Here is a 72,089-nt window from a genome sequence, read left to right on the forward strand (position 1 = left end):
CACAGAAGGAACGTCATCACTGTTGAGAACACGTTGGTCAGAAAGTGAACATAAACCTGTATCAGGTTCCTGTGGAGGCTCAACAATATGGTCATCGCTAATGGGAGGGGCCTCTTCAATATTCACTGTGCCGTTGGCAGAATCCATAGTATCAGAAGTCGAAGGAGCTGTATGCATCATGGAATCACAAGGAAGGTGCACGGGAGGATCGGGCGATTTGACAGCAGGAATGTCACGAGGCGACGTCAAAAGTGGGAAGGTGTTGAAATTAAGTAATTCTGGTGTGGGCGTTGCGGAAGGAAGATTAACAGGAGCAGGGCGTGACAAAGGGGAAGATCGGAGTACGGGACGAGAGGATAGGGGAAGGGTACTAGAGCGACGCTTATCACAATCTTGGAAAAAATGTAGAGGACTATCACAGAAACTGCATGTCTTGATTTGACCATTATATGTGACCCACAATCGTAAACCTGCGATTGTCACATAGGAAGGTATGGAATGCTTAATGTTCATGCGTATCAACTTCCTGCCAGTACGAGTTTTATAAATGTGACCTGCATCATAGTATTCGTCTTCAATATGTTGCACCTCGCCGTACTTAGAAAGCACACTGATGATTTTAGCATTATCTAGTTCACTAGGACATACGTGTAGTTTAACTAATTGCGACATATTACTAGCAGAATCAAGGTCCAGAACAAATTCACTGTCATCATCTTTGTACACAACTTTACCTTGTGAATCACGTAGTATTTGCTCATAAGTAATCTGGTTTAAGAGTTTAATATACAATATTTTCCTGTTGAAGTCCATTTCTATTGAAATAACCTGGTCCGGGGATAATTTGAAGGTTGAAGCAATCCACTCATGGAGTTTAATCGACGTGGGACGATTACTGACAGGACGAAAATTAATTCGTATAGTATTCACTCGTAAACTAACCATGTCGCAAAACCGTTATCAAAAGACCAAAAGAATAGCACTGGGTCGTAATAAAGACGTTCACAGTCCAATACCACACACAAATGTGCAAAACGCGAGGAACAAAAACGAAGCGTTCGCAACTGCACACAACTTACAAGCACACAGCAGACGAGCGGTGTGCACACCGTGACTGCACAGACCGAACTGACTGAGCCACCGCGCCCCCCGTAGTATAGCTGTGTCTTTAGGTTTCTTGCTTTCAAAGACAGAAATGAAGTCCGAGGGTTATTCAACGTTTCTTTGTTTCTGCGACAAGTTACTTACAAGTAAAGGTTCTCTCCCAAGAATAGGGAATCCGGAAACTGCGCATATATTTAGATAGGGGGGGCCCACGAAGGAATACTGGTGAAATATGACGGGCCGACAGCAAAGGATAAATCCAATATGGCCGCAAGAAGGTCATGCCAATCGACTTTTGCAAGCAACTTCCCATCCACTTCCCAGGGTCAGATTGACTTAATGTTTTGCAGAGTGAAATTACAGTGAGCGTGACAGTTTGTAAGAATAATAAATGGCAGATGGGCGAAAGCCATCCGTGTCTGGATACGAATAGTCAAGAAGCGAACTAGAAGACATCCAAATAGGAGGTCGTGCGATGAAATGGAAAGCACTATGGAATAACGTGGAAACAGAATGCCCAAGCTAGATAGTTGCTGAAAACTGTTGGAGAGACCTGCATCCAGTAGTGAATCAACAACAGTTGATGACAACGGTAAGATATATGTATGAAGAGATACAAGGGGAGACAAATAGATACCTAGATATTCAAAAAGTTGTAACCGAGATTAGTAAACATTTGAAATAAAGGAAGACGTAAATAGCAGGTTAAGCAGTGGCTGCACGAACTGGAGAGAAGCGGCAGGAATGTTGTGTGACAGAAGAAAATAAATACTCCTTAAAGTCAATCGGCCATATTGGGTTCAATACGTCAACGTCCGCGAAATTTCAAACCAATAGATGTGGTGTTCATACATATATTAATCTGCAAAGCATTAAGTCAATCTGACCATGGGAAATGGATGAGAGGTTGATTGCAAAAATCGCTTGACATGACTTTCCGGCGGCCATATTGGATTTATCCTTTGCTGTCGGCCCGGCATATTTCATCAGTATTACTTCGTGGCCCTCCTCTATCTAAATATATGCGCAGTTTCCGGATTCCCGATTCTTAGGAGAGAACCTTTACTTGTTAGTGGTGTCCAGTATTACACTTGGAGAATAGTATCTTCCAAGGCTTTTGGGAGAAATACATTTGCTTCTTCTGTGTCATGAAATTTGTCAATTTTTGATCTTCTTGTTGTTTCACATCTTATTGTTTAAGATAACAAAATGCCCGCTGAGTGATTTTGTCATTTTATATGACAAATATCGAAGTGATAATGAACTAGAATTACTTTATAATGTGTAAACTTTCTACGGTATGAGATTAAGTATTTAAAAGTGTAAGGCATTTGCATCTATAAATAGTTTAAATTTTCTGTTTATTAGATAATACCAAAATTTTCTTAGCACACATATAATTGAGTGAAGTTTACGCTGTGAAGTAGAAGCTGTTCTCTCTGTTTCAGTTAATTGACGGCTAAAATATGAAACTATTTTTCTGTTTCGTTTGAGAGTTATAAGCCAAAATTGCTGCAATCTGAACAATTGAGACATTGGTTTATTGTCAAAAAGGTATAATGATGGTGTGGTCAATATGTTCAGTTTTAAGTTTTCAAAGAGTTCATCATAGTTTCAAGACAGCATTTAAATTAGCGTTCTGGCCAAGTTACTATTGGAAAGGCTTAAATGTTCTCAGAGAATTTTTAATGCGTTAGCGCAAATATGATTATAGGTCCAGAGATCTTTCCAATCTAAGTTTTGTACTTGATTTCTTAAAAAGTCTAATTTTGTCAACTATCTGTGACAAAATTTTGATATTTGTCAGATAGTCGAAATCCTTTGGAAAGCAAATGCCATTTTCTAAGGCTTGCTCTAAAATCGTATTTTCTTGGTTTTTGCGAAGGAAGTACTAGATCTGAAATATGTTTCTTCCAATTCCTCGAGCCAATTACTAAATCATCAGCGAACGATGTTATACTTTCTGGTAACCTCCCTAGAAACATACGGGTCGCAATTGAAATAATTTGCATCGACGTCTTGGGACCGAAGACACAGCATAGAAATTGGTACGATTTTCTGGAGTGGTCTACTCCAAAAGTTACATATCTTGAGCCTTTGGAATGAAGCAAAATTTGTAAGTAGGATTGCCCTAAGTCAATATAGAAATAGGAGATTTTCTTTTAACATGTGTGGAACGTCGTTAGTAGATTGAAAACTGATGCTAAAATACTTCGTAAACTAATTGCCTGTTTACAGATTTAAGAGCAAAGTCTCATGTTTTTGTCTTTTTAAGAACCAGTAGAAAGGAAGAAAATCAACTATTACTTGTCCCCTATATTATATTTCTGTCTAAAAGTTGTTGGATTAGCTTTTCTATCGGGGGATAGACTGTGCGTGATAGGGGCGTGACCTTTGGTGGAAATTTGCCTCTTTGTCACTGAGTACTTTGTGAGTATATCCTCTAAAATTGACGGTATTGTCAGGTAAGTAGTAGAACACATATCTATATATATAAAACATGTACAACAAGTCCAAGTAAGTCCAAGTTAATATGAAAAAGCTTAATATCGAATAATGTATTTTTCGTCACTTTATCTTGATCTTTTGTTGTGTTCTGAATATAGCTTGGTGTACACCATTTTCCGTCATCTATTACTGTTCAGATTGGAGATTAATTTCTTTTAACTTTTCTTGTACTTAGGCCATTGGAATGTTTCTCGCTAAAGTTATAGGTCAAGATGATGGATTTGAAACTAATAAAGTAATATTAAGAGTCATTGCTTCTAATGTGTAAGTAATGTAATGTTTGTAAGGGTGAAACATAAGGCATCCCTTATCAGTATTTTTCTTCTTGATATAAACAGGAAGAGAGAAATGCGACGTAGCTAGGATAATGATTTTACAAGATGTAAATGCGTCTTCCGAAACCTGTTCAAGTATGAAATTAATACAGGACGGAACGAAAAAAAGGAGATACGAGGTAAGTGCGATGGAATAAAACTCGAGTTGTTCAGGGTGCCATTACTCTTGAAGACTAGAGCTGTGAACAAAAATGCCGCGACAAAAAATTGTAAGCCGATAACCACTGTCTTCCATCAACACTAGATTAACACTCTTGTTTATTATGAATACGAAGAGTAAACCAAGAATTTCACATTATTCATTAGATAATTACAGGATGTTGAGGGTATATAAATTCATACTTTCATTCTTTATCACGTATCATTTCGTTGTTCCCTGGAAGCAAAAGTATGGTATGTTCAATACGGAATAAAATATTGAAGCTTTTCAACTTCACACAATTCAAGTTAGGAAATGCAGTGAAAATAAGATAAATTTTTATACGACTTGAAGAAAAATAAGTATCAGGTACGGTTCAGTGGACTAAACTTTACCGTTCCTATTTTTAACTAAATCATGTTATGCTGTAGTTATTAACGATTCATTTTCTTGCAAAATCATAAACCAAATCATAAGACATTGTCGGGAAACCTAGCGCGAAAAGAATCATCCTAAAATTAACCTACCCTCATTGGTTTTTCATAAGATAATAATTCTAACTTTTGTTTGAGTTATTAGCAAATAGTTATTTATCAAATATAAATAACATTATGTGAAATGTAACTTGGAAAATTTTCAAGATAGAAAACAATCACATAAACCATCCACTGTGTATATATTTTCGAAGGAAGTAATTTATTCTCTATTTTGGTTATTAATTAAATATTTACTTATAAAACATGAACAAAACTGCCTGAATTGTTTTTGAGAAAATCGTCTTCAAAACTTGACACCAAGAACAAACCCCTTGTAGACATCCTTCTAGAATAAATGTATCACTTCTTATTGTCAAGGTGATCAGCGGTTTATTTATGAAATGTGAAGAAAATTACCTGAGCCATTTTTCAAAAAAAGATACTTCGATCAAATAATTACTCCTCGTATATTTCTTCAGAACAGATACGAATAAGTAATACGTTATGAGAATATTAATATGAGAATATGAGAATATATATATTTACGAAAGATACATAAAGTTATCTGAGTCTGTTTTGATAAAAATCGTCCGAAAAGTTCTTACCGTCATGAATAAACTACCATTCGTAGATTTAACCCAGAAAAATGTCTTAAATTCAACTCAATTGTTTTTTGTTTAGCTTACCTTTCAGCAGTGAGGCTATATGAGACGCGGATCTACAACTTGACGTAAAATTCAAACCACATGAACTCAGGCCAGAAATCGGAGCTGGATCTCTGACCCTAAAGGAGCGTACGTTAACCCCTCCCAGATAATTTTAAGTTTAAAACTTGGTGAGGATCATTGATCATGACTTACAGGCGAGTGAACACGATAGATTGTGATGGACAAATAAATATTTAAAATCACTTCCTTGTATATAGAGGGAATGAAATGTATAAATCCGCTGAAATCTCAAATTTGTTTTCACGATAGTCATATGTCCTCTTCTGTTTCACATTAAATTTTCTCAGTCAGGCACGACTGTGTTTGGGGCGAATAATTTCGGGTTGAAGCTTTTGTAACGTACAAACGTAGTTTTTGCACAAGTCATATTTTATTTTTCGTCACAACTTATATAAACAAAATCCGTGAAATATCGTGGATTTGAAGTGATTGTTGATACTAATAACAATAAAGCAGAAATAGAATTTCAATAAAAATTACCTAAGCAAGAACGTTGGTGAAAATTAACTGACACGATGAAAGCCGAAACCGAGTTTGTTGCTTGATAATTTCGTAAGAGCATGTACTACCCAAAAGGTGCCAAAGTACAGTACTACTTACGAAGGTGTTTTTCAGTGTTTGCTAAGTTTTTTAGTCTAAAATACCTCGAAATCTAAATAATATTTCTGGACGTCTTGATACGATTTAAATGGTTACAAAATAAGTCTGTCATTTTCATCTTCCTAGGCTGCGGAACCAACATGGAAACTCCACTCTCAACTTGAGGACCCTTTCGATTTTCATTGGTTTGTGAATTTAAGGATTAAATAACGAACAACTAATGTTCCTCATTTCATAGAGCCTTAGTATCTTGACTAGTGTTACATGAAATATTTTCACTAGCTGACAATTGTGTGTAACATTACGTAAATGGTCTTCGTAGGCAACTTGTTACCACATCGGTTTTCTACGATTCTCTCCAGGTTTAAACATACTTCAATTTCAATATCAAACCATACTCGTTTATTATTTGTTCATCGATTTATGTTCTAATGACTTTATTAGTTAGTAAGTTAAAAGGAGCAATACTATCTTGTCAACTACTTGTATATATGCTCAAAACGTATAGGGAAATGCAAATACTGCTGTGTGGTCAATACACAGTAGTAGAGTTCTAACGTTCACGTGCAATATGGCTTTAAAGATTATATGATAAATTTAACACCGCGAGTAGTATACAGCAAATACTATCATATTTTGGGTCTAGTTTTAGAGTTTTAAGAGTTGACATTAACAAACTGTTACATTATTTTCGTAAGACAAATTAAAAAGATTTGTTTAAATGTTATGGTGTTCCGTGATATGAATCTTATTGATTATATATGAAATAGTAAATAATTATAGCACGCATGAAGGAATAAAGAAGATGGGTGAAGTCGTATAATGGTATGAGAGTCTATAAGAAAAACTTTCGTTCACAATGTATGTCCACCAAAGCATTTACTGATTCGACCCTAAATCGAGAGAGAATTTTACAAAAGATAAATGGAAGATTTAATTTTGAGACCTAGTAGCAAAATGTTACGATTTTAAAAATTCACTCTACAATATTTTAGTATTTATGTAATTATCACTTTCGAACTCATTGGTAATACTGTTATTCATCATCATTCGATTCAAGGATAGCATTGGTCAACTTCTTAAGCTAAAGAGTTTTCTCTGAAATGGGAAGGACTTTATCCTCGAAACTACCAAAGTTCAAATAGTTTATCTGACACCCATAGTCAGCTTTAGAGTCAGTGGCGGCTAATGTTAGTGTTGCAGCGTTGCGCAACGACCAAAGTATTTAAAGAAAAAAATATTATTATCAATAGTAGTAAAGAACAGAAAAAATACTTTTTAATACTCGCATAACACTTTAAATAACATATTTTTTATTTCTATAACTGTCCGTTCCGTTAATCCGTTTTGAAAAGCGAAAAGTAATCCGTTACAGAGTCTCTAATTCATATTGCGTTGCAGCGATCATACAACGACCAGATTCTTTCAGCGCGGCAATTGGAGCAAATGTTAAGTCTCCTTTCCCCTATCTCGGAAATTAAAAGGATTGGTTGTTGCAGTGCTTCTGGAACACAGCACTGTTTACAGTGAACGAGAAGGTTTTTCGCGCTAAATAAGATTTCTGAATTTTCTTTCACTAGCAATTAGCAAATGGAATTTGTTTTTATGCATTCATATTTTTAAATTACAGGACCATACTGATGCAAATCAATATAATGACTTTTAATAAAAGTGATAGCAGAATTACAAAATAAGAAAGAAAATATCTAGTATAGGGGAAAACAAATGAAAGTAAACCCGCATTTACAAGTTAATTCTTAGCTTATATTGATAATAAAGGCTTCTTCTACAGTAATTTGTGAATCAAATATTAATAAGTCAGTATGTAGAATCGCTCCCCCCTCTGGGGACAGTATTAGTATAAACATATTTATTTAATAAAATAGGTGTATTTTATAATCTTGATAACTTCCCACACAAAACTGTTTGATGGGAAACGCCAGATTGAATTTGGGACTAATTAGCAATGCTCAGGGGCGTAGCCACGGGGGGAGTCCACTTGGTCCGGACCTCCCAAAAATTTCGAAACTCTACTAACATTTGTAGACTTTCCTAACGAACTATACTTATTTAACAGAGAAATGATTGACGTACGCTAAATATTTTATTTTACGCCTCATCATGTACTCTTTTTTTCATATAAAAATAATCATTCTATCATTTGTTCTAAAAATATAGGTGACAGTAAGTAAGAATTACTTATCGTCTTCTCGGGTGCAGTATAAGACAGGTTCCGTATTATGTAGACGTATTGGACCTCTCTGAAATACTTTGGACCCCTCCCAGTTAACATTTCTGGGTGGGTGTATAACTAGCAGTGCTGTTTGTTTTGATGTTCTTTGAAATTTGGCTTCTGTTACATGCTGATCCTTCATCTGGCGGGTTTCGAGGTTTCCTTTCCAGAACATATCACATTGGTAAGCATTGTTTCGCCTCATGTGGAAGTATATTGTGTGCATCGTGCATTACGTAACAACCAAGACGTATGATTTGGAATGTAGTTTTTCCTTTTACGCACATGCGTGTGTGTTGATGTATGAATATGTGACATTCGAAATTCATATACCAGTACCTCTTTTGTATCAGCTGTTTTGGATTTTAATTAATAGGTTTAATTTTATTATGTGTGCTTTAATTCTGTAAATAACCTAGAAATTCTGAATGAATTGTATACCACGACTTCTGTAAATAACTTACAAAAAACATTGACCAGCTTTCAACTGAGGAAAAATTTGCAATTAAGGCTTAGACAAAACAAGCAAAGGGTAGTTCAGGAGAGTGATATAAAAAATCCAGTTTAAATTTACAGGATATCTTATGGAAGTAGTGTTATTTGCACCAGATACATTTCTTCAATTTATTTTAAATTTTCCTAGATAAACTGTGAATAAGTTGTGTTCAATGTACATTTTTTTATAACACTAATCTCTGCTACGAACTCTCTTTAGTCAACGCTGAAGAGGAATTCGGATCACTGTCAGGGACTGAGTTTGCTAGAATGAATCTTTCGCAGTAATCTAGAAAAAAAAATATTTAGCGAATCTTCAAACCTTCTGAAATTAATGTCTGTACCTATGGCGTCAGCAAAAGACGAAAAGTTTTTTTCCACATGAGAAAGAATTGACATTTTCAAGGAATTGAATGTCCCACGAAAGGCTTCACCATTGGTTATGCTGATTAATCGGATAAAATGTTCCGCATTTTTTTTAAACAATTTTATTTAATTTAACATGTCACATAGTATTTGCATCTAAAGTTATGCTGATTAGTCAATGAGTCAACTAAAATATATCTTCTGTCTCTTATCGTTCGTACTGCAACACCCGAAACCACAATCCACCGGCCGCCACTGGATATAGTACTTGAAACAGTAACTTGATATAGTCTTTCATGTTTCCCAACATAAACTCTATTCATGATGAGCTCAACGTAACGTAACTCCATTCATGATTAGCTCATGGTTAGCTTATAGAATATCCAGAAATTGGGTGTAGTTTTTTTCTGAAAAAAAAAAAAAAACTTGTTCCATCGTCATTCAATGATTAAGAAATAGGTGTATTGAGATTTTGTATGAATAATGGTGGGATTTGCTTAATAAATACATCCAGCTATCTTCATCTGTTCTCAAGTTTTCCCATTTTTATACTCTAGGTGGTTCCTTCCATAGTTTTGAAGCGAATAAAAAACAAACAGTTAATTTCCGCTATTATTAAGAATCGAATAAGCATTATCTTACTGTAGTTATTACGTATGGGAGGCTCGGAGAAAGACAATGATAAGCGTATACAGATTATATATATATGTGCATTTTTTAGTAATATTTGTTATTTTTATGTGTCTTAAACACATTTATAATTTCCAGGAAGAATGTAAGGTGTAAGTAATGCCTTTGAAGAATATTTTCTTACGAACATCTTTCCATGGATTCAATCACATTGTTAATGAGAAAGAAACCCTGCTCTCAAGGTAAGAAGACTACATTTAAGTAACTTAAAACATTACTATCAAAAAATTCAAACATTTTTCATTTTTAAATGTTTGACTAAAAAGTAACAAAGATTATAGATTAATAATCAACTTAATGACAGTATTATGAAATATTTATCATAGATTGGAGTTAATGAACTTGCTTGAAAAGAATAAGACAATTTCTAGGTGGGAAATCATTCCTAAAATTTTTCTCTTAAATTATAATATAAACGGTTGTAAACAATTTTCCTAGAATGTGATTTTGCTTTATTACTTGTGTTTTTTCCCTATATTTAATTAACTTTACTGTAATGGTGTAGTTCATTCTTAATTAATTGTTTATTTGTAATGTATTTATTTCAATTTTAAACTCACTTTTCTATATCATGCGTTCTTCAGTCATTATAATTTGAACTTCCAATAAACTGTTCAATAGGGCTTGCCAACATTATAATATAAATTATTATGATTCATAGTCTATTCCAATACACTTGTTACTGGATTTACTGGCCCTTTGTCGAGTTGGCCAGAAGCCGCTTTTGGTCGTATGACGGCCAGGTGCTAGCCTAGAATACAGCATAGTATAAAAACAAAATTATGATAAATCATCGGTTGCCGCAAACATCTAATTGTTTGTTTTTATGTATGTACATTTTATTTACTTCTAAAATCACAACATAAATTAACAGTATTGCTTTTATGTATACAATTGTTTATATTTCCATATCTTAGTAACAGTATGTTTTTCTATATTAATGATGTATCTAGTTTTATTGTTACGTAACTGCTGATATTATTTCACTACTTCTTCTTCCTCTTCTTAAAAGTTACTGCTAATTATATACATCTAGTCTAATGTTTACAACTGTTTGTTCCAGCAGGTGGTCATAAGTCTTTGGTTGTGAGTGGACAACAATCTGAATCTGCACAACTTTGTTTCCACTCTTCTTTTTTAAATTCTCAACAATACCATAGAGTAATTGTCTTTTTTATGAAGCTTAATTACAGGACATTCTCCACTCTTGCTCTTTCTCCACTATTGTTTTAATTTATATTCTAATGATATTTTTAGCGCCATATATCGTCACCGATTTGACGTAGAATTGTATCTAAAAGACGTCACTTTTTCAGAAATAAATAAAGAAAATAATTTCATAATAATTCCCTACTACATGTATTTGTACTCTATTTTGTAATTTTGATCGCATTATCTGGAGTAGGTGAAGATGTATATTGAACACTTTCTCCTCTACAGAAACATTTTTCTTTATTTATTACAGATGAGTGTGGCTCTTGAGACACGATCTTTCGTCAAATTATTGACAATATAATCCTTCTTGTTTCACTATATGTCAAGACGTTGTACATAACGAAATTATTGATTACTCAATGTCATAAGCTATTTGTAAATAATAATTTCTCACATTTTCCGTTGTTGTTAAGAATTAAATCAACATTACTTATACTAACAGTTGATAATCTATGCTTAATTATACGAGATTCTTCGTGGCTAAGCGGTTAGTGTACGTGCCTTTAGCGTGGGAGTAACGAGTTCGATTCCCTGCGGGAGCTCATGTGGTTCGGATTCCACGTTAATCAATAGGTCCCGTATCATATAGCCTCGCTGCTGAAAGGAATATTAAACTCAAAATCAACTGATCTCACTAATTTTTTTATAATTGTTATAGGTGGTTAATGTTATATGGTTAGAGATGTCTTCATATTCTGTGGTTTCTTTTTTTTAAATAATTGTTAGAATTCTAGAAGCTTCTTTTTCTTGTTCGTTAAATTCGTAAAATATAAATATCTAATTTTGATAAAAAAAAATAGTCATTATTGAATAAATGATAAATATGAACGCCAGTTTTAAAGGTGAAACTGGATGAAAAACATCAAAAATTCATTGAAAATACTACAGATCACACACGTTGTATGTCTCAGATAATCCTTTACGCTGTCTTGTAGCTCCATCTCTTGAAATATTATTCTTGAAACAGGTAATCAGTTTAATAAATCAACAACATAATGCCACTAAAGGATGATTTCAAGATTCTCTCTGATTTGTTAGTTCTGCTTTATCATATCCCGCATGTATAACACATGTTATGTTTATTTTTAATTAAAATATAAATTAGGATGATAATAATCATATTAATTGAGAAAATGAATAATTTTAACATGCATATATAATCTGATCGACAATATATAAAAAAGAAACGGAATATTTGAAAATAACGAAACTACTTTTCACTTTGTAATTTTAAATTGCATGCTTAATGTACAGTCGAATTTATCAACATGATTTTTACATGCCAGAGAGAGTTCTGTGAGCTAGAGTTCCTTGTTATACGGAAAATTTATGGTTTTTAGGGTTTTCTTGCGTAACATTTAGGGTCTTTATCAGTGTGTATAATTTCAGTTTGCATACGTGTTGTCAAAAGAAGAAACCATTGAAATCAGGACCATATTTTTGACTCACTATATATATTTATATATATTGGGTAGTCTACAAATGGCGCTCACAGAGCACAGAACACTTCCTATAGGTCAAAATTAAGCAAAAATGTTATATGCAGGTATACCCTCCGGGACCTCCTTAAGCCGCTGTGGGGGAATCAAAATTTGACTACGTGGTTGCGATCAACTTGGAACCATTAGCATTATTCTACGAATCCATCAAGCAGTTATACTGATTGCTACACTAATAAGTGAAGCTAGTGTCAATCTATATCGACTTTAACTGCCATCAGAAAAGAATTGATGTAATTATTTGATGGATTGGTAGAGCTACTCTATAGTTATTTATCTGCTACATTGCTACATTGTGCAATTCGCGTTTTGAGACTAGGACTCGAAAGGTATACACTAAACTAAGACCCGAAAGGCAAATATATACGATTGCTTTATTATGACCTGTAGAATAGTGCTATGTGGTCCGTTGGCGCCATTTTTAGAACACCTGATATATATATATATATATATATATATATATATATATATATATATATATATATATATATATATATATATATATATATATATATATATATATATATATATATATATATATATGTATAATTTCAACGGTGCCCCTTCTGGCGCTCCTGTCGATGTGTGTTTTCCTATACCTCTCTCGGAATAGGAGGGACAAGTTGATGCGGCCCAGATCTTTCAATTGTAAAGTGCGGAAGCGTTGCCACAATGAACTATTTCATGGACTTCGCTGTGCTCTGTCTTCGTAGCCACTCTAAGTAGTCTACGATCTTCATTCGTCAATTCAAACGACGGAATGGTAAATTGACAACACAGTTGAGATCATTCACTTCTCTTCTCTAAGCAAAGGGAGGGATTCCTCCGTCAGGTGGTGGCGGGATGGGGTCGAATTACAGTTGGCATATTTTCCGAGGACACAGATGGGATAGACAGACTATATCAGAGAAAATTGAATACAATGAAATTGATTTTAACCCAAAACATTGAACTTTTACTTACTTTCATAAACCTTTTGTTTCTTTTACAGGTTGATATGGATTTGTTTCCTCATTATCGGTATAACAATTTTCATTATTTTTTCCCTTGTATCATGGAAGAAGTTTCAAGAGAATCCAACAGTTGTGACAATAGAACGGAACTATTTAGAATGGGAAATTCCTACTCCAGCTGCTATTGCGTGCCCCGAGAATGTCTTGATAAGAAGTATAAACAAGATCCTTAAAGAGTAAGCACTTTATTTAAATATTAAGCTAAACAATTCTGTATAATACTGCACATATGGATCATTTACTGCTTGCGGTGTTATGCGGTACAGAACGTGGAAAATGTTATTTAAGTAAGGGGTATTTACCACTCTAAGTTTAAGTGTTTTAACCCCTAACTATAATTTACTTCTAAGGATACCCACTTCAAATATATGAATGTCAAATGAAAAACACTCAAAAAGGAACTTGTGCTTTAATTTTGGTAATATCATATCTTGTTCTGGACAATACTAGGCTGCAGGGAAGCAAACTGGACCCCACCTGAGCATAATATATTTTGTCAAGTAGACCACGAGAAACACGAATCTGTAGGAATTTACACATTCTGAATTTCGGAACTCGAGATATTCGAACATAAAGTGACCACGGAAGCAAACGGAATCCCACATGACTTTTGTATATTTTATAAAGTAGACCACGAGAAACACAAATCTGAAGGAATTTTTACATTCCATATTTCGGTACTCGAGTTACTCAAACATAAAGTGACCACGGAAGAAAACTGGACCCCAACTGATTTTTATATATTTTGTAAACTAGACCACGAGGAACACAAATTTGAAGGACTTTTACACATTCCGAATTTTGGAACTCCAGGTATCCGAGCACAAAGTGACCACGGAAGCAAACTGATCCCCACCTGACTTTTATATACTTTGTAAACTAGACTATGAGAACCAATAATCTGAAGGAATTTTAACATTCCGACTTACCGAACTCGAGATACTAGAACTTATTGTTTTATATAGTATGTATAAAAGCAACGAAGGAAGTTCTGTCGCTTTTAGACCTATCACATTAGAACATTGATATGCCACCTAAGACGTACCTGGAGGATCAAAAATAGTACCCATCAGTATCAACGATCTTCTGCCAACGTTCGAGATGGCCATATATTCCTTCGCTTTAGAACTTGGTTTGCCGTGAAGCGAAGGTGGTATCAAGTGCATTTTGCGCCTCATTTAAAGTGGAGTCTTCTAAGGTGATTGTCCAAGGAATGAAACAGGTGATAATCGGACGGTGCAATGTCTGGGAAGTATGATGGATGCACAAGTTTGCCATTCAAGGCGTAGGATGGTGTCCCAGGTAATCCTAGCCATGTGAGGCATAGCGTTGTCCTGTAAAGGAGAACCCCTTAGCGATTCAGAAGTGCTGGCTCCAGAGCTTTAAGTTTTTCTTAAACACAGCTCAACTGCTGACAGTACACAGTTGCATTGATACTCTGCTCTGACCAGCTGGTAGCAGTTCCAGATGCACGATGCCGAGAACACACAGGAGGACCTTCTTCTGGTGTAGTGCTAGTTTTGGAACTGGTTCATGGGTTTTTAACCAATGATGACTGCGTCATGGAGCTTTGTACATAATCCACTTCTCATCACATGTCAACACCATGTCCAGAAATGGCTCCTTCCTCAGACGAGACAGCAAAGAAACACATGTGTATGCTCGCGTTGCCTTCTGGTTCGGAATCAAATCATGTGGAACCTATCGACCCAACTTGAAGTGCTTCCCAAATTGGAGGTCCTGCCGAATGGTTTATCCACTCACACTGAACTGTAGCCCCAGTTTCTCGCATGTCTAGCCACTGTTCGCCTCAATTGTTTCCTGAAGATCTTCATTTTGTACATGTGTTGTTCTTCCGGCACGTGGTGCGTCTTCGAGAGTTTCGTCACCGTTCTTAAACTTGTTAAACCACCGCCCTCACGAAGGGCCTCAGATATCTTCCGCCCTGCTGCAGCGGTGTTTGACCCCAGTCAGGCAAGTAGCCAAGGGGTGAGTTCGGGGGGTCCTGACCCTCATTCGAAAGTAGAAATGTAAAAAATTAAGGACGGATGAAACAAAAAGAAATAGGAAAAAAAGAATCAGCCTTAAAAATAAAAAGCTGCAGCAAATATTTGTTTACTCTTTTTTATGAGGAGGTTTGTGTGGAAAAAAGGGGGGTCAAGTTAAAAATGGATATTATTGTAACGGAGCATTCCGATTACATCTAGTTCCATGCTAATCCTATGGACTACAAACGACGATCGATAAACTAATTCGATCAGATAGCCTCTCAGGTAGAACTTAAGAAATGCCCACAATTACCAATAATATGAGTTTGGCCTCATAGGTTGCAGTTACACTTGTTAAAGAAATTTTCAATTTCACGGTAACACTAATCCATTTTATAGGATGTCTTTCCTGCCGAAAGAGATCTCATTGCTTTCTTTGACGGCTTTAAACGAAGATAAAAGAAACAAGTAAAAAGAAGACAAGAAGAACCGAATTCGTCAGAAGACTATATTTTATTTAATACTTTTTCCTTAAATATTCTTTTACTCGAGATTTCTTAACAGTTGGTTAAAATACTTACTAACATATTTCATTTTATTGTAATATCAAACTAATATGGGTATGTTGCCACTAAAATAGTTTAGATTGATCGAGCACCTTGTGTGTAACCACAGTATTTCATGTCACCCCTCCCTCTCTATTACGAAATCCTGGCTAAACGAACCAATATATGTTGCCAGGAAAATAGTTTAGAATGATCGAACCTCTGGTGTGACAATCAGAGTGTTTCGTCTCGGACCTCCCCCTATTACGGGATCCTGGCTACGTGTCTGCCCCAGTGTGAACTCGTAGAGCATACACACCCTTATGACGCTCTGTTAAGTTCCATATCCACTCTGTCTTTACGCAAGTTCAAGGTGTAACTGAACTGCCACAACTAGGTAGTATGTTGGATGTACCCACACCAACTGACCTTCATCTTATCTTCATTCGCATTCATCTCACCGTGTGAGGCTCAATTGAACACAGACCTCCCCAAAAGCGACAGAAATGTCTTGGTTACCTTTATATATCTCACAGGATATAATGTTTTTCATATAGACTATATTGTTTTTTCATATAAATACATAGAGTCTATATTAAACTTTAAATTCTAATATCTCGAAAGTCGGAATGTCAAAATTGCTTCAAATTTGTGTTCCGCGTGCTCTAATTTACAAAATACATAAGAATCAAGTGGGTCCAGTTTGCATCAGTTGTCAATTTACGTTTGAATAACTAGAGTTCCGAAATTCGGAATGTCAAAATTCCTTCAGATTCGTGTTCCTCGTCGTCAAATTTACAAAATATATAAAAATCAGGTGGGGTCCAGTTTGCTTCTGTGGTCACTTTATGTTCGAATAACTCGAGTTCCGAAATTCAGAATGTCTAAATTCCTTCAGATTCGTGTTCCTCATGGTCAAATTTACCAAATATATAAATAATTAGGTGGGGTCCAGTTTGCTTCTGTGGTCACTTTATGTTCGAATGCCTCGAGTTCCGAAATTCAGAATGTCTAAATTCCTTCAGAATCGTGTTCCTCGCGGTCTAGTTTACAAAATATGTAAAAATCAGGTGTTGTCCAGTTTGCTTCCCTGTAGGGCAATACTAGGTTCAAATAATAATAATAATAATAATAATAATAATAATAATAATATTAATAATAATAATAATAATAATAATAATAATAATAATAATAATAATAATAATAATAATAATAATAATAATAATGAAACAGTGTTAAAACACAAATTGGATCGATTGAGTGCCTCGTAGGCTAACACCAAATTTAAGATTTGCTATGAAGGAAATTTGAAGTTCAATATATACAAATAATAATCCTTATTTCTGTTATGTTTTCAACCAAAACCATAACTATGTAGTTTAGGCTTTCATAATTTTTGTTTATAAAAATCTCTTTAAGGCGATAGGTACGTATCTACAGAAGTGAATGAAAGTATTAGTCTGTTTTTCCTTTATTTTTGTAGTTACGCTGTTTGTCATCCAAGTAGTCCAATTGTTTTACCAGAATAAAATTCTTACAAACAGTATATGTGTTTCGTTCTCAATACTGAAACATTCATCACTTTGAATGGCTGATTTCAGCTTGACGTAATTAACTCGAATGGAACACTTCAGGGAAGTACAAGATACGTCTCATGGAGGCGAATAAGTTTGAGGAAAACTATCGTTAAGCATTTTCCAGAATAACATGCTTTAACTCAGTGTAAACAGAAAATTTCGAAGAATGGAGACAAAATTCAAATCTCAAACAATGTAAATTTAATAATTGTTGTAGAGGTGAAATAATAATTATATAACTTTATAATGCTCTTTAAAGATACTTACAATTAAAATACAAACCGTTATAGAGGAAAGTACTGTGGTTAAAATCTCTACGCAAAAGATAGGAGTGTGTTACATTGTAGGAAAATGGTTGCATTTGGTCACACTTGTCATCATACCACCAATTGCTTGTTTTTACATAAGATTGGCTAAAACTTTCAAATGAAATTTTATACCTTTAAGTTTGCAGTTTTTTTGTTAATCTTGATTACCACTTTGTTTCCACAAGATTATTTAATAGGATTCTAATTTATTCTCATTTCATCAACAAAGTATCGTTAAAAAAGTATTTCGGGAAAGGAGAAGACGTAATATGTCATCTTTCGAAGAGAAGTGGCTGAACAGTTTCAAATGAACATTTGAATATACTTCGGCTTCATCCACGATTACATCACGTCATTTTAAAGTGCTCGAAAGAGAAGCCAAGGAGGTTTAAGTTATATTCCAATAAATAATCGCGTTCGTCACGTAACCCTTAAGCAAGAGAGATGAAAGTGGTTATATAAACAACTCGTTAGAAATTAATGTATATAGCTCCAAGTGATATTGAAAATTTCAATTCTAACAAGCGGAGGAGAAATTTTTATAGTACTTATAAATGAACAATGCTAGGAAACAGCTGAGTAATTTAACATGGATATTTAAACATAATTAACAATTATCTTGTGACGATTTTTATCATGGCATTGTGTTTTTGGTTTGGTTGTCCTAAAGATGAACAAAGGGGGTTCGAAGTGCTTACCAAAAATAGAATATCTTACGCATCCCCCAAATTTGGAAGACAAAACTTCCATAACATTTTGTAAAAATTAAGTGTGCACGACATTTATACACCTCCCCTTCTACATAGAAGAATGGAGATAATTGCTATAATAGTGGAAAGTCCGAATTTGTTCCTGAAGATTTTGCTTATTGAGTTGCATGAAATCAGTTAATTCATTTGAAATACATTTTCGATAGTAGTTACCGCTTTAATACTTCTAGTTTCATTAAGATACTATCCTAGGATGGAACAATGATTTCAAATAAAGGTTTCATGTTTTTCCACAAACCTTCTTATTCCTGCTAGAGAACAGTCATTTCAGATAGTTATAATTTATTTGCGTTTACTTGTAGTGTGACAATTAGGCAATTTAGGATATAAAAGACGACGGTACATTAAAATGAGTGAAGTGTAAATGGTAAGAAGCATAAATGAATATGAGACAGAAAAATGTTCTAAGAATATAAAAGGAGAGAACTTGCCGATGTTTCGTCCAGAGATCTCCAATATCCAACATCACTGCTGTGCCCTCAACTGCTAACATGTTTTATTGGCTTACGAATATAAGGTTGTTGATACGGACCTTTAGGTGCAACTTGTTTATACAAATTCATTCTACAACATACAGCACACATAAAATCCACTATATTAAGAGAAGTTGAACGTAAACATATTTTTACAATACACAATTTTACTGCTGAATAATAAGTACTATTCCTTATGGGAGATCATTTATCTGAATCATAAGTTACTTGTGGGTCAACTTTATAGTCTAATCTGATAGGGATATTAAACTCTAAACCGACAATTACAGTGAATACTAATGGCGGGAGAAATTTTATCAAGAATCCCCACAATGCCCCAAATTACCGCAAAACACTATGATCTCAGGTAAAAAATTTCCTGAGACATCTCTATTTACCCTAGGACTATAATCCGCCAATCATTCTCTTCAGAATAGAACTGCATTTCAGGCGGTACTATTCACATGTCTCCATCATGTACCTAAGGCGAAAAAATCCCGAAGAAAGGGATTTTTTGGTAAAAATATCCCTTTTTAAAAATTTTTGTCCCTCTGGATCCCCCCTGTTTTAACGCAGAAATCTGATAAATACTACTCGGTGGACTGAATGTTTGTGCAAAATTTCAATCCTCTACGTGCAAAAATAAGCCCGACAAAAAATAATGAACATAGGCTTAATAAAAGAAAATATATATTTTAGAATTATGACGTCATCACCTCCTATGTCTCGACGCAGGAAGGTGTGAAATCATACGTAAAGTCTTCTACAATGCCTCTGGACTTGAAAAACCAAAAAACCAGTGTGAAAAAGCTCAAATAGGAGAGTTATAACGCAATGTACCATAAAACACCCATATGGTACAAATTGTACCATCGGATCCCCAAAGGGATACAAATTCATTCTACAACGTACAGCACACATAAAATCCACTATATTAAGAGAAGTTGAACGTAAAAATATTTTTACAATACACAATTTTACTGCTGTATTCCTTATACGAGATCATTTATCTGAATTCCAAGTTACTTGTGGGTCAACTTAAGCCGTTTATAGTCTAATCTGATAGGGATATTAAACTCTAAACCAACAATTACAGCGAAGCAACTTGAAAATTTTCAAAATAAACACCCATCACTGATATTTATTGGAAACAATTACGTTTAATTATAATGCGTTAGGTTTCAACATGTCTTTATTTGTTTGGTTATAATTAAGAGTTGAAGACAACAATTGTAACTGTTTCTTATATATAAGATCATGAATGATCTATTTATTACAATAGATAAATTGATTCGAATTCAGCTTTGCTGTTCAGTTCCGTGAGCTAATGAAAGGATGATACCTAGACAATTGGGCAAGTTTATATTCAAATCATCCACTCCCTCCGGTTATCGAACATGAGACAATGTGTATCAAACAAACAATCTCCAGGTATTTATTAATGAATTCGTTTCTTTATTAAATTCTGATTTTATACATATTTACGTTTTACAATAATCAACAACAATAAGCTTATCTAGTAGTGAGACAACCGTGGTTATATTGGTTTTCCTGTGCTTTTTATCGTTTCATTGCTTTCTATTTAATACAAATTCGATTGCCAGTAATCTCAAATTCAATAGTATGTAATCATTACGAATGCAGAAAATGTAGCTATAGATACATTAAGTTATGTAAACACCCTCTGTTTTGTTCAGTATTCAATACATTATTCCTTATCTTGCTTTTCATATATCTGTAGTAGGAATAAATTTTAGATTTAGTGTTTGCTATCAAAACATTTCTTGAATATATGAAGTACACCTTTATTTTAAATTGTACACAAGAAATTTTTAACGTACATGATAAACAAATATTCTTTTGTTTCTAGATTGTTTGGAAAATTTGACAAGAAGCAAAAAGGCTATTATAAGGACTTTGTATCACTGGTAGCTCATGTAAATAAAACAACAATGAAGAATTTCATTTATTTTGCCGAGGATAAAGAACTTAATCGGAAGAATTTGACACATATTCAAGAGAAGGTAAGGTTCACATCTAAGATAATGAACTATACATTTATTAGGTGAATCATTAATTTCGAGATTAATGTATAAATTAATTGAGGAATCTGTGAGATTCAAAAATTCAGATCTTCTTTGCTCTAATATTTGGTTGTGGTTTTATAAGTTTACTTCCAGCACATTAAGAAGCAAAAATATTAAAACAGATATTAGATCAGGAAGAGAGTGTATCGGGAAGCATACAATACGCTATGTACTTTAGGATATAATGCACAAAGAATAAAATGTTTTGTGCATACTTCTGGAACATAATATATACCAGTGTTTAAAAAGAGAGTATGTGTATTAAAGCATTACATGTAAGAAACACTTTACATAAATGGATCAGAGGAACAGTTTCGATCGTATTAATTAGAAGACTTGAAAAATGTAGGAAGGTCACCAAATATGTCAGGTTTTTAAATACACAGTCTGTCTACTATGTTTTAAGATTGGAGGCACAATAAATAAATAGCAAATAGAATAACCGTTGCTACATACATTCCTACTATTTCAAATCAAGTAGGGCACTGGCGTTGAGCTTTGTGATTCCCTTGTGAAAATATTATTGTGTGGCCCTGTTCAGTTCACTAGTAATATCAGAATATCAGAAATGAAGTAAAAAAAATGTGTGCTTTCACTTATAGTTTTAACCTTCCGGAATAGAATAAAACTGAGGAATTCAACAGAATTTTGGAATGTCTTTTCTAAGTAAATGTTTACTCGTTTAAGATATAATAGAAAAGTAACTGACAAAGTTCTTTCACTTACGTGCAGGACGAAATTTACTTGTCTGATATGCTAATTACATTTCGAACAGTTGTACAGAAAATGGCCTTGCTTTTCAAGAATAAACATTACAGTATACACAGTGAATTACAATACACTATTATGTTCGAAAGGAGAAAAATAATGGAAATGTAAGTATAAAATTGAATTGTTCGCGAAAACATTAGATGAAAGATGACATGTTCGGCTGAGAATAGCGCTGAAACTCTTCCGAATATATGGTATGCTAAGAAATCTATGAAATCTATATCCAAGAAAGTCCATAAAATTCCAATTGTAGTACATGTTGAACTATGTGATACTGAAACTAAGTAACCAGTTGAGCGTTTTCTAAACTTTATTAACAATAAAATACCACTTTTCTCTTGTACCTTGCTTAACTGTTTAACAATGATATTTTTCCACATGGCATTCCAGTTATAGCATGGTACATAAATTATTATGTAGGACACTATCGCACGTGCTCACGTATTGCCAGTAAAGTCCCTGAACCAACCTAATTTCGATATGTTGTTGAGCTACTAGGGCATAAACAATTGTATCTGCAGACATTGTTACGAAGGTGATTGAATTTAACTGCAAAAAGAAAGGTAGAAAGCAGATACCGTGTAACTTGGGTTCCTGTCACCACGGCATGGCGCGTCCTTGGGTTGCGGATCGAGGAGAAGGCCTCTAGATATAGAGGTTAGCTGCGAATATACTGAATAAGCAGTCGCGGACAACCGGCTAGGAGTGGTCCTCCAGCTTGGGGGTTTGGGTAGGGCTAACAACCTCATCCTGTAAAAAAAGCACTTGTTCATAAATATTCACAAAAGCCTCGGACAAGGACTGATAACTTGGCACGATCTCAGCAAAAGAAAATGGACATGAGATTTCGAACATGAAATATTAGGAGTCTTTATAAGGCAGGCGCGTTAAAATCCGTAACGAGTGAGTTTGAGAAATACAGGATTAACGTAGTAGGAGTTCAGGAAGTTAGATGGGAAGGAAATGGATCTGTGAATTCCGGAAATTTTACGTTTTCTTACGGGGAAGGAGATAAAAATCACCAGTTAGGAACAGGGTTTTTCGTTCATAAACGTATATTAGCAGCAATTAAACGGGTTGAAACTGACAGACTTTCTTTTATTACTCTTAAGGGACGGTGGTGTGATATTATTGTTTTAAATGTACATGCCCCAACTGAAGATAAGGATGACGATATAAAAGACAGTTTTTACGATGAAGTGGAACGGATATTTTACTAACTCCCGCGATACCATATGAAAATTCTATTAGGGGATTTCAACGCGAAGGTAGGACGAGATGATATTTTCAAACCGATTATAGTGAACGAAAGTATGCATAAGGAAAGTAATGAGAACGGTGTTAGACTCGTGAACTTCGTAAAAATAATATTCATTGTCCGAAAACGGCGAGATTCAATTTAAAGAAATTGAAGAGAGACAGGTAAGAGAGAAATACCAGATTGAAGTTTCGAGTAGATGCTCGGCTTTAGAAGATTCGGTGTGCACTAGTGTTGAGGATACCTGGATTGAAATTAGATATAGCATTAAAATTTCAGCAAAAGAAAAATTGGGACACGCGGAAATACGTAGGAACAAACCACGGTTCGACCAGGAATGCATAAAACTAGCAGAGAAGAGAAAACAGGCAAAATTATGTTGGCTACAAAATCCGAATGAAATAACTACACAAAATTTTGCAGATATCAGGCGGGAAACTTCCAAAACTTTTAGAACAAAGAAACGCGATTTTCTGAAAGCTAAAATTAAGAAATTTGAAGATAATAGTATTTGGTCTAGGAATTAATTCGTGCGGGTGGACAAGAGATGGCGCAACGAACGGAGCGTCCCACAGTTCCGTGTATCCACACATGTGTTGCAAACCCCTGTCATCGCGTATCGTTCGTAGTATAGGACAATGGATTAAAGCGTCAACAACACCAGTTTGTAGTTAAGTGAACATGGCGCAATTTGTGCCTGATAAAGTGTTTTTGCGGGGTGTCCTGCTGCATTAATTTAACATGCAGAAAAGTGCGACTGAAAGTCATCGTATTTTGGTGGAAGTGTATGGTGACCGTGCTCTAGCTGAGCGAACGTGTCAGAAGTGGTTTGCACGGTTTAGAAGTGGTGATTTCGGCTTCGCAGACCAAGAGCGAGCTGGACAGCCAAAAAAATTTCAAGACGAAGAATTGACAGCATTGCTCGAGCAGGATTCGTGTCAAACGCAGGAACAACTTGCAGCAGCATTAGGCGTTGATCAAACAACAGTCTCCAAACGCTTGAAAGCCATGGGAATGATTCAAAAGATGTCACATTGGGTTCCACATGAATTGAAAGACAGAGACGTTGAAAGACGAAAAACGATTTGCGAATTGCTGCTTCAACGACAGAGCAGAAAGGGGTTTCTGCATCGAATTATTACGGGTGATGAGAAGTGGATCCATTACGAGAACCCTAAATGAAAAAAGGCCTGGGTGAAACCAGGTGAACCAGGTTCATCACAACCAAAAGGAGATATTCACTGTGCAAAGGTTATGCTGTGCATATGATGGGATATGAAAGGTGTGGTGTACTATGAGCTGCTGCAACCGGGTGAAACTATGAATGGAGAACGTTATCGACGACAATTAATGCGTTTGAAGCAAGCTCTGGCCAGAACACGACCAGAATGGGAGAACAGACATGATAAACTTATTGTTCAACATGATAACGCTCGCCCACATGTCGCAAAACCGGTCAAAACCTATTTAGAAAATGTCGGATGGGAAGTTTTACCCCACCCGCCGCATTCACCAGACGTTGCTCCTTCGGACTACTACTTGTTCGATTGCATGAACAACGATTTGATTGGATAGCGGTTTACTTCTTCAGAAGATATCGAAACATGGGTCTCTGACTGGATCGCTTCCAAGGATGAGGACTTCTTTCGCCACGGAATTCGTACATTGCCTGACAGATGGGCGAAAGTGGTGGCTAGCGATGGACAATATTTTTCTTAAGGTATTTATGTATTTTGTGTTCGTACTACAGCTTCAATGTGTGCGTACCAACCGCACGAATTAATTCCTAGACCAAATAAAAATAAAAATATCCGGGACATGTATAAGGGAATCAACGAATTTAAGAAAGGCTATCAACCTCGTGCTTATATATTAAAAATCTGACGGTACAGTTCTCTCTGACACGGATAGAATCTTAAATAGATGGAAAGATTTCTTTGACGATTTGCTTAACATGCAACCAAAAACTAGTGTGCGTGGAGAAAAGGAGATACACACCGCAGAACCGTATATTCCAGAACCCAACCGAATAGAAGTAGAAATCGCTATAAAGAAATTAAAGAAACATAAATCTCCGGGTGTAGATGAAATTCCGACTGATTTAATTTTAGCTGGAGGCGAAAAATTGTGGAACAAGATGCACAAATTCATTCTCCTTATCTGGAACAAGGAAGAATTGCCACAAAAGTGGAAAGAATCAATCACTGTTCCAATTCACAAGAAAGGCAACAAAACTGACTGTAATAATTATCGAGGCATTTCTCTTCTGTCAACATCCTATAAAATCCTTTTAAATATTCTATTATCAAGACTGACCCCATACGCAGATGAAATTATTGGAGATTATCAGTGAGGATTTAGACGAAATCGATCAACTATCGACCAAATATTTACCATTCTCCAAATATTCGAAAAAAAGTGGGAATACAATTTACCCCGGTACATCAACTATTTATTGATTTTAGAAAGGTGTACGACTCGGTTAGGAGAGAAACATTACACAACGTTCTTACAGAACTTGGAATACCGAGAAAGCTAATTAGATTAATTAAGATATGTTTAAATGAATCCCAAGTTCAGTCCTTGGTAGGAAATTTTTTGTCCACGAGCTTTCATGTCGAAAATGGCCTAAAACAAGGAGATGCGTTGTCGCCATTATTATTTAACTTCGTTTTGGAATACGTTATAAGGAAAATCAAAGATAGCAACCAACGTCTACAGTTGAACGGTATTCACCAGGCTATCGCATATGCTGATGATGTAAATTTAATAGGGGATAATAGGAGAAGAATAGAAAGTAATGCAGAGATCTTATTAAACGCTTGCAGAGACATGGGTTTAGAAGTAAATGCAGATAAAACTAAATACACTGAAGTGCGTCGGGACTTGAATACAGCAAATTATGGATGCGTTAAAATATTAAATAATACTTTTGATAAAGTGGGTAGCTTCAAATATCTAGGTTCAGTATTAACAGAGGAAAATCATATTCACGGAGAAATTATATGTCCACTAAAAGCAGGGAATTCGTGTTACTATTCGGTTCAAAATCTCTTGTCGCAAATTCTGTCGAGGAATTTGAAGCTTAAAATATACAAAACGATAATCATGCCTGTTGTTTTGTATGGCCTGCGAAACATGGTCACTTACACTGAGGGAAGAACATAGACTGAAAGTATTTGAGAACAAGATCCTGAGACGAATATTCGGACCCAAGAGGAACGGGAATGGGGAATGGCGGAAACTTCATAACGAGGAACTACATAATTTATATGGTTTACCCAACATTGTTAGGTTCGTCTAGTGTAGGAGGCTTAGGTGGGCGGGTCATCTAGCTAGAATGGAAGAAAGTAGAAATGTTTCAAAGTCTTGAATGGAAGACCAATCGGAAAACGATCATTAGGAAGACCTAGACGCTGATGGGAGGATAATATTAAGATGGATCTCGCAGAAATAGGAATGTAATGTAAAAACTGGATCCAGTTAGCTAAGAATAGAAGTCAGTGGAGAGGTGCTGTGGATGCGGCTTTGAACCTCTCGGTTCCATAGGTCATAGAGTTAGTTAGTTTAGTTATAAATATGTTATAATTCTTTTTAGGTACAGTCAACGCTACACTTGTTTATTTCTCTTACCACGTTTTATCACGAAACTGTATATGTTTACATAAACTAAATTCACAAAAGACTGAGATCTATAAGATCTAGTGTTTCTTAACAATGTCACCGCTTTTAGCCTTGGAACAGGCATGAGAAATTAAAATTAAATCCAAACTTTGGAAGTATACTGTTGTCTTACAATGTAAAACAGAACTATTTGTTGGGAGTGGATATGTGCATTAGCAGACTCATGAGGATCCTGCCGCCTACAATCGGACAATTTGTCCATGCCGACCAGATGCCGCGGTCGGATTGCCGGCGCCAAACACCGGCGTCTTTCCGTGCGATTTTCGACCGCGACGAGCAAAAACAGAGTCGTTCATCAATAGAAATCAAAGAGAGTTAATTTGTTGGTTTTAAATACGAATTATGACTTATATTTTCCTCGTATAAAACTTTCTTGAAAGAGTCGGCAGACAGTCTGACGACGACTGCAAAAATACACTGCCAGCAATTTCTTGAAAAACGACGTTGGCACGACGTCGGCGAAGGTTTCATTATCGCGTACCAGCGGCAACGAGTCGAATTTTGGAAAATGAATAGAGACTGTATCTTCTTTAATGATGAAGCAAAAATTGAAACTTTCCGAAGGTTTTCTTGTGGGTGGACACTAATTCAATTAAACATGTCTTGTGAAAACGTAGTCGGCATACAGCGGACGGAACGACCGCAACAAATGACGGTTGTAAAAACGCGAAACGGCGACTTCGTGCCGACCATAAGAAACTGTAAATGTATGAAAAGAATTGTAGTAAAGAGACTGCAAGTAAAGGGTATAAGGAAAGTAAATTTTTAAAATTAAATTACAAGTACGAGAGGATCCTTGACAACATTTTGGAAGAAGACGGCAAACAGCGGACCGGCCTATTGCGGCAAATGTTATCGGAAAGACGCCGAAACGCTGACAGACTGCCGAGAAGTAAAGGAGCCGAAAGAAGGTCGGCAAACAGCGGACGGACCGAACTCAACAAAGATGCTCGGACAGGCGCCGAGGGCCGTTGGCGCTTCGCCGACTAGTAAGATAATTCTTGTACTATAGGACCTGGAAGCGGAACAGTATATGGAAAGTAAGTTGAACAGCTAATACTGTAAGCTGATGATCCTTTTAAAATGAGTCGGAAAAGGGTCCGCAGACAGTGGACGAAACTACTGCAGCAGGAAATGCCCGTATATGCCTCCCCCATTGACCGCCTCCTACTTCAGCGGCCAGGCCGCCAACACAGACGGTGTCAAGTCGGGATGTGGGCATTTTTCGCTTATGCCGTCTTGCAGCATTTCCCGATGGCGTCACGCCAGCGACGATAACACCTTTACCACTGAAGAGCCAGATTGGAGAAATTGTCATCTGTTCGCACTGCCTGTATTTTTGGTTCGCGTTCTTCATTCGTCACATGGTGATGCAGTGTGGGTGGACTGCTTCAAACAAAGAAATGAAACTTCTGAGTTTTAAGTCCCACGGTTATGCAGGCTTGGCTAAAGGAGACGGTGATTATGAGAAATGAATAAAATGATGGAATGCTTCTAACAAATAGTGTTGTTGATTCAGCGCCCGAACAAGACACGCAATAAGAATAAGTTAGTAAGTCTACGACTCAAGGTACTACATTTGGGTTAATTGCTGTATTTTCGGAGGAATTTTAGAAAAGTTACCGGGTCAAATCGAGAATTTGTTTAAGTTTGTGAGGAAGAATGATTGAGTCAGGTTATGGGAATAGTAAAAGTTAAGAAAGTGGTTGTTTTCGATGTAAGCTTCACTGTATGTTTTTCAAATAGTTGATGGGAAAACGACAGCCTGAAAACTCCGTATTCCTACAGATTGCTGCGGCTTTATTTTCTCCGAAGAAAGCGTTTGCAACGAGCAAATTTTGAATGCATAGAATTGTTGTTCCTAGTGGTCCTGATAGTGAAAAATATGTTTTGAGGGGAAAATATAGTGACTGCTATAAGTTTTTCACATTAGGCACACAGACGTGTTAATTGAATTATTCTGAACGGGCATTATCAGCTGCTTACTTGTTATTTTTAGGTCGCTTTAAAGCATTTGTTAGGCATTCTCAGATATATTCCCTCTATATGACACTTAAATCGTACTGAGAATTATAGAAATGTTCTACATTTTTACCGAGTGCAACATTATTGTTGGGAATCCGCTATGATTTTAATTGCATTGCTACGCATCTTTTCTGCTGTTTGCCGACTGCTCGGAAAGGCTACTTTCCTGCGGCGGCGCCGACGCATTTTATGCGCCTTTCGGCTGTTTGCCGACTGCTCGAAAGGACCTCTTTTCGATGTCGGTTTCCCGATTCTCGCACAGGCGGCATCCAACCTTTTGCCGCCGCCGAAAAGAGGCCATTTGCCGACTGGAAATAAACCCTTTAGGAAGGCAAAATTTTCACCACCTTTTACAGTAGCTTTGCCTAAGTCTGCATCCGCGCTATGATTTCTGGGCAAGGTCACAATTGCTAGTACTTAAAGTACATAATATTTGCATGTCCCATTCAATTTCTTCTTTTTTGGTTTAGAGTGCTGCAAAGAAGCAAAAAGGAAGGAATTTTAAAATGGGACACACAAAAAGATGCAAATATTATACTTCAAGAACTTGAAAGATCATAGCATGTCGAGAGATCATAGCATGGGGGAAGACTTATTAGACAAGACTAATGTAAAAGGTGATGAAAACTTTGCCTTCCTGAAGGTTTGATTTCCAGTCGGCAAAGGACCACTTTTCGACGGATACCACCTGTGGCAGAATCGGGAAGCTGGCATCGAAAAGAAGTCCTTTCGAGTAGTCGGCAAACAGCCGGAAAGGCACACAAAATGCTCCGGCGCCGCCGCTGGAAAGTAGCCTTTCCAAGCAGTCGGCAAACAGCAGAAAAGGTACATAAAATGCCCCGGCGCCGCCGTCGGAAAGTTGCCTTGGTGAGCAGTCAGCAAACAACCGTAAAGGCTAGTAAATGTCAGTAAATGACCATACTCGCTAATGTCTGCTGTTATATATATATACACACACAAGAGGGTTGGGGCAAAAGTCATGGCAACTATTTTTTCTTGGAGATATGTGAGCAGATCACAAACTTCTTTTTGTCATGTGGAAGTTCTGCAGGCATAGTGTGTATGCAGAACAACAGATTGCTCTGTGATAGCTGGTTGTATCACAGCGAGGGCTGTGAAATCAGTCCGTTGGTGAGTGTTGTGCGAGATGGAAGTAACCCGTGTTGAGCAACGCGCTTACATCAAAATAGCCGCTCTCCGAGGGAGAAATGCGATGGAACGTCACAGTGAATTAGGGGAAGCCCTTGGGTATAATGCCCAACGAAACCGGACAGTAGCAGAGTGGGTAGGGGCGACTGTTCGGGACGACCTGTCAGTGTGCGAACCGACGTGGCACGTACCGTCTTTGAGAAGCTCCAGGATGAAGACAAACGATGAATGCTACTGGAGTTGTAAGAGGCAAGTGGCATCGAGAAACGCACCGTCCACAGGATATTGCATAATGAGCTGCAACTACGCAAAATTGCATCGCTGTGGGTATCGCAAGCACTGACGGAAGTTTAAAGGTGAATGCGCTATGAAATATGCTGGCAACAGGACGCAGATCAATTCTTGCCACGAATAATCGCAATCGATGAATTTTGGGCCAGGGCAAACGAATCAGAACTTAAACCTCAGTCCGCGGAGTGGCGACATGCTGGATCACCAAGGAGGCAGAAGTTCCGTCAAAATCCCAGTGAAATTCATGGTGATCGTATGAGGTCCGCGGTGTCATTGCTTTCCACTTTGTTCCACATGGCAGAACAGTGACCGCACAGTACTAACGGACTTCCTGGTGCGACAGGTACGACGTGTTCGGGAGAAACGCCCGGATCTTGTTGACAGTGCAATAATTCTGCACCACAATGCAAACCACATAAAGGAGAGTGTGTAGGGCAGGTACTGCGACGTTGGGGATGAGAAGAATTGGAACACCCACCGTACTCTCCTGACATTTCGCCTTGTGACTTTCATCTCATTCGAAAAATTAAGGAACCACTGCGTAGTAGGTGGTTTACAACACGCGAGCACATTGCTAATGCTGTGCTCGAATAGGTGACCCGATTCACACATGGTGCGGCAAATGCTTAGGCGGATGGTACTCAGCGTCTCCCAGATCGTTGGCAGCGTGTGGTGTAAGTAGCAGGGGACTACTTTGAGGGTCTTTAGGCCCAGGTTTATCATGTCAACTGTATGCGTACTGTGTTGTCATTCCTCTGCATCGTGAAGGCCCTTTTGCCCTGTATACTACCGTAATAAATTAGTGTGTTACGATATTTCAGTGCTATTCATTGTGCACACATATAGTTAAGACCTTGTCATTTCGTCTGTATATGTCACATTTTCCAACCGCACTGATATCTTCAAGAAAAAAATAGTTGCCATGACTTTTGCACATATATATATATAGGGTGTTTCAACGACAACATTTGGGAGATGATTCCTGGTACCAAGATAAGACAAAAAGAATAGACCAACCTCGGTGCACAAATGCTTCCTTAGAGGGTTATAGGCTACTGAAAAATGAAAGAATGAAATTTAAAGGTTCATAGGTGCAAAACTGTGGGACTTACCGTAGTAAAAAGTATTGCGTGAGTACCTTATGATTCTGAAACGTGGATTTTTGGATATGGAACATATTAGTTCGTAAGTGAAGTCTTGATTCAACTACGGTAAGTCCCATAGTTTTAGAGCTATGGACCTTTAAAGGTCATTTTGTCATGTTTTCGGCAGCCTATAACTGCAAAAGAAAGCACTTGTGCACCCATTTTGGTCTATAATTTTTGACTTATATTGATGACAGTAATCACCTCTGAAACGTTGTCGGTTCTGTTTTGAAACACCTTATATATATCCCCATCAGGATTCTGCCGCCTACAGTCGGACAATTTGTCCATGCCAACCAGATGCCGCGGTCGGATGGCCGCCGCCGGACACCGGCGTCTTTCCGCGCGATTTTCGACCGCAAACAGCCGTAAAGACGCAGTAAATGCGTCGGCGCCGCAGTCGAAAAAAGGCCTGCATAAGGAGTCGGCAGAAGGTCGGAAAAAGGACTTTCCGACTGTTTTGCCCACTGTGACGGTCGGCAACAGTCGGCAAACGACATCTTATTTTACGATTTTCGACCGGTTGCCGCCCCGGCAAAAGGTCGGGAACAGATAGTCGTGCCGCCGCGGACGGGTGCCGGGCCTTCGGCAGCCTGTCACCGTGGACTGCGATAATCCTTCTTTCCGACCGTGACTTCCTGATGATGATATAGCCCATCTATAATTTTTATGTGGTTAATATGATTACCCATAATGCTAACTTCTAGATGATGTTTAGATTTTTTCACGAAGCAATTTTTGGAGTAGGAAGTTTAAAGTTGTTTATAAATATATTTCAAACTCATATTGTTCATCTGTGACTAATGTTGGTTGCAAAAGTGTTTCATTTCAAGTAACTGTTCTTATGTTCATTTTGATGATATATAACCACAGGAGAGTAAGAAATCTATGTTTTTCATCATATAATATTGTGGTACATTTTTATTGTACTAAAGTATTGTTACCGTAAAGTAAGAAAGTGTGAGGACATTAAAGTTATTTTGGAGAAAATATATTTTAGATATTTGCATGATCAAATGCAGAATGTTCAAATCGGCAACATATATTTGTATAAAAATGGCATTAAATTAAAATTGCCATGCAGACATTCTTCACTCTGAATACATTGCGTAAGCCATATGCTTCATGATGGACGTAGAGGACTAGTTATTGATCGAATTGTCCACTAACATGAAGAACCATTAGTATCATGGGATGTTGAAATTGTATGTAACGCAATGCATGAAAATATTCTAATAGGCAGCGCACTAGATTAATTTGTTGAATTGTAACGGAATCATTAAAATGGACCTGTAGTATTTCACCAAACGGAATACAGAATGAGTATAAGATTATATTCTCTCGATCATAGGAAAAGTCTCTTGGAGAGGTCCATTTCTACGATTACTTATAGAGAATGGCTAAATGTTTTTCTTTCGGAAATGGAGTGAGTTAAAGGTTTGCCTTTGAGAACAATGTTTGTATTTATATTTTGCATGCATGCAATATTGGTTAGATATAGCGTCCTTTGATACAATATTTGTTCATTTACTTTGAAGTCAAACGATAGAATTAGTTCCACGCGTTAGGAAAAACTCACCAAGTTTCATTAAAATAGGAAGATTTTTACAATAGTTACTATATCGTGGACAGGCGGACAGACGCACACATTCTGATTAAGTTGAATGGTAGAAGTTCAATACCCTTGCTTCAATTAATAGAGGTTCCTATTAATTTGGAGTTTCGTGGCTCTTTGAGCACCGAGGATATATGAAACGTGAACCTTCAGCTTAGCATCGAACACGCAACACATATGACTAATAGCCGGATTTTTACGATCGAAGTCAGCACAGATAGATCACGTAGAGCATTCTAAAATAAGACGATGTACAATCATGTCCAAAATTATTGTCGAATATCTATAACTGTCTTCTTGTAAGAATATAATTTGATAATTATTTTGCAGGGTACTTTTAATACTGATACTAAGTGTATAATCGGGAAATGTATATTTGTTATCAGTTTCATATGTAAGGAATTACAAATTCAAAAATTAGAATGAGTAAAACAAAATGTTGCAAAATGGACAAGAAAGTTTTATTTTCGTTTTATTGTTCTTATTTACTGCTCTTTTGACGTAAAATTTTCCACATTCATGTCTTTGCCGATTATATAATTCTAAAATTATAAAAATACCGGGCGAAATCGTTATCAAATTATATTCCTACAACAACATATTTATAGATATGCGACAATAATTTTGGACATGAGTGTACATGTTACTAACTTATATCACAGTAGTTAGCTTAACGTGTTAGACAGCAAATTAGGAGAATAATTTTTTATGGCGATATTCCAGTAATACAACAAATCTGAGCCTTAATTACATAAAATTAGTCTTTAGTATCATAGTCAAAATAATAAAAATTGTTTATCACAGTTTCTTATGCAATTTATCCTTATTTTATTAAATCGTGATTGGATACTCTAGAGGCAAGGTGGGGACATACTTTTGTACACGATCGTACTTTCACGTATAGAAATATGAAAAACCAGCTCTGGTGGCCATGAGAACCATCGAATAAAACATTCTCTCTGTTTTAAATTTTGGAAAGTAGTTCCTTCAATAAACTTCTTAGTTGACACTTATATTATGGTAGTGTTCACGCGAGATGGTACATGTATAGCTGTTGTAGCCGAGAAACTCCATAATGGCGTGGCTTCTTAACGGTACCTGTTCTGAGTAAATGGAGCGGTGACTTTCATATCCGCACAAGTCCAGCTGAAGAGATATTGAGAAACTCGATAAAAACTGAATATTTTCATTGAGTTTTTGCAATATCTCTTCAGCTGGATTTGTGTAGTTACGGAAGTCACGTCTTTAATTGTGATTTCCTCGAAGAAGAATCATACATTCCTGTAGTCCGAAGTTTAGGTAGCATTCACTTTTATTTTACAGGTATCGTGTTTGTGTTTATAATCACATGTGGGTTTATTAGTGCCCATATTCTATGCAGTCATAGAATCTGAAGCCACAGAAATGTTCAGTGTATGTATGTCTTTCCTGTTTACTGTTACGTGTTACCTTTTATGGGTTTTTGAATTTTCATTATCTGAAATTTTACCGAGTACAGATGATGGTTTCGTCAGATAAACTTTTAATCATCTATGCTAAACTAAATTTTGCTATAATGAATGCGAGTGCCGTTTTAGTGTAAGATAAGATACAATATACAATGAAATGTACAATCTGCAATTGGCACTTCAAACGGATATGAATATATTACTTTAGAGGCAATCATGAAATGTTGTAATTTTATTTTCAGAAACAGATTTCTTACCCTTGCAATTTAAACTCAATACTGAACCTATTTTACTCAATTGTTTATGTTATTTTTTACTATTGAACGGAACTTGGGAGGACTCTGTACAAATTTATATCTAAGAGGTCTTTTGTATAAGCAGGAAAGACACACATTCTTGCTTAACTGTACTGTGGGGTTACAACCACAGTTACTTGTCTCAATTATCAGTTTTTTTTACTAGAAGAATGTGAGGATAGCACTTCGCATTGCAAGAGAGAAAGTACATGGAGATTTGAGCAGTACAGCGCTGGAGTGATTAGCGGGAATGAATGAAATGAAATGCATGTTTTCTAATAGTAGAGATCACAGAGACGCAAAGGTTAGGAAAGGAAAGGGTCTTACTGTAACTCAGCCATTTCGATGTGATGAGCCTCTTCAAATATCGGGTGAAGCCTTATCCTCCAATCCGTTGATTGTTTCCGTCTGGTATCGATCCCGGACCTCACGTTCGAGAGTGAAGAACCTCTCGACCTCAGGGCAACAGCTTCAAGATGTGCTGGCCTCTTCGGAATGACACCTCTGTAATGCAGGGGATGGTGAGGACCCAGGCGTGCCGAAAGTCTCCCAATTGCTGTTAGGACGACTCTTCTGAATAGCGGTCCAAAGTGTGTTTCTGGCGGCTTCTGTCACACTTCTCACCTCGAGGGTCCCATGTCGCCTGGTTTTGTTCTACTTCCCTGCTTTCGCTTCTTCCTGGTGCTCCGCACGTGGGTGACTAGCTCATCAAAATTATCTTGATCAATAGGGAAGTTTGTTAATTGGTGAAATGGCGTGGCTGAGCTTTATTGATGAAGTTACGGAAACTAGGAAGAGAATGGTAAGCATGAATTTGTATTGGAATGAGGTGACAACATAGGGAAGTCTCTTCTTTATTATTTAATAATTACAATTTTTTGTTTGAAGCATAATAACAACATACAGGGAGAATTGAAAATAGGCACTCAGCCTGATATCCTCTACAACATTGTGTCTACCATAATAATGTTTACCGAGTGAAGTTGCTCAGGTGGTAGAGCGTTGGCTTGGGTTTGATCCCCGTCCCGACTAGGGTTTTTCAGAGTTTTCCTCAGTTCTACCAGGCCAATGCCGGGATGGTACTTACTAAATAGGCCCTGGCCAATACCTTCCTAAATCCCTTTCATTGTTATTTTTGTAAAATATCCAGTATAAAATGGCCTCCGAGTTGTATCTGGCGATTGTTGAATAAACTGACGTCGTTATCAAGTTTTACTGCAGTCCATGCACACAAAGAGAGATAATTTCTTCGTCATTAAAATCTGGAAAGTATTCTTGAATAAGTAGATTTATGTTTATTTTCAGAAATAATAAAAGGTTTCATTACATTACGGAAAGTTTTCACATTTGTTTAAAACTACATGTTCATCGTGATATGTACCATATGTAATTATTTCTAAATTCAGACTTTTCTTACTAAAGGTTCTTACCATGTAATTTAATATATTTTTCTGGAAACTTCACAATGATAGAGAAATAAACTATAATGCTTTACTTATGTAGTTATATGCATGGTAAGTAATCGTAATCAAATTAATGTTTTCATAATTTTCTCATGATGTCAACTCTCCATCATGAATTAGAAAAATTTAGGAATTAGGAAATTAAATAATCGCAAATGAACACCAATAACATCAGTAAGGATGACTCAATTATGACAAGGTCATTCAGGGAGCGTGTATACTGTCGAAAAAGAACATCCATTTCTAGCAGTAGCATCTTAGCTACTTAGCAAATAAGTGAAATTAGAAAAAAAAAACTATTTTGTTAGTTCCACTTCTTTTCAACCAACTTAAATACGAAGTAATATACGCAATTCTCATTAACATCTTAATTGCAGGTTAGACGACTTCCCAAAATGCCTTACGCGAATTTTCATACCACAAGTATCATTCCAGGGGAGTTCATGAACACGTTGTTTGGTCCTTGTATATCTCATAATTCTGCTTTGTCAGCGATTATCAGGTAAGACAAATCATATTTCCTAACAAAGATTTGCTTAAAAAGATAAAATCGCTATTATAATGCTTTGTAGCTTTTGTTTATTTATTTATGAATAAATGGCACATTTTAATATAAAAATCAGTTTTCGAAGCAAGCACAAATAGTATGTTCTTAATTTTTACAGAAATGGTTATGAATATGCGGAAGAAATGGTAAAAAACAACACACTTAAGATTACTGATACACCTCCGTCAATGGGACTTTTGTATACGTTACCAGGGACGAGGGTAAGCAATTTACGTATTCCTGCATCATCTGGTAATCAAAATTAATAAAACAAAACATACTAAATATTTCTACTTTTACTTATACCTCTACGAACTAATTATAAATTCTTATGTTCGTTGAATTACATTCAAATTTCTTTCAAGTGGTACCCTGACTAATTGTGGATTGCTAAACATCGTGGTGATATTCACTCAATGTGGAAATACCTTGCTCACCCGCTACTTATAATACATATCCCACGCAGTGACCAGGTGAGGCTGTGCCCAGTTATACACTAAAAACGCCTGAAAAAGGCATAAAATGAAAAATGCGTGCAGGTAAGCTGATACCTATGGGAGGGAGGCACGTTACCAAGAACAAGGCAGTAGTGTCACACAAGCAGTGTTGCCCTCCAACACAAACTTATAATCTTTCAAATAGAACGTATATCATTTTATGGCATTAAATTAATTGGCACAAAACGTGAAAGAAAATAAGCAAACTGCGAGTTATCAGTGTTGTAAAATAAAGGAGATACGAGGCTCTAAAGCTGAGAAGTTATGGGGCCCGTGCAGAGAAACAGACAAATGTATAACAACAACAAGACTGAAGAAGGAAAAGTATACCCTAGGGAGTAAACCACAGCATACGCAGCATCCAGTGACTCACAGGCTTGATACAGGACTCACCCAAAAAGGGCAGATGTTAGACTAGCCGTAGAAAGAAGAAGTCCAATGTGACTTAAGGCGGAAATGTGAACAGGAAGCCTTCCTGTAGCCCAGTAATTCCAATGGTGTATGAAAGAAATCGATATCTCGAGCCGTTCCTGAGAGCTATAAAATGGACTTTCTTGGGATTACAGCACTGCATAGAATCCTAAATGCCTTTCAAACCACAGAAACGACGACGCAGTGCCTGAAAGGATTACAGAAAATCTGTGGCACGAAAAATAACAAAAGTGCAACAAAAATATGTCACAATCGATAAGCAAAGATTAATGGCCTATGATAGTTTTCAGCCAAGAGTAGAGGGAACGTTAACATGTGAGACAACAATGAGGACAAAACACACTGTATTCAGGTTAACAGTAATATAAAGGCTCAAAATATTTTAACATAGTACACTAATACACATAACAGAAAACTATAGATAGTATGGCAAATCTCGTCCTAGCCGCAGACTCCATATGAAGCACCAAGTCCGTTGGTCATTGAATGCCATGCATGCTATGGTTTACTCCCTACTCTATATTTGTTCCTTTCGTAGTTTTATCGTTGCTGTCCATTTGTTCGTTTTTTGTATGGGGCCCATAATTTCTCAGTTTTAGACCCTCGTATCTCCCTTATTTGACAACACAGATAACTTGCCGTTTGCTTATTTTCCTTTATAGTTTATGCCAATTGTTTAATGGTATAAAATGATATACATTCAATTTGAAAAATTGTGAGTTTGTGTTAGGGTGGCAACATTGCTTGCGTTACACTACTGCCGTATTCTTGGTCATGTTTCCTCCTTCCATAGATATCAGGTTACCTTGCACACATTTTTCATTTTCTGCCTTTTTCAGGAGGTTTTAGGTTTTACTGGGCACAGCCTCAACCGGTCACTGCGTGGTATATGTATTATAAATAGCGGGTAAACAAGGCATTTCCGCATTGAGTGACTATCATCACGATGTTTAGAAATCCACAATTAGTCAGGGTATCATTTTTCATAAATATCTAGCTGTCACGATTCGCATACGTTCCTTGCAAGTAGAAATAAAACCTAAGAGGGAGCCGTAACCATTTTTTCTAAAATCACGTTCGTAGTCACTTGCTGAATAATACTTCATGTACACGTCTTACAGAATTGCCCATGTTTATGATGGTTTGGTTGAAAGAGAGAGACAAGTATGGTGGATCAAATGAAAGAGACCAAATATTATTAGTTTAACCTTAATTAACAAGCTAAACATGCCCATGATTTGTTAACGCATACCCGAAAGTAACTTTCATCTTTTTGTGCTATAGTATGTCTTTAGTTGTATTCAGTGTGTCCTTTCTAATAGTCGATTTCATACCATCGGCGTCCTACAGTTTTATAAATAACACTGTTGTTTTGAAAATTTCATATGGGTTACATGTTTTTGAGGTTGGGCATTCAGAATCTGGCATTAGTTTTTTCCTATCACCCTAGAATTACTAGCAATTCACTAATTAAGCTCGAACCAAATTGTATCTGTTTGCTATGTAGTACGTCATGCGCTTCCAGGATAGCAGCAGTGCGTCTATAAGCAATTATGCAGCTGATGTAGGTTTGAGGTAAGAAAATTAGCCATAAATTTAGTTCATATAATTGACATTTATTTTTGTCTACAAATTAAATTTTATAACGTGCATAACAATGTCCCAGACAATCTCTGATATATTTTTTGTAGGTCATACATTGATTTCTTACTTGCGTAACATTAGGATTTTAGTGGGATTTGCTTCTTCTGTGATCCTGTGCTGTAGACAAAGAAGAAATGGCACGTCATTTTTGTAAATATAGTCCGAATGTGTTTTGTTATATTTGCGGTGAATTTGTTCCTAAGAGACAACGGCAATGCTTTACGGAATTTGTTTAAAAAGCATATTACGCTTATTTTCATATAAAACTTGGTGATCAATCAAAACCATAGGTTCCACATAAAGTGCGCCGTTATTTTCTTGAATCTTTGACAAATAGGAATAAGGAGAAACAGGTGTCTATGCCTTTTGGAATTCCTATGGTTTGTATTGACCGAAGAATCACACTGACCATTGTTACTTCTGCTGTTGTGAAACTGTTGGCCTCAATGCTAGAAATAAGAAGGTAGCTTACCCAAATATTTAATCAGCTCTAGGGCCTGTGGATCATGGTCCAGACATTCCCATCCCAAAACCTTCATCACTGCTCCAGTGTGTTAGTGATTCTAGTTCGCCAACCCATAAAAGTGACATAAAATGGCAACTTTGAACCACCTAGTGGTTCATCTCAGCCTATACATTTTCACAAAATGATCTTAATGATTTAGTTCCGGACTTAAATCTGTCGAAGGAGTCAGCAGCAGTTTTTAGTTTTATGCTTCACAAAAGAAACCTTCTGGCATCTGGAACGACAATTGTCCGGTACAGAAAGGGAAAAACAATTTTCACCCTACCTTTTACAAGAATCTCTTGTTACTGTTGTGATGTGTTGGAATTGCTTAATAAGTTACGTTTTCCTCTACTTTCCACTAGCTCGAGACTGTTTGTTTATTCTAACAAGTTTAAAATGTGTTTTTTTACACAATGAAAATAAGTGCTCAGCTGTACCTATTGCCCATTTGATTTCAATGAAAGAAACGATGAAATTAATTCTAAAGAAAATTAAATATCAAGATGATGGGTGGGAAGTGCGTGGTGATTTCAATATTTTGGGAATTTGACTAGGACAGCAATCTGGATATACTAAGATGCCACATTTCATCTTCGAGTGGGATAGTAAGGCAAGAAGTGAGCATTGGGTAAGAAGATATAGGCCATTATGGGTAATTAGGATCCAGGATCTAAAAATATTGCACATGAACGTTTAGTTCGTAAGGACAAAATATTAATCCCACATCTTGACATTAAGTTAGAACTCATTAAACAATTTGTGAAAGCACCTGACAAACAGGGACAATGTTTCAAGTTTATATACAGCACAGTTCCATCCTTGTCCTATGGAAAAGTGAAAGAAAGCATATTTATTAGCCCGGATATACGAAAACTTATAAAAACAGAGAGGCAGTCAAAAGTGTAACAGAATTTTCTCGGTAACTACAAAAGTCCAGATTATAAGAATATTTTAGAAACTACGTTTTTGACATTTCAAGAACTTGGGTGCGACATGAGTATTAAGATAAATGTCTTGCATTGACATCTGGATTACATTCCAGAAAATCTTGATGAAGTAAGTAAGAAGCAAGATGAGAGATTTTACTAGGATATGAGAGATATGTAGCATAGATGCCAAAGTAGGTGGAGTATTAGCGTGATAGCGGACAAATGCTGGAGCATAAGCAGACAGACGGCGGAAGAAAATCATAAGAAACTCAACAAAGCTTACAGAAAAAAGCGTTTGAAAAACAACTTAAAAGATTTATTTTGTCTTATATATTTATCAGATGTAGTGTTATATACAGATGATGATCAGAAAAATGGAAACACCTGTAGTTGGCAACACGTCAGATGTATGGGTTGGCAGTGGTGTCTTGTCGCCCGCAGTGTCGGACCGCTGGTGGTGGTGTTTTAGGTCGGTCACCGTACTACGTCAGGCGCAGTGGAACAGCAGTGTTTAGTGGCTGCAGCAGACGGAGGTAGTGTAAAATGGGAGACCTCTCAGATTTTCAAAGAGGGGAAATTGTTGGTGCGCGGTTATGTGGAGTGAGTGTGACGGCAGTGGCTACTGTGTTAGGTGTGTCGCGTGGGACATTGTCGAAGATTATGACGGCCTACACAACACACGGGAAAACCACATCGGGGAAGCGGAACAGTGGGCGGAAGAAAATCATGAGTATCAAGTCACGCCGGGTATTAAAGCGCATTGTCACGCAGAACCGTCGTGCCACTGTTGAGCAAGTGACGGAGGAACTCAATCAGCACCTCCCCCATCCCGTTTCGACAATCACAGTTCGCCGCGAATTACATGACATGAACTAACGGGGTCGTGTTTCACGGGCCAAACCGCTCATCAGGGACCATAACGCTTTCGCACACCGAAAATGGTGCCGCGACCATGCAATTGGACCGTTGAGGACTGGAAACGTGTGATATGGTCGGATGAGTCATCCTTCACCCTATTCCTACCACGGGCCATGTTTATGTGTGGAGAACGCCCAAAGAAGCTTATGATCTGCAGTGTCTCCGTCCAACTGTGAAACATGGCGGCGGCTCGTTGATGCTGTGGGCCTCCATATCATGGTTTTCATTGGGTCCTGTGGTCACACTTAGCGGACGAATCACTGACAACGATTATGTCGCAATTTTAGGAGACAACTTGCATCCTATGGTCCGGATGTGGTCCCGGACAATGACGCCATCTTCCAGGATGATAATACACCCATTCACACAGCTGGTGTTGTTGCAGCGTGGTTTGAGGAACATCGGGATGAAGTTCAACACCTCCCCTGGCCCGCCCAATCCCCAGATCTCAACATAATTAACATCTGTGGTCCGTCTTGGAAACACGACGACTCTGGCGACGATTTCCACCTCCATCCTCTCTCACAGAACTGGCCGATGCCCTGTATGAGGAATGGTGTAAAATTCCACTTGCTACTATCCACGACGTCTATGACTCCATCCCACGTCGCATCAAGGCTGTTCTGAAGGCGAAAGGTGGCCCGACACCATATTAATCTGGTAAGCTGCAATTTCGTTCAGGTGTTTCCATTTTTCTGATCACCATCTGTGTATATATAACAATGTAAATATTTCTGTAGGTGAATGTATTTATATTCATTCACATTTATATTTCAATACTGACATGTGTATAGTTCCTTCGTATTTCTATTCACATATATAATATATAAAAACAAATTTTGTAGTATTGAGTTGGATTTTCAAAGTCAGATTGCGGAAAGACCTACGGTGATGAGAAAAAACAGAGTTCATTTTCGGAATCAGCGAGTCAAGAACAATTAAATTCACCTATCGAAACGAAAACAACTTTCAGATGGTTTTGATTTTCAGTCCTGTGTAATATATTTATCGTGTATATACTTGTAGGAAATGTCCATAGTGCTCTGTTCGGGAAAAAGAAATACCTTCACACATCGACCATCGATTGCTTTCAGGTCTAATAGGTATTTCAAGCCCATTGTCATGTCATCCATTTCCATCACATTAAGCCTGCTGGCATCAGAAAGCTTTATTTCTAGGCTGAGAATTAGAAAGGAAGTTTAAGATTGATAGGGTATTATCATTACATGCGATATCAAGTATATTGATATAAACACACTAAGAAGGATGAGATGTGATAAGATCAGGAGTAGTATTAATGCGCACGAGCTCCGATAGAGCATGACACAGTAATTATTCCATTCAAGAGGAAGGTCAGAAACTTCTGTATTCGCAGTACAATCGATTATTATTAAGATTGGCATTGGGAGTACAATCATTGTATCAAGAAGCGTTGTGAGAGTATTGTCTTAATGAAAGTGAAGTAACGAAGTTGAAATTGGCCTTGGGATGTGATATATGTTTGTGAAATTGAAATGTAATCGGAACAGTAAGCGTGCTATATTGATGGTGTTTACTAATACATATGATGTTATCTCTAAAGTAGTGTTTACAATTTAAAGCCCACCGATGGTGTAAATATTTTTGAATATAACGTTGTAGGTGTAGCCAATGTGCATTTCATTCTTAAAGGAATTTTTGAACTATTCTTAAAGCGTCAATAATTAAAAAATATGTTAGAAAGAAACATATATTATAGGAACAGGAAGTGCACGAGACCAGATAGAATTAGCGACGTTAAACGTACGCTTGTCGTGGTTATATTTAAAAACAAACTAACGGTGCATTAAGTTGAAATTGAAAATCAAATGAAATCTTTCAGTTTACGTCCCATGATTGTGCCCTTTAGGTTATGGAGTTGAACTATTGACACACGTGTATATGGTGATGGAAAACTGGTGGAATGAGAATGTAGGATGAAACGGGAGTACCTCGAGAAAGCACACGAACAAGATGTCCACCACAAATATACTTGACCAGAGATCGATCCAGATACTCCACGTACCAGAAATGCAGACATTACAACTGAGCCACCGTGCCTGAAGAAGGATTCAGGATTTAGATTTCTGGGCTTTCGGCATCTAAGGCCATTTAGCCCTTCACGTTTTTGAGGGATGACATTCCTCAGCAAGCATACAATCTGGAGAAAGGAAAGGAAGAAAGGATGGGAGAAAGAAGGAAGTGGCGTAGGACATATAAGTTAGATATCAACCTGGTATTTGCCTGGTGTGAATGAGAAAACCCAGGAAAACCTCATTCAGGGTGGCTGGCTTGAAAATGTATTTTTACACTTTTTTGACCGATTGCCCCCACCGGAAATCGAACCTGGGACCTCTCGCTCCGAACGCAAGAGCGTTAGCGACTACGCTATACACCCGAATAAGTAATTGAAACAGAATTTGGCTGCATATAATATTTATATATGCATATAATCGAGATGAAAATTTAAAAGGTTTTAAAAAATGAGAACAATTGCGATAATTCTTATACATCTTTGATCGAATAAACTATAATTAAAGCAATCAGATCCTGGATAAATAGTATCAATCATAGTTTGATCAGGTTGCACTCTAGCTCTGTGCATTTTAATTTACGTTAGATTATGTTCTGAAGGTCAACTTCAATGCAGTGATTCTTTAAGATGTATCGAATACTTATACTGTTCACATGATCTCTACCTAATGCTAAAATTATTATTTAAATTTCTCATATCGGCATAAAAAGGCACACATGTTTCCCCTAAAGTAAATTTATGATCTTGTGTTGGTACCTGGTAAGTCAAAAGTTCACAATTGATGAGAACTTGAGCTAGATTATCACCTTGGTAGTGTTCTTACTAGGTAATTCTTCATGAAGTAATTCACTATGATTCCATGAAATGTGAGACCTATTTTTACTCTATAATTATTGGCAAGAATAAAGAAGATAATATTTCATATGTACAGTATTTTACGGATTATAAGACACAACTTAATTCTTAAGCATTTTTTACAATACGGTAACACTTTTACCATTTTTATTATTAGATTGCAAAGCCAGATCAAAAGAATATTCTTAGGTTATAAACTCGAAATGACCTTTATAAATCCCTATCTTGTGAATCCCCACAACTTATGTTCGTTGCATCGCTGCACTGTTGCTGCCAGTTGAATCCAATGCTGCCTGATAGAGATAGGCTTCCAACGGCATCGAATATATGGGAATTTTAAAGACTAGCGGGAATTTCAAATCAACCACTGGACATTTAATATTATTTTCGAGTATAAAACGCACCTGAATTTTGGAGAAATTTTTTCGAAGAAAAAATTGCGTCTTATAATCCGAAAAGTACGATACCTAGGAATGTTCAACTTTTCAACTGCAATTCAACTTTTTTCTTTAGTTGTATAAGATAGCTGTCTCATTGCTTTGCTTCAAAAATGACTTTTAGATACTCGAATATAATGATACTGTTTGCCTTGTTAATTTCATTTAGTTATAGGAAGTGTTTTCTACATCTATTAATAACAAAGAACAAAAATTTTTATTTTGCGTTAATATCGCTTAAATTATACAAAATTATAAACAACTGTACACAGTCTCGAACGTTGTGTTCCATTTCATCTTCGTAAACAAATAACTCCCTTTAGTGCGTAGCACTTGGGTCGACTAGAAATTGAACATATGTTTAGTCACATAAAAATGTGGTATACAATTGATTATAGCTAGTTTTATTGTAAAGAGTTTCGTAGTAAGATTTATTGTAAACCGCATAACTGTCATATTATTTCAATGCTTACGTAATTAGGATAATATATTTTATACTAATATTCGTAATAATACTAATATACATTATAATTTATTAGTATTATAACATATATTAGTATAATTTATTTAAAATATAATTTATTTCATTAATATATACTATACTTAATTTCTGATGTAAACATATATTTTGTGACTTTGAGAAGAGCCTCATCACCACCACACCACTTTTTTATTTTTACGTTCACTGTTATTTTTGCATAGTACTTCTTGCCCATCAACTCGTATATAATATTATTCATCATAGAGAGAGAATTTCAAGCAAATATTGTGACACTCCCAAGTTTTTACCAAATGTTAGAAGCAATGGAATGTAAACACTTGTACTTGCTGTAAAGATTGCATATAAATATTTTGCTACCATTCGCCCAAATATTAGCAGATAATTTTGTCTCATCATCAACTCAAACGCGTTTGTATGAAAATTGACAAAGAAAGATTGACCTGTTTGTTCAGTCCATGGAACAGGAACTACTCTCATGTATAAAATGATATAGACTGAGAGTTTGAAACGTACCTTCAGTATATGCAACTGGGATAACGCTATAACACCCAAACCATTAGGACATGGTTGAACAGGACAACGAATATTTTACTAATAATTTAGATATTTGTTGTGGTACGAAATGTGCAAATTGACGGTGGCGATCGGAGGCTACTTGGCCTTGCATAAAATCTAAATTTGGATGCAATGTGATTGCTAGTACAAGCTCATTTTTTAGATGAAATAGATAGAACGATATAGATAGATAGCGCGGAATAGAGCGGCCGAGTCCAAATCTGCCAAGCGGAGTACTGACAACGAAAACACAGCACTAATGCTACAGCTTAAGACACCTCATAACAATGTTTTTAATATGAGACCATGATTAATAGAGATTGTAGACTTTAAGTAACACTTTGCGCATAAGTGCGATGATGATACGAGAGTTGAAGCATGATCGTGGGAAACCTTAACTGCTGTTAGTTTAGCAGTAAATACTCAACAGAAACGATGCAGGCTAAATTCAAAATTATCCTCGATACTACAAACAAAATTTTAAGGTGTTTGAACCACCCGTATAGTGCACACTAAATCGTGGAATGTTATAATTATGCTCCAAATGATAAGTATTCTGGAATTCCTGTATACTTGAGTTGTATTTAATGAGTGACGACATTCGAAGATCGAGCTCTAGCGTAATAATTATGAACACTGAAAGAGCACAAAATGTAAACGCAAAGATAGGTCATATCAATTTTTCTGAGGCTCAACTTTTGTCAGGAAGAACTTGCCACGCATGTTTTCTCGGGGGAAGTAGTGTACATGTCGTAAGGGCACGGGTATCAATTCTACCGGAGACCGTCTCTTCCAATATTTGTAAAATAGTTTTCGTTGAATATCAGCAGTTAAATGAGACAACCGGCACATTCATTCTGGTGATTGGCTGCCTTTTGGTGTATCAGGGGTGCTTTTGTATCATTTCCTGAAGTTCGTTTTTCATCCTACAAAAAGACGCAAGCAGATGGTATACGCGGAGCATTTGCATATACCTCAAATGGAGCAGTTAACGAATACTTGTGTTCACAGTTGATGGTATCATATTCAATCACATGCCTACAACATATTGCCGTAGTAAGTCGATTTCGGTTACACAACATAAGGAGGAGTACTACATACAAATGCTGTGAATGTTGTTCCCTGAATCCCTGTTTGTTTACTTTACGTGAGTAACGCTTTCCCCATTCTTCACTTAAACATCTTGCAACATTTCTGTCCATTATTTCATTAATTCGAACTAACTTATCAACTTAGTAGTCTGCAATGCATCCTCAAACAGTGTACTACATTTTCTCCTCTGTGCCTTACTGGAAATATTAAATGGCCAGGATAAAAACACACTCTGGAAATGACGACGCGTAAACTTCCATCATTAGAAAGCGAAAAGCAGAAATTTAGATTCGTTTGTCTGGAGTGAACTCCTCCATTATTCATCATTCCAGTCATATTTTATTTTATTTTTTGGCCAATAAATATCTTTTTTAATGTTTCCTCCTTTGAAGGAATGGTTTCTTTATCACAATCCTACCCACAAGGCCGTAGATTAGAAGGCTCTATACCATCGCTCTATTTGATACCGAATGGAAATGGCTCTTTCATAGTTCTATTAGTTCTTCCGGAACGGCTAGTATCTACTCCATTTGCTTGTTTTTCGAGTGATGTTTTATTTAAGAGAAATTGGACGATCAGTAAGTGCGTAATATTTATACACTTTGTGATTATCGTACAACATTCCAACACATATCTTCGCCTGATCACTGAGCGATTTTTCGCAAAGAACGGCTCTCTTCTCTCAAAATAACCACTTTACACGTGCATCGACTCTTAGCTAATAGTTTCTCTTCCACATTTTATAGTATTTACATTTTCTTATTCCTACGCGAATAAAAGCAGTAGATTTGCATATCACAGACTGGCTTCCAATTTTGCCTATATTATGTAAAGCAATGCATTATTAAGCAATGGCTTTAATTACGAGATCATTAATTACCTGTTTATTGCCAAGCAACTCTTCCAATATATTAGTCTCTATATCTACAAGGTCATGAATTTTTATATCCTTATACAACTACGTTGTTTATTAAAAAAAGAGTCCAAAAATTATAGTTTTGTACGGAAACAGTGTGTTGTTTAAAAAATTCTGAAATATCAATTGTGTGCTCTGACTATTGACAATGACTATATATTACTATTATATAAGTGCGAGCGTGTTCTTTTTAGTGAAATATTACAACTTATAGAAGTAATAGTTGTAGATGAACATTAATTTCATTCAAACAAATATAGTACTATTCAGCACCAACTATAGGTGAGTAGAAATATCATAAATTTTAGATAGAAATATCATAAAAATTTTAGATAGAAATTTTAGATAGAAATATCATAAATTTTAGAGGGAAAAACTGCATTACCAAGAAATGACAAAAAGGTAAGTTAGAAATATGCATCATGAGAAAGGGAATTAAAATCATTCAGCAAGTAGCTGGCTTTATTTAGAACAAAACTATTTGGTTTCTGTGATGGTGTACGTTGAATTACACACAACGTTAATTCCTTGTAATTGGAATGGCTTGAGTAAAAAAATTGGATTGCAGGAACACTTTTAACAGGGTTTGGTTGCTGATACATAACGAGGGTTTGGTTGGTAATTTTTTGGTATAAACCTCAATGTAAATGACATCGTTAATACTGTATATCGTTTATTTGAATATCAATTTGGTATTCACAAATTTCACTTAAGCGAGTTTTACTACTTCCGAGGACGAATTTCAGTCGAATCTTATTTTTTACCAATTCATTCTCTCTAACATTAAGGGCGATTGACCTTTGCTTCAATGGTGATTTGCATTTACTTGGTTCGGTCACATACACAAACAATGATCAAAGTTAATAATTGAAGAATGTCGACACATAGATTTTATCGTGTAATTCACATCTAAGCATGTATTTTCTTGGGAACATCCATGCCCTACAATACAGCCATAGATACTATATCACGCTATATGTAAATAATAAAATAAGAGTGAACAGTGATGATGCGCAATTAAGATGATTTAGAATCATCGTTTGGTTAAGATTTGTAAACTTATGAAATGATATTTTCACTTAATTTCATGTTAGTCTTTTAATGTGTTAATATCTGTACTTAAAACTACAATTAGATCTTTTATCAGTTACTACAGATATCCTAATACTTTTCATGCAATATTCAAATTTATTTAAAACAACATCTTCTAGGCTAAAAGTAATAAATATCACTGTTGCTGTTTTTTATATTTATTATAGCTGGTTTGATTTTATAAGATACTTAACCATTTCATTTTAGGCAGAGTAATAATTGTTAAGATTGATAGTTTTAATTAGATAAATAAAATTAGATATATAAGATTAGATAATTACCCAAAACTGGTGCTGTGGCCTTATGACAAAATCAATAAAAATTCTCATATTAAATTAGGAGATGAGAATTCGTCCACCTCCCTTTTCTTCCTAGTTTTTGGTAGCGTCACTTCTCCCGCTTACAATTTCATTTACAGGAATTTCCACATGACTAGAAGTAGGAAGTGTTTGTTATTGAGTTGACACATTGCTGCATAAGTTATATGTCCTATTAAAAATAATGTATTAATGTATTTATGCACATATAATTTGTTACGAGACTTACTTAATTGCTCTACACATGTGAACGACCTAACAGCACCAGATTGGGAATTGTGTTTTGATTTCAATTTAAAATATGAAAATTTACAAAATATTGATATCAAGATTAATAAAATATTATTTACCCTTTACCAATTAACTTCAGTTATATTACATTCCTCTCCGTTTGGATATTCGGCATTTAAAATGTTGATATAAATATAAGAAATCAGAGCAACAACAAAATATAAAATAAATTAACTATATATATATATATATATATATATATATATATATATATATAACATTTCGTTAAAATCAATTTGTAGCAAGCTGAAATGAATGAGTGATAAAACACTGCTTAGTCCAAGATAATCATATCAAAATAAAAATGAAGTCGTTATGATTGCGTTTGCATATTGCAAGGTCAGTATTACGGACACAAGAATATGCATACGTCACAGGTAAAGAAAATCTCCAAACAGCAACACAGAAATATAGGTCAGTTTATATTGCTTGTGTTTTGTGATGAAGTGAATTATGTGTGTTTCAAGATTTATAGGTTGATATATTGGTAAGTATGTCTTATATCGTTATACAAATACAAATTCGCTCTTTTTTAAAAGTTTTTTTTGCATCTACCGAGGTACAAGGTTTTTTCATACTCCTTCACCATGTCTGTACGTGTTTCACGAACTGCCATACTTCGTACCAGGTTACTAGTTGATTCCGGTCACGCCAGGTTAGATGTTCCGCCATGGACTGCCACTGGTACCTGCAATGTCATAAATGAGGTATTTTGTATAAATTCTACCATTGTAAAAAATAAATGCTTTCTGTTTGATGAAAATTGTTGAAGTATTAACGAAGTTCTAAACTCTTTAACACGTGAGAACCAGTAGAACGAGACTGTGCAGTGAGTTGAGCAGATGGCGATACGGTAAAATGGCCGAATTCTTTGATTTCTACAAACGACAAAATGTTGGTGTTTGCTTAGGTGGTGCAATCGTAAGGAAAGCATGAAACGTGTTTCATTTGTTGTGTGTGAGAGAGAGTATCTAAAATTATAACTGCCCACAAAACCACACGTCAAAGGCGCCGAAAGTAACACTGAAGTACTAATCTGGTCTTGCATGTACCACCCATTATATATTAACAACGGTACATGAAGGCGCCTAATTTAGTCACTGGGTTACAATTCATGTCGTATGTTTCAGGAATGTCATACTATTTTCTGAAATTCACAAAACCATATTTTTTACAATGATGTCTTGGGATTTCTTTTAATTTCTGGATATAAGCGTACTTAATTTTATTAAAATAATGTAAAATATAGCGAACTCACAAAGTTCAACTCGGTTTAAGACAACTCAAAACTATTGATTAAATATTCAAACCTGACATAGGCTTGAAGGAAACAGAATAAAAGTTCTTATTTCAACTTCTTTCTTTCTTTATTTATATATTTCTAGGTGTTTCTGAGTTCTTCCTACGAATATCCACAAGGAATCTTAAATAACATTTTGTACCAAGGCGAAAATTTTCTCTCACATACAGTAGACATTATAGCTACTGTTAGCTCTCCAAGGATAAGGAGTCTTACACCAACGCAAAGAAAATGTTACTTCAGACAAGAAAAGACACTAGATGTTAGTCCAATTTACACACATCATTCATGTAGGCTACAAAGAGAATATCAGCCGATCATGGAAAAGTGTCAATGTTCACCACATATTTTCCAATATCATGGTACGTATGAACATTTTCTTAAATTATAAATATTAGTGTAAACATACAATAATGTAGATCATTCTATATACTTGAAACATAAATGGTTGATTGATGTAACTTTGACTAATTGCATCATAGCGTAGAAATGAACTTATGATTAAATCTACTTTCGATTCAAATTTATTTGAGGATATCCAAGGTGCAAAGGTAAAGGTGTGGATAAGATCAGGAGGAACAGGCAAATCTCGAACATATAGTATATATAGGAGTGGAGTATATATAGTATATATACGCGATAAGGCTGACCCTTAGGGTACACCACTAATTGGGAAAATAGGAAAAGATAAACATGAATTAATGTAGTCATATGCTATACGATTTGTGAGGTACTGATAAATTAATCTGATATATGCGAATGGTAGTCGTAGAAGAAGAAGTTTGTAAAGTAGCCCTTCGTGCCAAACTGAATCGAAAGCCTTTTCCAAATCAAATAATAATAAACAGGAAAGTCGTATGCTATTGAAGAGTTTGGTAAGAATAGTGGTAAGTTTGAGTAGATTATCATTGAGACTGTAGTTAGGACGAAAAAACAGTTTGGTGTAGAGGATTTTGATTGTAGAAGAAGTGAGTATGTAGACGCCGAACTAACATACGTTCGAGGATCTTTTCCAGTGTAGATGTAAGTTGTATTGAACGGTAAGACTCTGCCTTGGTGTTATCGTTATGCGGTTTCAGAAACATTAAGACTTTTGAAGTTTTCCAAGAACCCGGATAATCACATATTAGAAATATAAGGTTGTAAATAGGGAGAGTAGCAGCAGAACTACTAGTGGAGCCTTTTTAATATGGCGGTAAGTTACACCATCAAACCCAGGAGCTGTATTCTTCTTATTGGCCAAGACTGCGGTGACCTCCTAATGTGTAATTGGACTAGTAAGAAGATGATCCGAATCTAAGTCGTGATTAGAACTACTACGAAAATGCGGATGATGAGAATATATTACGTTGCTTATTCTTGTGCGTAAACGTTCAGGAGTGTAGGTGATGAGTGGTGGCGTAAAAATGCTTTGAAGGGATTGAGCAAACACATTGTCCTTCTCTGTATCAGTTTGTACTGAGGTCTGGTTGACGATGAGAGAATAAGGGAGAGAAAAGCGTGTCCCACGCAGCCTGTGAAAGGCATTCCAGAATTTGGTAGGATTATGTTCTTGATCAAGACGGTTAACTGTTTGGATCCACTTACGTCTTTTATAGGCAATGATATAATTATGAACTTGCCGTAAATATTGGCGCTGTAGCTGTAAAAGCCCTGGATCACGTGTGCGAAGATATTCATGGTATATCTGCCGTGCAAGAGCAATTAGAGTGTGATATTGTGGAGGAAGTGCGGGTCGAGCATAATTAGATTTAATCGTGGGTAAATGCTGACGGCTACTATGTTGTATAGCAGTAGTAAGTACATGAAGCGTGTTATGTAATTCAGAGTGATGTAATGGAGTAGGCACGATAGATAAGGTAGTAGTCAAATCTTCTCGATATTTATTCCAGTCGGCACGGTCATAACAGAGAACGGTACATGGTGGCGTGTCAGGAGCTTGACGGTGGTTTGGAAAATGTAATGTTAATTTAACTGGGTCGTGGTCACTACGAATGGAAGACAGAACATGACAGTTTACGAATGGTTGTAATGTAGAGGAGACAATGACTGCGTCAGGTGTTGTATTCGAGGAAGGCCCGGTATGTCTTGGTAATACGCATAGTTCGGCATTTGTATGTAGCATAAGAAATTGATAGAACTTCCGTCGTTGTGTAAGAGTGCGACTGGATAGATTGAGATCAGTCATAATAATATAATGACGAAATGAGGTTTCCATGTATTAGAAAAATGTCAAGGGAATTTGCACATTGGGTCTAACATATATAGTAGCAGAGGCAATAGTACGTGAAGGAAAATAAATCAGAGTGATGTGTTCTGGAAGAGGGGCCTGAAAGTGATGCGTGATCGTGCGTTGAGGTAGTCTGTTTCGTATTCCTATTAAAGTTCCTCCGTTTGCTGGATGTCCACGTGGACCATCGCAACTAGAAGTAGTATATGGCAGTTTATGTACATGTTGGTGCGGCAAAAGATATGTTTCGTTCAAGGCACAGGCGTGTATATTTTCTTCCAACAGTAGAGTGTGGAGTAGTACCTTGGGACTGTTCAAGAAACGAATGTTTAGAAACAGAAATGATCAATCCATGATGATATGCATAATTTTAGACAGGTGCTCAAACAGAATGGAGTTGAAAGTGAACATGTTGACCAGAATATGTAGCATAAAGTTAAATGTTGTATAGTTGCTTAGTCGTAAGCATGACTTGGTTAAGAATATGAGTATGCAGAAAGGGATGAATGTTTTCGGTTGTTATTGTAAAGAAACGAATCATATCTTTAAATGTAACAGGATGAGATAACGAGTTATTTGGTGGCGTTGGACGGTCAGACGTTCTGATTGATACAGTAACCTCTGGTTGAGTAGGATTAACTGAAGGTTTAGCCTTACACTTTGAACTGTAAGTAGGATGTTGAGCAGAGCATGTGTTGCATTTGGAATTGGTATTTCCATTAGAACAATCCCGAGTAACATGGGCTTGGGTACAGTAGCCACAAACCAAAGAATTTTTACAATCTTTGGTGACATGCTAATTGTATGTTTGGCACCCTTCACAACGTATATGCTGTGGTGCAGGAGTTTCTGAAGGTTTAACCTTGTGTCTTCGTTTGTAAATGTATGCTCCTGTAAGAAACAGGTGATCGACAATATATTGTTCAGGAGTTAGCACACGTACTATGAAGGTGTGTCCCCTGTCAATCTGGATTCGAATACATTTATGTATTTGAACTTGTTTCGCTTTGAGTTCTTCCTCGATTTCAGTGTCTGTATACTCAGGGTCAACGCCCTTGATGACTACTGACAGCATAGGAGGCTTTCGAGGAGGCGGAGGTTGTTTGTTTTGTCTGGGTTGTAGTTGTATTATATTGGCGTCTTTGCCAAAAATTTCGAAAGTTGCTTTGTTCCACACATGGGGATGGAAATCCGGGTTAAAGGATTACAAAATGACTCCATTATTTCGGAAGATAATCTCGCTGATTTTGAGACGCGGAACGTATTTGATATGTTGCTGGAAGATATGCTTTAGAGTCTTGAATTTAGTATCCAAATTAGTTAGTAGAAAGTTGTACAGAGTTGGCTGTTGAGGATTGACCTGTTGAGGTTGTTGAGGTTGCAGACGGAGTAGCAGAAGTTTTTGTTGAAGTATAATCCATAGATGAGTCATGAAGATTAGTTTCAGATGAAGATTAGCCATGAAGATTAGTCTCGTACTAGCAAGAGTGCGCGAGAACGTGCAGGTTAAGGAGTAGCAGTCTCTATGACCCTAGATGTTCGAGATAGTTTTGGTGAGCGAGAACGAGATGGAGGTGAAGAGACATTTTTAGAAGATTTGACAGAAGTAGATGAACGTTGTGATTTCGTCCGAGGAAGTCCGTTATGCAGGAAGTCCGAGGATGGCCTAAGTCGTATGCGAAGTTCGAAGTCCAAAAGAGCAACCTGTGTCGCAAAGCGACAAAGAGTTGGTCAGAGTATGAATTCAATGACCTTCAAAATTGTAAGTAAAGACCCTGCAGAAGATGAAGACCTTCTGTCAGACTCCTAAGTAGGGTATCTGTACTGATCTCACAAGTACATTTGCTATACTTGACCACAGTTTAGTACAGTAACTTATTACAAGGAGAGTTACGTTCGGAGAAAGATGATTAAGAACGTTTTTTTACTGTTTTCCGGAGACGCTCAAAAAATAAAGAAGCTCACTTTATTCATACATATAGGTGAATTATTTTTTTTTGTTGTAATAATGGCAGGAGACATAAGGATAAATACACAGAGGCTATGTAACATAAAAATGAGACTGCAATAATCATACGTTTTACATTAGAAATGAAAACAAAGAAACAAGGAAGGAATATTATGAAATCTGAGTAGTCGTAAGGTTATGATGATGAGATGAAGTGCATGGACTCCACAGTTCACAGGGCAGTGTTAGTAGTCACAAATGAGGTTATTTCCTGTGTTGGAGCTACTCAACACTGATGAACGACATGGGGAAGCTCTTGTTAGAATGAGAGTCACTGTACAAGCGATGGATAAACGTGATGATTGAATTCTGGTGGATGATAAGGATTGAAAGAAATGTTGATCCGGATGCTCTGGATGTTTCTGACTATAGATTGTAAGTAGATGCTGTAACGGTGTACTTAGGAGGGGTGGAAAGACTGGCATCAATGTGTATGGTGTTCAGGGGGGTGTGATGCTGAGTTGTCCATTTTTTATGTACCTAGAGCGGAGATCTTCAAGATGTCGAGTGATATGCGGAAAGGTCAGCTTATCGTATGAAAGGCGAGTAGGGCTAGGCAAGGTGATGCGGTAGGCTAGACATAATACATGGCGTTCGATTATAAGAAGCCGCTTATAGAATTCATCCCCAGAGCTAAGCAAGGAAGTGTGGCTATGTGTGAGACAGGGACGGAAAAAACGCTTTATACGTCTTTAACAGTGTGTCAGCATGTAAGCCCCAGATGGTACTGACCAGGCGCTTCAATAGATTTAAGCGGTTTTGGGTCTTCTCTTTGATTGAAAGAAGGTGAGGTTTCCAGGTTAATTTAGCATCAAAGATCCCTCCCAGATATTTAGCGGTAGTACTTGCATGGATGGGTACACCTTGGACTTGAATATTAAGTAGAGATGGACTACGTCTCACTCGACTACGCATCTTATGCGGAAGGATGACTAACGCCTGTGTATTGTCACAGTTTAATTTTAATTGCCACCGACTACACCAGTTGCTGAAAGCATCAATGGCCTGTTGTATATGGGTATTGATTTGATGCATGGTTTGACAGCAAGCGAGCAGCGCTGTATCATCCGTAAAGGTGAAAGTGTGAAAAGTTTCTGGCATAACAGGTAGATCACTAAGAAATAGAATATATAACAAATGCGACAAAGCTTAACCTTGTGGGACGCCAGTGAAAGGAAAGATTGGAAAGGATAGACTGTTATTTATTGAAATATAAGCAGGACGGTTGATGAGAAAATGATATACCATCCGAAGAAAGGCCGCAGGAAGACGAAAAAATGTAAATTATAGATAAGAACATTGCGCCACATTCGGTCAAACGCCTTTTCTAGGTCGAAGAGAAGTAAGCAGGAAGGTGCTGTTTTGTTATAATGATTTGTGAGAATAGTAACTAGACGTAGGCGATTATCGAGGAGGCTGTGATTGGGTCGAAACCCGGCTTGGTGTGTTGGCAGAAGATCATGGGTTGACAAGTGGTGATGAAGTCTGCGAACGATTATAAGTTCAAATATTTTGCCCAACTTTGACGTCAGTTGAATTGGCCTGTACGATGCAGGGTCTGACTTTTTTTATGTGGCTTAACAAACATGAGTACCTTGGAAACCTTCCAATCGCGTGGGTAATAGCATGTTCAGAGGACGAAAGTATACAGCGACGCCAAAATGTGGAATAAATGAGCTGGACCTTCCTTAATGTGACAGTAAGTAATACCATCGAAGCTAGGCGCAGCGTTCTTTTTGAGGCGTAGGATCTCGGTAATGTCTAGTGGAGTTATAGGTGCTGCCAAAAGATTCTGATCGTCCAGAGTATGATCCATATTTATTCTTAGGTACCCATTATGAGGGTTGCTGTACTTCGCAACACGTTTATAGAGATTGGACCTGTCTCGAAGCGGGACTTCTGGTGTAAAGCTGTTTGAAGAATCCGGGCAAAAGCATTAGCTTTCTCTGTATCGGTGGTCTAGGATGTATTGTTCTCAACTAGCGGATAGTGAGCTGCACTGGTTTTCCAATAAGACGATTGAAATGTTTCCAGTAACGTGTTGGAGTACTATCTGTGGCTAAAGTGTTGACAGTTCTGATCCAGTTACGTTTCTTACACGCTCGGATGTAATTTTGCACCATACGAAAATATTGGCAATGGAGACGTAGGGTGACAGCATCACGAGTGCGTAGGTACTCCTTGTATGCAGTCCGGGCTAAGGAAATGAATGAGAAGTACTGAGGGGGTAATTTAGGCCTGTAGCGATTTCTGGTGGTAACAGGAATGGAGAGTGCACTGGGGGATTGAATGCTCGTAGTGAGTTGGCCTAGCGTACTATCAAATGGTGAGATATCATTTGGAAATGGAACATTAGCTAGCATATCCGTTAATTCCCTTCGGTACTCTATCCAATTAGCACGGTCAAAATTTGGGTGGGTACAAAGACCTAACGGTTGTGGTTTCTTGGCGGTAGGAAAGTGTAAGTATACTTTGATAGGATCATGGTCACTAATTATTGAATCAAGAACAGTGATCTCGAGATACGGCATGATACTAGAAGACGCAATGACCACATCAGGAGTGGTATTTGAAGATGGACGGGTTACTCTAGGTATAGCGCAAATTTCGCGATTCGTATGCGAGTTGATAAAATTAGAAAATACACGTTTCTCAACATCACTTCTGCTGTGGTAGTTGATATCAGCCATGATAATATAATTGCGGAAGGTTGTATCCAGATAAGTGAAGAAGCAAGTTGGTATGCGAACATGGGGACGAATATATATGGTAGCTACAGTGATTGGTCTGGCTTTAAAGTAAATAGTAACGATATTATGTTCCGGAAGAGGTTCAGGAAAGTTATAAGTAATGATTCGACTTGGTAGTTTATGTTGGGTCCCGATAGCCGTTACAGCGTTTGCTCTTTGCCCTGGAGTGCCATCGTGGCGGTAAAGTTATAACCTGGAAAATAGACAGAGTGCTTCGGTGTCAGGAAAGTCTCATTCAATATAAAACTATGTACCTTATGTTCACGTAATAGAGTAGTAAGATCTCGTCTGGTACATAGAGTAACGTTATAAGAAGGCTCCTATCCATGATGAAAAACGATTAAACTTGGATTGTGACGGGATTGATTTGAAAATGGACAGTCTGACCGGAACAAGTCACCTTGACATCGAGATGATATAACACTTTGGGCACATGAATGACTTGAGCGACAATGTGGGCTCGCAAGAACGGATGGATATTTTGAAGCGTGAGACTGAAAAAGTGAATCATATCCTCAACAGTAACTGGTTCACGTAGAGAATTATGTGGGGGCACTGGAGCATCGGGAGTGCGTAAAGGCACAACTAGTTCCGGTTTCGTAGGCTCCGCTGGAGGTTTGGCTTTACACTTATAGCTGTAAGTAGGGTGCTTTTCATTACAGATATTACATTGAGGCGGCGCTGTTCCATCAGGGCAATCTTTAGTGAGGTGAGTTTAACCACAGTAACCGCACTTAGAATTGTTAGGACAGTTAGCTGTCAGCTGTTGATTATAAACTTGGCACTTTTCACAACGGATCAGGTGTGGCGGAGGTGTACGAGAAGGCTCTACCTTATGACGGCGTTTGAAAATGTAGGCTCCAGGCTGTAATCAATGGCCTGTTGTTCGCTCTTCAAAACGTGGACTAAGTAAGTAGCGCGTGTATTGTAGCGGATTCGAATGCATTTTTGTATGCTAACCCCTTCAGCTGTAAGCTCCTCTTCGACCTCAGTGTCTATTATCTCGTGATCGACACCCTTGATGACAACAGATAATAATGGTGGTTTCCTTGCTGGGTTAGCTTGGGCCTGACGTTTTGGTTGCAGAACAGAAATGTTTAAGTTTTTGCCAAAAATTTCGAAGGAGACGTTGTTACGTACATGGCGATGAAAATCTGGATTTGTCGATTTCAGTATGACGCCATTATTTGTGAAGCGAATTTCGGCTATTTCCAGGCGTGGAACGTATTTGACAAGTTGTTGGAAAAGATGTTTCGAGTTTTTGAATTTGGTGTCAAAATTAATTAGAAATTGTAGATCGGAGTAGTCGAAGGCTGAGGAGAAGCGGTTGATTTACTAACAGATGGTTGCGTGTCCATAATCAGATCCTGTTCGTCATCGGCAAGATTGTCTGTCTCAGGAGCAAACCCAGAACGGGAGCGCTTGCTAACAGATTGATCCGAGTTGTCAGATTCCCGCCTAGTGCGCCTACTCTGATCCCTAGGCTGGGGGACCATGGGTGGTAGCCTGTGCATCGGGCCAACGGCCCTGCAAAACTGATGGAGGCGTATGCAAAAGTACATTTGATGCTGGGATCACGCTAGCAACAAATGAGATGAGATAAGAAGAAATGAAAAGAAAAATTCAGGTTTTAACCCCCCAAAAGACGTGTAATCCTCTTGTCGACCCTGTAAAAAGCATACTTGCACCGATCTCAGAAATACGTGTTGCAATACTTCTTCATCGGAAGGTGCAATAACTGCTATAAGGCAGGTTATGCTTAACCCAAAGTACGTATATCTCGCGACCAAAAAAAGAAAATAAATAAATAAATAAAAAACAACTGAGCTCCCACCTATAACTTCGGTATCATATCTTTCATTTACGGTATGTGTGACTTCACGTTTAACAGAGAAAAACACAACATTTTGAGTATGTGTACTTTAAATAAATTAGTTAAATACATCATTTTCATAAAGTTTATGTTTTAAAATTATTGTTGAAAGCCTTTGTATTTTAATAAGCCTTCTCTAAAATCTGTCCACGTGGATTGTGCTGCCATCTTCCGAGTTCTTTTAAACTATGTGTTATGAACGTTTATATGTTTGTGGTGAATGATTTCGACAAAGAGATCTCAGAAACTACAGGCTCCAAAAAGATGACGTTTTCACTGATCGATTGCAAATTTCATGTAGATTGTCCAGTTCTAATTGAATTTTTAAAAACATGGCCAATACTTCTTTATTATATTTTTACGGATACATTGCAAGTGTTGAAATTAAAAAAAAAAACTAAAGCATCACATCCGACGCATTACACATTCCAACACCACATTGTTGTATATAGCGGTTGTATATGTCTCAGGCGTTTGTTTCATGACGAATTAATAATGGAAAAGGAAGGATAACCGTTTCTGCAGTCTAAGATGAACCTTTATTTCTGGAGTGTTTTGCCCAATGAACACCATATATAACTGACATTATAGTTAAATGTGTATGTAATGTATTTGCTTATTACATACTGCATGGAAAAAGAAGGAAAACACTGGTCATACATGAATTAGAAACTCCAACCGGAAGTATGTTCAAGTCATGCAAATGGTGCGAGATATTGAGAAAAAATAATTGAAAAAAGTCTCCCCTTTATGATACCCCTTGGCTTTTTTTAATCAATCCGTCTTTCACCTATGTCTGTAAAGGGACATGTACAGATGTTGTGAAGAATGAGGAGATTTATGCTCATATGCGAATGATGCGCTGTGTAGAGAGCGCAGGTTCAGCTAGTCTATCTATTAAAATGCTACAATAGCAATTAAGAGCGGACGAGCTCCAACGTACAGCTTTAGCTTTCAAACCTTTGATTTACGATTATTTGTGATTTTATGTTTATAACAGATACAAATATTTTTAAAATGTGCACTTTAAATAAATTACTTAAAGATGCTTAATAACCGCCACCAGGTTATAGAAGTATTTTTGTGGACGCTCTGTATATTTCGCAAATACAGTAATTATTATTTTTGATTTATACTTCATTCTTTGACGCAAATAAGTTCTTTCTTCGGTGGGAATTGCTTCCTTCCAACGCAACTGGACAAAGAATTTTTCATTGTTTTCTCACATATATATTTAAAACATTACTTTTTGGTGAGAACATTTCAGTGAGCGACGAACCTTTTCAGTGTTTCTCCCTGACTTATTAATATGCACAGCCTATATTATACTGTTATTGGGAACTGAATTAAGTGCTTTCTTTACTCGTTTATGGAAATATTGCAGTAGATTAGAGCAGATCGAAGTAGATCAGATGTTCGTACACCAGAGTGACGCCAGCTACACCGCTTTTCCAGTTTGTTATCTGTACATTCACACGCCCGAATTATCGCAATGTCTCGTGCGTCGTGGCCAGTGAACTAAAATTAACAAAAATTCTTCTCCATATTCCGTTTGCATTTATCTACAGGTGATTTGACCTGAGTGTTTTCAGAATGAGCTGCCAAAATTCTTCAGCGAACCACAGTAGCTCGTATCTCGAACTTTTGCGCTCGAGAGGTTTGACTCCAGGTTTGAAAGCCGTAACTACGCACGTCGCGTCAAGCTTCAAGTATGATTTTGTGTTAATGTGCACAAGCTATTAGCTGCTGAAGGACGTTTTCTTACGGCTAGCTCCAACTAGTGAAGTCCCAGGTTCACATACCTTGTGCGTATGTTATAAACGCGCCCTTCAACATTAGCATTCCACTTTGGAAATTGTGTTATTTTCCTGAAGACTCACTTCAACGCTTCAGGATTGTTTGGAGCAGCAACTAGATTACTACGTGGGATTATCCCGGCAACTTTTCCCCCAGTGCTCTTCCCCCCAAGTGCGTCAATGGTGTGAGAAAAGCATTTACAGTGAAATCTGAATTATATATATCAAAGTGATAAAGGGCTACAGTGCTCTGAAAAGGCAAAGTGCAATTGTGATAATGGAAATAATTATATATATACCTAGTGTTAAGTGTTGTGATCATTTCTCTTCGTTCTTCTTTTAATAGTATTCTAATAAATAAGTATAGTGTCACTTAAGCCAGTGTGTTTTCGTTGTATGTGTGAATGATGTCCGTGAGGTCTTCTAGAAAAGACATGCTAAGCTCCCGGCGCCTAATGCTCATCACATCATTGAGACCGACAAGCGATTTGGAAACAATTTGTAATCCCTTCTTGGAGAGGTCCTTCATCGTCCGACCCAGGTAAGTCCAGGTCCCAGCAAATACCCATTGGCAGGACCAAGGAGGACAGAACCCCGAACAGCGACCCGATCCCCGAATGGTTACAAATAAATGTCCGCCCGAACAGAGACGAAGACTAGGTTACAAATAATTGACAGCCCGAAGAGAGACGACGAATTGGTTACAAACAAATGGCAGCCCGAAAAGAGACGACGAATCGGTTACAGTTTGTTTCAGAAAGTTTATCCTTTTAAATTATTGTTCAATGCCTTTGCATTTTAGTAAGCCTTCTCCGAAAGAAATGCAAATGAATTGTGCTCCCATCTCTGGAGTTTTTTAAACTATAGGTTTGTGGACTTTTATATGTTTGTGGCAAATCCTTTCGACAGTGAGATCTCGGAAACTACAGGTTCTAGAAAGATGACGTTTTCACTGATCGATTGCAAAGTTTGCGTAGATTGTCCAGTTCTAACTCAATATTAAAAAATAACATGGCCATTATTTATTTATTACAGTTTTACAGGTACACTGGAAGTGTTAAAATTTAAAAAAAAGAAAAAAATAGAGCATCATATCCTATCTATTATACATTCCAACACCATGCAATTGTATATAGAAGCTGCATATCTCTCAGGTTTTGTTTCATAACCAAATTATAATGAAAAACGAAGGATAACGAAGGATAACCAGTCTAAGTTGAATCTTTATTGTTTGGAGTGTTTTGTCTAATGAACACCATATATCACTGACATTAAATTGATTGTTTGTGTAATGTATTAGCTTATTTTAAAGTGTAAAGAAAGATAATCATGCCTGTCGCTCTGTATGGTTGCAAAATATGGTCTCTTACCCGGAACGAAGAACACAGATTTCAAGTATTTGAGAAGAAGATCCTAAGACGAATATTCGGTCCCAAGAGAAATTGGAATAGGGAATGGTGGAATCTTCATAACGAGGAACTACATAATTAAACGGCTTATCCAACATTGTTATGGTCATCAAATCTAGTAGGCTCAGGTGGACAGGTCATGTAGCCGGGATGGAAGAAAGAACGATCGGTTTCAAAATCTTAACTGGAAGACCAGCCGGAAAACGACCATTACGAAGACCTAAGTGCAGATGGAAGGATAATAATAAGACAAATTTCGCAGAAATAGAAATTCAAAGTAGAAACTGGATTCAATTGGCTAAGGAGAGAAGTCAGTGGAGAGCTTTTGTGAACGCGACATTGAAAATGAAATGAAATGAAATCTTTAAGTTTAACGTCCCACGGTTATGCCGGTTAGGCTAAAGGAGACGGTGATTATGAGAAATGAGTGAAATGGTGGAATGAAGAAAGTGGGAGGAAACGGGAGAACCCCGAGAAAACCCACGAGCACGGTGTTTGTCCACCACAAAGTCCACACGGCGCGAGCTGGGATCGAACCAAGGACCCCAAGCACCGGAGGTGAACGCTCTACCACTGAGCCACCGCGCCCCCTGAACGCGACATTGAGTCTCTGGGTTCAATATACCGTAGAATTACTTAGTTTATGTATTTGCTTATTACATGCAAGAAGAAAGAAAACACAGATCATACATGAATTAAAAACTCCAACCGGAAGTAGGCTCAAATCTTGCAAACGGTACAAGATATTGAAAAAGTAATCGAAAAAATCCCTTCTTTACAGTATGTCTTGCCGATTTTTGCCAAGACTTCTTTCACTTTTGTCTGTAAAGGGACATCTACATATGTGAGGAATAACAAGGAGATTCATGCTCATATATGAATGATGCGCTGTGTAAAGAGCGCAGGTTCAGCTAGTACATATTAAAATACATAATACAAATCTAAAATGTCGAAATGTAAAACATTCTGATCAACATGAAACAAGTATCACACGTTATAGTGAAAGAACTCACAATCACACAAGCGAATACTGAAGGGCATGTGACGTGGCAATTCAATAATATATTTTGTTATGTGAAATTTGATGTTTTTTTTAAAAAAAATTTCAGTGGGAAACTCACTAATTCCACTTTTTAAAAAATAAAATGAAAGTAAGTATTATGCCCAAAATCTATCTACGTAGTTGCTTAGTATTTAGAAAATACCACAAGGTGTAGAAATTTTTGTTGTAACTTTTCTTACCGATTATGATATTATACGCTTAGAGTGAAAACAAGTCCTCTCCCTTAATCGAAAAGAAACTAAAAACTATTGTTAAGTTCACTAAGTAGTAGTTTGTATTCTCTTGAAAATTACAAAAAATATGTTATAATATTCTCCATTTTCGAACTACTTTGAAAGAGAAAATGTTACATAGCGGCTAATCATCTTAGGCCCGATTAAACTAGACACAAACCGCTACAAAGACACCTGTGTCAGTTTCTTTATACAAACAGCCCGATGTGTTTACGTTTCTTATGCTGCAAGTAGGTGTCGTCAGCCTATGCCGTAATATATAAACTTCATTTACTCGTGGTGTTGTTATCGCTCGGTATCGGTACTTACGTGTTTAGTGTGGGTGTATGGTTAGCTTACTACTTGCGTTTCATTCCCGTTTATAGCTCATGTGGTGCGGATTCAACATAAAGCTGTAGACGCACGCCTTGTATAGACTCGGTGCTGAGAAGGGAACATCTTATATTGATAGTAGCATTTTCCAATCAAACAATGCGCAATCGATAAAGTGAGAAAAGTGGGAAATGCAAAGTTTTACGGGCCGAAACCCAGAAGCACAGGAGATACAGAGGAAAGAAGGATCTAGAATCATGTGATGGTAGCAATACAAAAGAAACACTCACATAAAAAGAACTTGAAAATGATTAAAGTAATCAAAATAACATTTACACAATAGTATAGTAAGCAAACTTTGTACACACAGACATGCTTAATGACATCATATGTAATGCAGTGTTGACAGCCATGCACAAAATGCAGTTTTGTTAAATGGCACGGAACACAAATTATAACATATAGAAAATATATTTATGAGTAGAACCATACATGTGAAGTCGTGATGTACGGTGTTGCTATCATTTGAAGATAGGCCTATATGAATTTGTATATGAAGTTTTGTATGTTGTGTTTGATACTATTATGATTTTCCACTTGGGCACAACTGCTTCGTTTCCTTATTTTCGTACTTCAGTGATTATATTCTTGTTTGTGGAAATCATATTTTGGTTTTAACTAGTTGGAACCGTGTGCTGTACGTACTCTTCTACATCCAAGATTCATATAGGCTTATTCTCTAACGTTGGCCACACTGTATATCACGACTTCAAAGGTATGGTTCTACCCACAATTATATTTTTATATGTTATAATTTGTGTTCCGTGCCATTTATCAAAACTTCGTTTTGAGCTCAGTTGGGAACACTGCATTATACATGATGTTATTAAGCATGTCTATGGGTACAATGTTCGTTTACTATACTGTTGAGAAATTGTCATTTTGATTATTTTAATCATTTTGAAATTCTTTCTGTGTGAGTGTATCTTTTGTATTGCTATCTTCACATGATTCTAGATCGTTCTTTCCTCTGTATCTCCTGTGTTTCTTGGTGTCGGCGCGTCAAACTTTGGATTTCTCACTTTTCTTCACTCCTTTATGGATTGCGCATTGTTTGATTAGGAAATGCTACTACTAATATAAGATGTTCTCTTGTGAGATAGATGTTAAACTCCAAACTGATTAACTGACCTCAACACTAGAATATCTCTGTAAACGAATTATGAAGTGATTCCATATTATATAGTATAACAGTGACATATTTTAATTCGTATTATTTTCGTCTCACCCGGAAATTCAAGGCCAGACGATGTAGGAGATAGACGTAAAACTAAGTATCATCTCTTGTTATTTCGTTTCTTGTGGATCGCTCTTGTTACCAATTATTTTATATTTTTATTTTGCAAACCGTTTTTGACATGTTTATTTATAATATGTTAATTCTAAAATATTTTATGCGTCATTCCATTATTAGAGTTTGTAGACTGAGATATCGAATACCGCCGCGTTATTCATATCGAAAAGATATGAAGAATTTTGGTTAAGAAATCTGTGACAAAGAAAAACTTGTTTTAACGAAAAATGTGAAAGTCACCTATAGAAAAAGTCACCATAGAACAGATTATTATCATTATCATACATGATGCTTTTATGTGAAATAAAATTGACTCAGGTGTTTTCGTTTCTATAGCAATATTTCTTCAAAATCCTTAAATCATATCATTATCGTAATAAATATCCTGTAATTATTGACAGATCATCTGCCACCACCGAGAAGCTTTGCTGCACCCTAACCTCCTTGTCTTCACGTACGAATTTTATGTTTAAGTAATGGGATTCAACTGTAGCCTCTTTGAACACTCCCTGTTATTCCTGCCGCCATATCTTGTAGGATTTCCCTCATAATTTATATCATTTGATTAATTCAAAATAATTACAATATTTTTGCAAAATAATCAGCACTTATTAACCTTTGAGTAGTCGCGCCGCAGTCAAAAGCACCGCAGGGAAATTATTTTTGATCGTGTGTCCATTCTGTTTGTCTGACAGACTTCTCCGTCTAGTTAATCTTCCCCCTCATCTTCCCGAACATTCCTGCTCGACCACTCCGTTATCCGTTGTTTAGTTTAACTACTAGTGAATGTTTAGTGATTCTGCGGTGCTTTCCACCGCGCGCGACTAACCGTGTAATGTTTTTTCTCAGTGTTTCGCTCTGTACGTTACCTTTGCTTTGGAGATGTTTTAAGTTTTATAAACATAAATATTATTTTAATGGACGGAAGAGAGGTTGACAGAGTTAACAAACTGATACCAAGTGTGAAAAAAGAGAAAATTAGAAATGAACAGCTTAAAACAACGGAGGGAAATGTTAGGAATGGACTATATGGATAAATCAGCCGAAATGATCTCGTGGAAGCTTTGTCTGAGGAAGATCATAACATATATATATAAGTGAGTGAACACGAAAGATGAAGTAAGGAGTCTGCGAGCGAATCTGAAGATCTTAAACTCAGAAATGACCAGCGATTCCCCGAATGTAGTCAGAGCAGGAGAGGACGAAATAAGCGACGACGAAGTGTAGAACAGTGTAAATTTGAAGATATCCTAAAATAATTCAATGTAGTTCTGTATAGGTGAAGTTTCAAAATAACAGGACCGTAAAATAATTCAATGTAAATTTGATTTGATTTCAATTTAGCGCCCTTTTCAGCATCAAGGCTATGTAAAGACGTGGACCTACGGCTTAACGTGGGATCCGAACCACATGAGCTCCCACCCGCAATCGAACTCGGAAGTCCCACACCAAAGGCGTGTATGCTAACCGCTTAGCTACGAGTGAGCTGTAATTGAATGTAAAATGCGCTGTGAAGCTTTGTTTTAGTGTTATGTTTATATAGTATATTTTTTTACTAATTTACTATTGAATTTCTAATTTTAGACGAACCAGAGTTGACAAAAACAAAAGATCGTCATCAGATTTAGAATTTTCAATAAAACCAGTGCGTAACTATCTATCTAATGAAATATGTAAGGAAAAAAAAACATTTTATTCCAAATAAGAAATAAAGAAAACAGTACATGTCTAATTGTAGGTTCCCTAATAGTTATTACTGTAAAATTTATTATGATAATAAAAATTTTATTCCCTCTTAATCAGAATATATACAAAATTACATTTCTAATGCAAGAAAAATGTGTAAAACGATATTTGCAACACATTATGTTCGTGCGGTCCTTTTGACCGCGCGCGACTACTCGCGTTACTTTCTCAGCGTGAATTCTCGAGGGTTAAAGTATAAGAACATTATTTATTAGTTTAATGTTTTATTGACTTGAATAAAATGTTTTACTTAATATCAGCTTCATTTTTATATCAGTTTATGACTTATCTATAAGCGTTTAGTTCTAAAGTTTTGTTTAAATTGAATTAAAGGAAATTTCCAAAAATGTAAACATATTTTACAACTTACTGCAGTAGTCAAGTATAATTTAGTTCTTGAGGCCACTTTTTAGTACCTTACGTAAAGATGTAAGGGATATTGGTAAAATGTAGTTGGCAAAATACGTGCGTATATATAAAGGAAAAATATCCTACATTTACATGTTAATAACACCTCATAGAATTGAACAGTGATCATTCTGTTAGATGAATACACAATAAACATAATAGTTTTTATAGTAAACCAGATTGCTGCATTATGTTTGCAAATCTGGAAATAGGATTACATTTCTTACAATAAAAACAATGGATGAAATACAGCATATTCTAATAAATATAGCACTAAATCCCTTCCAAGACTAAGCTATTCTAAGGCAAGACTAGCAGCTATGTTCGATAGTATGTATCGGATTAAAATTGTGACAAATATTAGTAGATATGATTCCTAAATTAAATAACTTTTTTTCGGAGGATTCATATACACATTACTAACTGTAAATACCATTTTATTTTTTGTTTGTTTTTCTTTTTACAAATTTAACATTTATGTTTTCCCACATATTACTTGAGTTTCCTTGTCCACGAACGATTTATCTATTTCGATATCATCCATTAATTGTAGTCCCCTTCGCTCTTTCCTTTTCTTTCCTGCCATATATCCTCTAGTACTTTCCTCCTTATACAGTTCCTTCTTAGCTAATGTCTCAATCAGTTTCTCTTTCTCTTCTCACTTGTATACAAATTTTGATCAAGGTCGTGCTTATGTTGGTTTTTCGTCGGTTTATTAATGATTTGCACGCGCTGAACACGAGTATGACAGTTATTTTCCCGTAATGTCAAAATTTGTGATGATATAAACATATAAGATTTTATTGAAGCAGTAACATATTATACAATTGTACCTTATGAGAACATTGAACTACAAGCATAGCACAAACATTGTAGTCGTGCTTTTGTTGATTTTTCATTGGTTTTTTAATGATTTGCACCCGCTGAACACGAATATGCCAGTTTTTTTCCCATAGTGTCAAAATTTGTGATTAAATAAGCATATCATATTTTATTGAAACAGTAACGTATTATACAATTGTATCTTATTAGAACATTGAACTACAAGCATAACACAAACACTGTAGTCGTGCTTCTGTTGATTTTTCATTAGTTTCTTAATGATTTGCACCCGCTGAACACGAATATGGCAGTTATTTTCTCGTAATGTCAAAATTTGGGATGATATAAGCATATCAGATTTTATTGAAACAGTATCATATTATACAATTGTATCTTACAGGAACAAATAACTACAAACATAACACACACATTTTGGACATCAACTTCTTGGGTAACAAAAATCTACATAACAATACATAAATACCAAAATATATGAATATTACATTTCTTATAAAAATATACAAAAGTACTTGAGATTGGAGGAAAGTGTTCAAGTACTAGAATTCCGTAATCAAAAGTGAAGGTTAGTGGTTCTTTTCTTTTGTGGGAAACCTTAACTTCGTCACGGACTAATCCACAAATATAATTACTCATCATTGCACAGTCCCCCCTTAATTGGTATCTGCTTTCTATTACCTGAATGTCCTTATGGAAACGTTCCCCGTGCTCTTCGCTAACATCTCCTAAATTCTCCCTAAAGAAATCCAAATGTGAATGAAGCATATGCAATTTTAAAGACATTCAACATCCAAATGCTCGATATTGACCAATGAGTGTCTTAACTTGGTGATCAAACGCTTCACTTTGGTTATGTACAAGAAATCCCGTCACCAACTTATGAAAGGCCTCCTAAGGTTTTTTTTTCCAACTCCGTCATTTTTGGTTTAAGTGCAGCACTATTAAACATGACACGAATCTGATGACCTGTGAAAATGCCAGCCAGAACTTTTGCCTCTGATAAAACTGGAAACATTTGTTTGATACATTGTAGGGCAGGTGAATTGCGATCCAGAGCTTTCACAAATTGTTTTGCCAATCCCAACTTAATATGTAATGTTGGCATGAGAATCTTCTCCGTGGGCACTAATGCTTCATTTATCACATTGTGTGTTTCTGGAATAAGCTCCGTTCTTTCAGGCCACACGGTTTGATCACAATGCTAGTTAGTTGCCCGACTGTCCCACAGACATAGAAAGCAGGAATATTTAGTATAACCACTTTGCAACCAAAGAAAAAAAAAACAATAATTTTGGAATCCCCACACACGTCCCGTTAATGTTCCTCATATTTAATGTTCTCCAACATCAACTTCACACTTGAATAACTTTCCTTCATGGATGGAATATGCAACAGGGTTTGAAGGATACTGGTTTCCGTTGTGCAAAATAAGAGCCTTCAGACTAGTACTCGAACTGTCCATAAACAGTCGCCATTTTTGGTTCATATTGAAAGCCAATTGCCCTAAAAAGATCACCGATATCTGTACAGTAGCACAATGAATCCTCAACAGCAAAATAAAAGGAAAAACGTTGGTGTCTGCTTCTGTACTTAGATATTTTGCAGGAAGGACGTAGAAAGTTACACTCTTTAAGTCGTAATACTAGAAATTCGGACTTATTTTCCGGTAATTGTATATCTCTAATCAGATCATCTAGTTCTTTTTGGTTCAGTAAATGAGGTTTCTCACTATCTTCCAAAATGAACGAACTATCTGAACTGTCGGAATGAACTGCTTCTTCACTGAAAACCGTATGGGGCGGGGCTGAGGGAACAGGGAGTTCTTCACTAGGCGGAATAGGTGCTCGGGAGGATGGCATGTTTGACTATTGTAGCTGACGTTTGTTCTTGCCTTTTGTAGTACATGAAGTCGATTATGCGAAAATAACAATCGTCATGATTGTTGGTAGGTTCTCTCCACACTCGCGAAATGGCAAACGGCATGTTTTGTTTTTATTCCCACGCAACCAATGTTCCAACTTCGACCTGCAATTATATCCTGACCAGCGAACGAGTGCGGGCGGCCGGTTTTGGAACTAAAATACAAACAACAGTGTTTCTAACCGGATTACTTGTAATTAATCTATCACAGTTGTTTTTGCCCTGTTCATAATAAACCACTTCACGCATATGTTCAAGTTAAGACAAACACAATTTCAAAAGTTATGTAAGTTATTTTCTGAACATTTTAAGGGACTGCAAAAAAAAAAGTACATATACCCTCCATATTAGTTTGGCAATAACTTGCGAATAAACTAACCTCAGTGTTGTACAAAGGAACACTGAGAACTTCGTAGCATTAGACTGTAAGGAATTCCTACTTCATCTGTTAACAAAACCTCGAAGCTCATCTTTGTGAATCAAAGTAATACTTTGGTAACTGCGCTTTCATTGTTTAAAGCAAGTTTTATTGTGTAGTTTTGAGATAAGGCGTCTTCGAAATTGCTACCATATGATCGATCGATTGACAGTACCTTCAGTAACAAATTTGCATTGAGATCATTTTCGGATGTGCTGCAAAAGACTGGTGACAGAGAAACTGATAATCTAACCGCCTCCGAAGGAGATTTGGATCCGTCCCTAATTAAGATGGTAGATAAAGATAACTTTCTCTGATATCTAACCTGTCATTATTTAGGTTTGGTAATTTAAAAACCCAGTATTTCTACCATATTTTGAAAAATTTATTTAAAAGAAATAAACCCAATGTTACATTGGGGGCGGTAGGTGAGCGATTAAAATTTAAAGAGGGAAGCCTGACAATTGATTTCTTATAGCTCCAGTGAAATTCAGAAAAAATGAATTTCATATTAAAAAAGAAATACAAAATACATTTTCATGGTAACTCT

General features: G+C 36.6%; 1 protein-coding gene across 1 annotated transcript; it reads left to right on the top strand.

Annotated features, from left to right (window-relative positions):
* The first annotated feature begins 9,773 nt into the window (after positions 1–9,773).
* On the top strand, positions 9,774–52,928 carry LOC145689340 (pickpocket protein 19-like). Its single transcript, XM_081763487.1, has 7 exons — positions 9,774–9,856; positions 13,380–13,577; positions 20,933–21,086; positions 36,672–36,796; positions 36,960–37,062; positions 51,265–51,541; positions 52,822–52,928. The coding sequence occupies exons 1-7, from the start codon at positions 9,774–9,776 to the stop codon at positions 52,926–52,928; spliced, it is 1,047 nt and encodes a 348-aa protein (XP_081619613.1).
* The last annotated feature ends 19,161 nt before the right edge of the window (positions 52,929–72,089 follow it).

The sequence above is a fragment of the Thermobia domestica genome, chromosome 7, assembly GCF_964235325.1.
Source record: "Thermobia domestica chromosome 7, izTheDome1.hap1.1, whole genome shotgun sequence".
Classification (NCBI taxonomy): Eukaryota; Metazoa; Arthropoda; class Insecta; order Zygentoma; family Lepismatidae; genus Thermobia; species Thermobia domestica.

Coding starts and splice junctions, on each gene's coding strand:
- LOC145689340 (XM_081763487.1), top strand. CDS start 9,774: ATGCCTTTGAAGAATATTTTCTTACGAACATCTTTCCATGGATTCAAT. Junction 21,087..36,671: donor TGACACATATTCAAGAGAAG/GTAAGGTTCACA, acceptor TCTTAATTGCAG/GTTAGACGACTTCCCAAAAT. Junction 51,542..52,821: donor ACATATTTTCCAATATCATG/GTACGTATGAAC, acceptor TTGGCGCTGTAG/CTGTAAAAGCCCTGGATCAC.